At 40.0% G+C, this 72089-nt stretch overlaps 2 protein-coding genes across 2 annotated transcripts in view; both read left to right on the forward strand.

The window, feature by feature from the left end:
• Positions 1-821: 821 nt before the first annotated feature.
• Positions 822-38749, forward strand: LOC135092847 (glutamate receptor ionotropic, delta-1-like). The gene is made up of 5 exons (XM_063991589.1): positions 822-836; positions 2501-2743; positions 3128-3275; positions 37735-37892; positions 38215-38749. The coding sequence occupies exons 1-5, from the start codon at positions 822-824 to the stop codon at positions 38413-38415; spliced, it is 765 nt and encodes a 254-aa protein (XP_063847659.1). The 3' UTR covers positions 38416-38749.
• An 8527-nt stretch (positions 38750-47276) lies between these two features.
• The window catches only part of LOC135092848 (uncharacterized), a 35264-nt gene continuing 10451 nt past the window's right edge, over positions 47277-72089 (forward strand). Inside the window, exons 1-5 of the mRNA XM_063991590.1 lie at positions 47277-47316; positions 48586-48741; positions 51811-52011; positions 53263-53453; positions 53619-53774. Of these exons, the coding sequence (XP_063847660.1) occupies positions 47277-47316; positions 48586-48741; positions 51811-52011; positions 53263-53453; positions 53619-53774 (744 nt within the window). The remainder of the gene's footprint in view (positions 47317-48585; positions 48742-51810; positions 52012-53262; positions 53454-53618; positions 53775-72089) is intronic.

Consider the following 72089-nt stretch of genomic DNA (forward strand, 5'->3'; position numbering starts at 1 on the left):
TATACTTTGATATATATTTGATATATTTATAAGAGTGCATTTGTTGGTAACCATGGGGACGTTTCTTTTCAAAAGAAACCTGCCCATCTCTAGTTTCACCTCAGCCACATCATTATAAAGCAATATAAAACAATATCCATATTTACAATAACTTACATAGGTGTCGAAGAGTGAATCTCTTTCCCTTCTCAGATTGGTGATAGTCGGATTGAGCAGATCCCACATAGACACTCTCATTACCACAATGAAAGGCCGCAAAACTGAACACATTCTGGGAATCGTTCAGGTGTGTCGATTGTGGTGCGTGTGTGAATTTGACTAGTCATTTTTTTCTGAGACTGTGTATCAGTTTCATAGTGTAATTTATTTAAACTAATAATGATATTTGTCTTGAAATTTATGTATGGTGTCTACATACATCACTGATGTATTGCTCTGTTTTTCGTGCAAAAAAAAGGAATTTCTGCACGTTTGTATCTTGTTTCGTTGAATTTGTTACTGACATTCAACTTAATTTACTCGTATATACACTTGAATAATTTTTCACTTACTGCCTCTTTTCTACAGCTTTTAATAACTTTAGCCTCTCTACTCTCTCCTAATAGCTTAAACCTTAGAAATTCACCTCTCTTCATTTGGAAACGATGCATACAAATTTTTCACCTTTCATTAATCTTCCATCTTTGCTTATTGGTTGTTTCGAAATTTTATCATTTAGTCTGTACGTCTGCTTTCTATTATTTTTTTTTCCAAACTGGATATTATATGATTTTTTTTTTTTTTTTTATTCTAAGAACACTGTTAACTCTTGCATTAGGGAGATGGACAGAACAGGTGTGAGTGTGGTAGAGCTAACAGGGAAAGAGAGACACCAGAGAGGGCGGTGTGTTTACTGGTCAGAACATGAAACCTAACATCCAGGACAGATACAGTGATGCCGACGCTTCCGACTCTTGTTTCAACTATCTATTCGAACAGTACCTTAAAACCCGATACCACGAGAGGAAGGAAAGCATGCAATTACCACGATCAGAAGAGCAGGTAGCGTGAATATAAAGATTTAAGATACTAAGGAATGTAACACAACGGCGGAGAGAGACGCTGAAGACAGAGGAAAAGAAAAGAGAATTCCACCCTGTTCAAAAGAGTAGTATGAGTGGAACCCCCATATATGTGATGCGTACTCCATACATGGGGTTACGTTAAGTAAGGTTAAGTGCGATTATATAAAGCCCTTGTGCAAAGGTAACAGGTGGTGGAGGGGAAAGGGGCGAGAAAAGAAATGGGGGGTATAACTCAGAACGCCCAACTTCACAGTTGTTGTTTTAAGAAGAGACGAAATGTGAAGTGTCCAGTTTAGATTATAAGTAAAGGACACACCGAAGATGGTCAGTGTAGAAGAAAGGGACAATTGAGTATAATTGAAAAAGGGAAGATAGTTATCTAGACAATATATCGCGTTAATGGGTATTGGGTGTCTGAGGCACTGAACAACACCAAGTTTACCATGCCTTAATCAGAAAGTTCAAAGATCAGATCCTCGTTGACATTCAATTATCCTCCTCTCCCAAAATGAACATCCACGGTCTGTCCTTTACTAGTAATCTAAACTGGAAGCCAGAACTCATCTCTTGCTAAAAAAAATAAATAAAAATAAAAATAAAATAAAATAAAATACTCGTAAATAAATAAATAAATAAATAAATAAATAAATAAATAAATATATATATATATATATATATATATATATATATATATATATATATATATATATATATATATATATATATATATATATATATATATATATATATATATATATATATATATATATATATATATATATATATATATATATATATATATATATATATATATATATATATATATAAATAAATAAGATAAAATAGATAATGAATTAAAAATAATAAATAAATAATAAAAAAATAAATGACACTAAATTGGGCATTCTGAAGTGTATCTGTCACTTTTTACATGAGTCTTATCCATGTATTGAATATGATTCATATACACAGAGGGATTTCACGTACACTTCTTTCTTGAAGAGGGTGGAGATTTCATCCTGGAAACTCCTTAACGGATGGTCTTCAGACTTTCTCCTTACAACGTTGTATTTCTTGTTTTCTTCTATAGCTACTTTCATGTTACTCTTCTCATCTTGTTAACTGCATGCCTCTTTTCCTCCCTCGGTCTCGCTGCACACTGCTTTTATACTCTATTTCGCTTATATTCTGTTCACCTCCTTAACGAAAAAGTGAACTTTTGTTCTCAGTCTGTCATTCTTTTTTCTAGCAAACTCTGGAACTTCCTGGTTGCTTCTGCATTTCCTCTTATCTCTTTAACTTGAACTATTTCAAGAGGGAGACATCTAGGCTCTTCATTGTAATTTTTTACATTGTTTTGCATTGTCATTTCCTCATTGTTAGAAAATATGAAATAGAATTTGTATAATTACAGACAATTATATTTTTACTGACAGGACAAACCTGAACACTTCGTTGTGCTAAGAAATTTGTTGTACAAAAAAGATCGTCTTTCCCGAGTTCTCACTTGGCCAACGCCGTTTTTTGCCAATGTAAGGGACTCATTTCAGCCAAGCATTAATCCCAGGACTCATCCTCAGACCAAGAGTCTCGTCACGAGAGATCTAATTGCCAAGCATAATTTCACCCAGCCGCTCTTTCCTGACAAAACAAAGAACCTGCACGGCTCCACTCTGAACGTAAGTATAAAGGAGGCAGTGCGTGAAATATACTTCTTAATAGAGAAAAGGTGTTTTTTGTATCACTAGAACATACTCATTAATCAGAGTGTTAGTAACGGGTTAAAAAGGAACTTTAAAAGATCACATCAAGTTATGGATAGGGAAGACCGGTGGGAATAGGTAGGAATGTTTTATACACGGACTGCCACGTGTAGGTCTGATGGCTTCTTACAGCTTCCCTAAATATATCTGGTTATCATTTATAAGTTTTCATAACAATTATCTTTTTGTTTAAGTATTAAAAATATTGCAAGAGGAAATAGGAACTCCAATCTGACTGTCTTAAGCCTCTCTCATTTCACACACATATGATAGTGATTAATTCTACAAAATTCTCATCAGGTGGTAACATTTGAGTTTCCCCCGGAGATAATGTATCGGCAGGACAAAGAAGGTAACTTGGTGTCGAGGTACGGCGGCAACGTGCGGCTGGTGGAAACTATGGCCAAGATATTCAACTTCACAGTATGCTTCATTGAGCCCGCCAAAGGTTTGTGAGTTAACACACTGTTATTATTGAAACAGTTTTTAACTCAAAATTTTGAATTAGATGCGTGTAGCATTATATGAAAGAAGAAGGATATCTTTAGGTAAAGGGCAGGCTGTGACTATCCCCTTGTTTTGTAACATAAAGGGAGGTCACAGCTGGGACAGAGGCAAATTTACAACATCTACTTAGGTCAGTGCTTGTTCGATCTCTCCGGGATTCAGCATGGTTCAGTAACTGTTTCCTGATTAAAAGATATTCAGCAGATACCAAAAATCACATATTAAAGATACATACACAAGATCTTGGCATTTTTTTTTTTTTATCTGACGATTTTTTTTTTTTTCGAGAAAACATTCCTAGCACATATATATATATATATATATATATATATATATATATATATATATATATATATATATATATATATATATATATATATATATATATATATATATATATATATATATATATATATATATATATATATATATATATATATATATATATATATATATATATATATATATATATATATAGGAGGGACACTGGCCAAGGACACCAAAAATCCAATAAATAAAAAAATAGCCAGTGCCATAAAAGGGTCCAAAGCAGTAGTCAAAAACTGAAGCATAAGTGTCTTGAAACCTCCCTCTTGAAGGAATTCAAGTCATAAGAAGGTGGAAATACAGAAGCAGGCAGTGATTTCCAGAGTTTACCAGAGAAAGGGATGAATGACTGAGAATAATAGTTAACTCTTGCATTAGAGAGGTGATCAGAATAGAGGTGAGAGAAAAAAGAGTCTTGTGCAGCAAGGCCGCGGGAGGAGGGGAGGCATGCAGTTACCAAGATCAGAGGAGTAGTTAGCACGAAAATAGCGGCAGAAGACAGCTAGAGATGCAATATTGCGGTGATGAGAGAGAGGCTGACGACAGTCAGTTAGAGAAGAGGAGTTGATGAGACGAAAAGCTTTTGATTCCAATATGTCTAGAAGAGCGGTATGAGTGGAACCCCTTAGACTTGTGAAGCATACTCCATACATGGACGGATAAGGCCTTTGTACAGAGTTAACAGCTGGAGGGATGAAAAAGAAAAAAACTGGCGGAGATGTCTCAGAACACCCAACTTCATAGAAGCTGTTTTAGCTACTAGAGATGAGATGTGAAGTTTCCTGTTCAGATCATAAGTAAAGGACAGACCGAGGATGTTCAGTGTAGATGAGGAGGATAATTGAGTGTCACTGAAGAAGACGGGACAGTTGTCTGGAAGGTTGTGTTGAGTTGATAGATGGAGGAATTGAGTTTTGAGGCACTGAGCAATGCCAAGTTTGCCCTGCCCCATTCAGAAATTTTAGAAAGAGCAGAAGTCAGGAGTTCTGTGGCTTCCCTGCGTGAAATGTTTACTTCCTGAAGTGTTGAACGTCTATGAAGAAATGACGTGGAAAAGTGCAGGGTGGTATCATCAGCGTAGGAGTGGATAGGACAAGAAGTTTAGTTTAGCAGGTCATTGATGAATAAGAAGAAGAGAGTGGGTGATAGGAGAGAACTCTGAGGAACACCACTATTAATAGATTTAAGAGAAGAACAATCACCGTCTACCACAGCAGCAAGAGAACGGTGAGAAAGGAAACTTGAGAAGAAGTTACAGAGAGAAGGATAGAAGCTGTAGGAGGGTAGTTTGGAAATCAAAGCTTTGTGCCAGACTCTATCAAAAACTTTTGATATATCCAAGACAACAGCAAAAGTTTCACCAAAATCTCTAAAAAAGGATGACCAAGACTTAGTAAGGAAAACCAGAAGATCACCAGTAGAGCGGCCTTGACAGAAACCATACCGGCGATCAGATAGAAGGGTAGATGTTTAAGAATCTTCCTGTTGAGGATAGATTCAAAAACTTTAGGTAGGCAAGAAATTAAATCAATAGGATGGTAGTTTTGAAGGATTAAAACGGTCAACCTTTTTAGAAACAGGCTGAATGTAGGCAAACTTTCAGCAAGAAGGAAAGGTAGATTTTGAAAGACAGAGTTGAAAGAGTTTGACATGGTGCAATCACAGAGGCACAGCTTCGGAGAAAAATAAGAGGGACCCCATTAGGTCCATAAGCCTTCCGAGGGTTTAGGCCAGCGAGTGCATAGAAAGCATCATTGCAAAGAAAGAAAGAAAGGAGGGAAAAAAGGAAAAGCATAGTTATTGGAGATATTTTTGCCTAGATGCAAGAAATCATGAGGGGTGTTAGGTCTTGAAAGATGTTGACACTTTCTATTAATAAAGGAGTTTTTGGCTAGGTGGAGAACAGACTTGGCATGGGCCATGAGATTCTGGTGATGGAAGGTTTAAATACCTTTTGTGGGCCACCTCTTTATCATGTACAGCACAAGAACAAGCTGTGTTAAACCAAGATTTGGAAGGTTTAGGTCGAGAAAAAGAGTGATGAATGTACCCATCCATGCTAGACACTATCAGCTCTGTTTTGCGTTCGGCACACAAAAACGGGTGTCTGACACGGAAGCAGTAGTCATTCCAAGGAAAATCAGCAAAATACCTCCTCATCTCCCCCAAACTAGCAGAGGCAAAACGCCAGAGGCACCTTCGCTTAGAGGGATCCTGAGGAGGGATTAGAGTGATAAGACAAGATACATATATGGGATTGTGATCGGGGAAGCCCAGCGGAGAGGAGTGGGTGACAGCATAAGCAGAAGGATTCGAGGTCAGGGAAAGGTCAAGAATGTTGGGCGTATCTCCATGTATGGAGTATGCTTCACATGTCTGGGGGGGTTCCACTCATACTGCTCTTCTAGACAGGGTGGAATCAAAAGCTTTTCGTCTCATCAACTCCTCTCCTCTAACTGACTGTCTTCAGGCCCTCTCTCACCGCCGTAATGTTGCATATCTAGCTGTCTTCTACCGCTATTTTCATGCCAACTGCTCTTCTGATTTTGCTAACTGCATGCCTCCCCTCCTTCCGCGGCCTCGCTGCACAAGACTTTCTTTTTTCTCTCACCCCTATTCTGTCCACCTCTCTAACGCAAGAGTTAACCAGTATTCTCAATCATTCATCCCTTTCTCTGGTAAACTCTGAACTCCCTGCCTGCCTGGTAAACTCTCTGAACTCCCCCGTTGAACTCCCTGCCTTCTTCTGTATTTCCACCTTCCTATGACTTGAATTCCTTCAAGAGGGAGGTTTCAAGACACTTATCCACCAATTTTTGACCACTGCTTTGACCCTTTTATGGGACTGGCATTTCAGTGGGCATTTTTTTTTTATTAGATTTTTGTTGCCCTTGGCCAGTATCCTTCCTACATAAAAAAAAAAAATAAAAAATAAAAAAAAAAGACGGTCAGGAATACGAGTAGGGTGTTGCACCAGTTGCTCTAGGTCGTGGAGGATAGCAAAGTTGAAGGCTATTTCACAGCGATGGTCAGTGAAGTAACACGAAAGCCAAAAATGGTGATGAACATTGAAGTATCCAAGAATGGAGATCTTTACAAAAAGGGAAAAAAGTCAAAATATGGTCCATTTTAGAAGTTAAGTAGTCAAAGAATTTCTAATAGTCAGAGGAGTTAGGTGAGAGGTATTCAGCACAGATCAATTTATTTTGAGAGTGACTCTGTAGTTGTAGCCAGATGGTGGAAAACTCAGAGAGCACGAGAGCAGGTCATGTCGTTGCGCACATAAACGTAACATCTAGCTTGGGACTGAAAATGAAGATAGAGAAAGTGGGAGGGAACAGAAAAGGGGCTAGTGTCAGTTACCTCATACACCTGAGTTTCAGTGAGGAAAAGAAGATGAGGTTTACAAGAGGAGAGGTGGTGTTTTACAAATTGAATAGTAGATATTAGACCGCGAATGTTTCAGGAGTTAATGAAGAAAAAGTTGAGTGGGGTATCAAGACACTTAGGGTCGTTATCAAAAGGGCAGTCCGACCTGGGGACATTTGTGGTCCCCTAACCCAGATGGGGACTCCGAGGTTAGTGTAGGAGTTGTCATGATAATTTTGAATTTTTCATTGAAGGGTGTGAGTGTGTTATTAGGTGCTTGTAGTTTTGTGTCGAGGAAGAGAGTTGTCATTAGAGGGCAGGCTGTGACTGACCCCTTGTGTTGTGAGACACAAAGGGAAACGTTCAGCTGGGTTTAATGATAAGTTCACAACACTTCTTGATCCAGTGCTTTAGACCTCACTGGGAGTAATTATCGTTTCGGTAGGAGCCTTCTGCCTCTTCTTCATATATATATATATATATATATATATATATATATATATATATATATATATATATATATATATATATATATATATATATATATATATATATATATATAAATCAATAAATAGTAGATGAATATATTAAATAAGATAAAATATATAATTAACAAAAAAAAATAATAAGAAATAAAAATAAATAAATGACACTAAATTGGGCATTCTGAAGTGTGTCTGTCAGTTTTTACATGGATCCTATCTACCCATGGATGGAATATGATTCATATACTTATATATATATATATATATATATATATATATATATATATATATATATATATATATATATATATATATATATATATATATATATATTTTTTTTTTTTTTTTTTTATGTAGAAAGGATACTGCCCAAGGGCAACAAAAATCTAATAAAAAAAATGCCCACTGAAATGCCAGTCCCTTAAAAGGGTCAAAGCAGTGGTCAAAAATTGGTGGATAAGTGTCTTGAAACCTCCCTCTTGAAGGAATTCAAGTCATAGGAAGGTGGAAATACAGAAGCAGGCAAGGAGTTCCAGAGTTTACCAGAGAAAGGGATGAATGATTGAGAATACTGGTTAACTCTTGCGTTAGAGAGGTGGACAGAATAGGGGTGAGAGAAAGAAGAAAGTCTTGTGCAGCGAGGCCGCGGAAGGAGGGGAGGCATGCAGTTAACAAGATCAGAAGAGCAGTTGGCATGAAAATAGCGGTAGAAGACAGCTAGATATGCAACATTGCGGCGGTGAGAGAGAGGCTGAAGACAGTCAGTTAGAGGAGAGGAGTTGATGAGACGAAAAGCTTTTGATTCCACCCTGTCTAGAAGAGCAGTATGAGTGGAACCCCCCCAGACATGTGAAGCATACTCCATACATGGACGGATAAGGCCCTTGTACAGAGTTAGCAGCTGGGGGGGTGAGAAAAACTGGCGGAGACGTCTCAGAACACCTAACTTCATAGAAGCTGTTTTAGCTAGAGATGAGATGTGAAGTTTCCAGTTCAGATTATAAGTAAAGGACAGACCGAGGATGTTCAGTGTAGAAGAGGGGGACAGATGAGTGTCATTGAAGAAGAGGGGATAGTTGTCTGGAAGATTGTGTCGAGTTGATAGATGGAGGAATTGAGTTTTTGAGGCATTGAACAATACCAAGTTTGCCCTGCCCCAATCAGAAATTTTAGAAAGATCAGAAGTCAGGCGTTCTGTGGCTTCCCTGCGTGATATGTTTACCTCCTGAAGGGTTGGACGTCTATGAAAAGACGTGGAAAAGTGCAGGGTGGTATCATCAGCATAAGAGTGGATAGGACAAGAAGTTTGATTTAGAAGATCATTAATGAATAATAAGAAGAGAGTGGGTGACAGGACAGAACCATGAGGAACACCACTGTTAATAGATTTAGGAGAAGAACAGTGACCGTCTACCACAGCAGCAATAGAACGGTCAGAAAGGAAACTTGAGATGAAGTTACAGAGAGAAGGATAGAAACCGTAGGAGGGTAGTTTGGAAATCAAAGCTTTGTGCCAGACTCTATCAAAAGCTTTTGATATGTCCAAGGCAATAGCAAAAGTTTCACCAAAGTCTCTAAAAGATGATGACCAAGACTCAGTAAGGAAAGCCAGAAGATCACCAGTAGAGCGGCCTTGACGAAACCCATACTGGCGATCAGATAGAAGGTTGTGAAGTGATAGATGTTTAAGAATCTTCCTGTTGAGGATAGATTCAAAAACTTTAGATAAGCAGGAAATTAAAGCAATAGGACGGTACTTTGAGGGATTAGAGCGGTCACCCTTTTTAGGAACAGGTTGAATGTAGGCAAACTTCCAGCAAGAAGGAAAGGTAGATGTTGACAGACAGAGCTGAAAGAGTTTGACTAGGCAAGGTGCAAGCACGGAGGCACAGTTTCGGAAAACAATAGGAGGGACCCCATCAGGTCCATAAGCCTTCCGAGGGTTTAGGCCAGCGAGGGCATGGAAAACATCATTACGAAGAATTTTAATACGTGGCATGAAGTAGTCAGAGGGTGGAGGAGAGGGAGGAACAAGCCCAGAATCGTCCAAGGTAGAGTTTTTAGCAAAGGTTTGAGCAAAGAGTTCAGCTTTAGAAATAGATGTGATAGCAGTGGTGCCATCTGGTTGAAGTAGAGGAGGGAAAGAAGAAGAAACAAAGTTATTGGAGATATTTTTGGCTAGATGCCAGAAATCACGAGGGGAGTTAGATCTTGAAAGGTTTTGACATTTTCTGTTAATGAAGGAGTTTTTGGCTAGTTGGAGAACAGACTTGGCATGGTTCCGGGCAGAAATATAAAGTGCATGAGATTCTGGTGAAAGAAGGCTTAAGTACCTTTTGTGGGCCACCTCTCTATCATGTATAGCACGAGAACAAGCTGTGTTAAACCAAGGTTTAGAAGGTTTAGGACGAGAAAAAGAGTGAGGAATGTACGCCTCCATGCCAAACACTATCACCTCTGTTATGCGCTCAGCACACAAAGACGGGTCTCTCACACGAAAGCAGTAGTCATTCCAAGGAAAATCAGCAAAATACCTCCTCAGGTCCCCCCAACTAGCAGAGGCAAAACGCCAGAGGCACCTTCGCTTAGGGGGATCCTGAGGAGGGATTGGAGTGATAGGACAAGATAAAGATATGAGATTGTGATCGGAGGAGCCCAACGGAGAAGAAAGGGTGACACAATAAGCAGAAGGATTAGAGGTCAGGAAGAGGTCAAGAATGTTGGGCGTATCTCCAAGACGGTCAGGAATACGTGTAGGGTGTTGCACCAATTGCTCTAGGTCATGGAGGATAGCAAAGTTGTAGGCTAGTTCACCAGGATGGTCAGTGAAGGGAGAGGAGAGCCAAAGCTGGCGGTGAACATTGAAGTCTCCAAGAATGGAGATCTCTGCAAAAGGGAAGAGGGTCAGAATGTGCTCCACTTTGGAAGTTAAGTAGTCAAAGAATTTCTTATAGTCAGAGGAGTTAGGAGAGAGGTATACAGCACAGATAAATTTAGTATGAGAATGACTCTGTAGTCGTAGCCAGATGGTGGAAAACTCGGAAGATTCAAAAGCGTGGGCACGAGAGCAGGTTAAGTCATTGCGCACGTAAACGCAGCATCCAGCTTTGGATCGAAAATGAGGATAGAGAAAGTAGGAGGGAACAGAAAAGGGACTACTGTCAGTTGCCTCAGACACCTGAGTTTCGGTGAGGAAAAGAAGATGAGGTTTAGAAGAGGAGAGGTGGTGTTCTACAGATTGAAAATTATATCTTAGACCGCGAATGTTGCAGAAGTTAATGAAGAAAAAGTTGAGGGGGGTGTCAAGACACTTAGGGTCGTCGACGGAAAGGCAGTCCGACCTGGGGACATTTATGGTCCCCTCCCCAGATGGGGACTCCGAGGCTGGTGTAGGAGTCGCCATGATTTTAAAATTTTTGGAGTGAAGGGTGTGTGTGTTATTAGGTGCTTGTAGTTTTGTGTGGAGGAAGAGAGTTGTCTTTAGAGGGCAGGCTGTGACTACCCCCTTGTGTTGTGAGACACAAAGGGAAACGTTCAGTGAGGTCACAGCTGGGTTTAATGATAAGTTCACAGCACCCCCTGAACAGTGCTTTAGACCTCACTGGGAGTAATTATCGTTTCGGCAGGTGTCTACATATATATATATATATATATATATATATATATATATATATATATATATATATATATATATATATATATATATATATATATATATATATATATATATATATATATATATATATATATATATATAATCCGAGCTCCCTCGAAAGCAACTGAGTGATGATGCCATGTAGTATTTTACAGGAGTACTTTTAATCACCGCAATAATGTTATGATATTATCTCTCCTGCAGGATGAAAAGAAATATCACTGCAGATAAACTACATGTTTTTAATACCATTTGTCTTGCTATAAGATACTGTAATATTATTCCACAGTCTTCAAAAAATAAGATTAAACCATTCGTTATTTGACCAAGTGGCACCTCCGAGGCTGTGACAATGCAACTGTCTGTCCCTCACCTCATAGCTACAGGCATAGCACATCCGCTAGTCCCATAGATTTTCAACTCCTCTGACGGGTAAACAAAGCTTAAAATGCATATGCATATATATATTGTGCTAGGGGGTTGAGCTAGCACATGTGGTAATGTCCAAGTCCAGGGATAACTGCGTAAACTATCTCCCAGTATAACAAACTGCGAAATACAGAGTAAATCTAAACAGCTCAGAGGCCAGCCGCTGACTGAGGGGGCGCGCGTGATGCCACCTATGGAGAGATAAAAAAAAAACAAAAGGGAAACGAGAGGCGTTGTTCATACAAACTAAATATATAAATGATAAATCGTAGTCATAATGATAATAATGGCATAAAGAAAATGAACTTATAATATAAACATGGACATCCTATCATATAGCTCGGCCACACCTATGCTGCGAACCCCACAGCAAAAACAAAAACAAAAAAAAAATACGAGTAGCACAAGCACATCAAATAGTAAAAATATGAAGACACAATAAGAATAAGAATAATAATGAGAAATATCGATATATGAACATGGAGAGTGCTTATCTAAGACACAAAAAGTAATAAATGAAGGCAAAACAAATATGTAAATGCACACACACACACACACAAAAAAATGCATAGAGAATACCATAAGGCACAAGAAAAATAATGAAGAGAATATGAAATATGTGTACTTATATAGGGACAAATGTGTATTTGTATGTATTGGAGGAAGGCACACAAAAGCAAAGACAATAACATAATAGCAAGAAAGTAGAACAAGCAAAATTTCAGGAAATAACACAGAATGGAATAATAATAACAATGAAAAATACGTGGATATGGATGTATAGTGGACTTATCTTTGTAAGTCACACAAGATGATGCAATAAAAAGGACATAATAATAATATAAATAAACAAAAATGTTATGAAATGATCCCTCCTGCAGGATGAAAAGAAATATCACTGCAGGACAGCACAAAAACAGTAATCAATGTAATCCTAACATAAGCCATAAAAATAATAATCGCTCCCAGGGGCACAACAAAACAGACAAACCCATGGGACAGAAAAAGAGAGAGAGAGAGAGAGAGAGAGAGAGAGAGAGAGAGAGAGAGAGAGAGAGAGAGAGAGAGAGAGAGAGAGAGAGAGAGAGAGAGAGAGAAAAAACAAAAGTAAATGATAAATGTAAAATGAGGCCCAGAAAAAAAAAAAAAAGAAACATACCCGGAGATGATAGGAATGTGTAGGGACACGATGAACAGAAGTATGAGAGACAGGTGGAGACTTAAACTTCTGAAACGTCCGGATTTGCGACTGAGCATAGTAATCAGCGGAATGCAACGGCACACGTGGGGCTACTACTATGTCGTAAGGGAGACGTTTCTCTTCGCCTAACACAATATAGTGAGGAGTCTTTCCCGTAGACGAATTCACAGATCCACTAATGAAAGCAGCTACATGGGAAAGCCAATCTTCCCATGACTCATGGAGTTTACCTGCAACATGCCGAAGGATCTCCAAAATTTTTCTATTACTCCGTTCCACAAGTCCATTAGAAGCTGGATGGTGAGCAGTAATAAAACATTGAGAAATTCTGTACTGCAGGCAAATGGCATTAAGTACCTCATTTTTAAACTCTGAGACATTTTCAGAAAGCAAAACTGAAGGTGTAGTGAATGGACAAAGGAGGTTGGACACTAAAGCATGGGCCGCAACTGTAGCAGATTTGTTTGGCAAAGGTACAAGAATAAAAAAAAAAACGACTGAAATGATCACCGCAGACTAGAACATAGGAAAATCCTTGATAACTGTGAGGTAATGGCAAAAAGTCCATAGCAACAGTATCAAAAGGACCAGCAGGGGTCGGATATTCAAGCATAGGAGCTGTGTGAGTGATACCTTTAGTTTGTGCACAAAAGACATTGAGCTGCATGATTTGTGATGTTAAGGCTCATCGTAGACCAGTAATAACGCTTACAAGTCATTATTAAAGATTTGTCACGGCCATGATGACCAAACTGGGGAGCATCATGAATGAGCTGAAGCACAGATGAAACTAAAGAAGTGGGGATGACAAGTTGCGTCACTGCTTTCTCATAAACTGACACAGTATGGCATAATATACCATCAACAAGGGAAAACTGAGACAAAGGTACATGCAACTTGGGTAAAACAGACTCATCACCCGATTGTAAGGCATACTCGTATACCACAGCAGACCATAAAGGGTCTTGATGATGGGCAACAGAAAGTTCCTCTCGTGAGAAATTAGTAATTTCTGACACAGAAGCAACAACAACATTTCGAGAGAGAGCATCTGTAGTTACGTTTGCTTTACCGGGCAAATATCTGATTCCCGGTTTAAATTGATTGACTATGACAAATCATCTGGCGAGACAACCTGATAAATTTTTACCCTTGAAAAGGTGAAGCAGGGTAGCATGATCAGTCAATTGGTAGCCATAGATGATGTCACGAAAATGACATAAAGCCAGAGCCTCTAGATGAGTAACTGAATAGCGAGCCTCATTACCATTTAGGGTACGGCTGGCATGCTCAATAACCTGAGGACAAGAAGTCTCAGTCTGCTGCATTAGAACAGCGCCTACTCCCAAACCACTTGCACCGGTGAAGAGTGTAAAAGGCAAACTGTAATCTGGAGAGGCAATGACTGGAGCATGAATGAGTGCACGTTTGAATCGGACAAAGCTAGCTTGCTGGGCGTCGTGCCATATGAAAGAGACATCATTTTTTAGAAGGCGCGTGAGAGAGGACGCAATGGATGCAAAATCTCTGATGAATGCACGGTAAAAACCCGCAAGACCGATGAAAGAACGCACTTTTAAACTGCTCGAACTTTGGCATCAGTAGTGTGAATGCTATCCTTGTCAACTACATGACCTAAAAACTCAGTGCGTGAGGGAAGGAATTTACACTCAAGAAGGTTAAGTTTAAAACCTGCTTCTTGAAATTTTTGCATAATAAGTTCGAGTTTGTCGGTGAGACTCATGATCACGAGACCAAGATCAAATCATCAAGGTATACAAAACAAACCATCGCCAATAAGACCTTGAGAAAGACTATTAACAAGTCGTTGGCAAGTCAGGGGCGACCCATTGGCGCACGGAGCCACTCATAATGACCTGATGGCGTAGAAAATGTATTAATCTACTAAAATCCAGTGAAATTTGCCAAAAATATGATTTGAGGTCAAGAGTAGTGAATACAGTGCTATCTTTTCCGATGGACTGCAAAAGTTAACTTAAAACAGGAAGACAATAATGATCAGGGACGGTCACAGAGTTAACTATCCGAAAATAAACTACAGCACGAAAAGAACCGTCTTTCTTTGGAACCAAAAACAGTGGTGAGTCCCACGGAGAGTGTGATTCTTGGATGATATCGTCTTCCAGCTTTCCATCAACTAAATTCTGAACAACAGCACGCTAACTGTGAGGCAAACGATAGGAAGGCATAAAAGAAGGACGTGTATCAGGTTTTAACTGAATGTGATGCGGAATACGATCTGTGACACCAAGAGGTTCATAAGGCAAAGCAACAGCTGGTTTATGTTTGACTAGCAAGTCAGGGAGACGAGACTTTGCGTTTGGGAAATCCAACACCTTAACATGAGCTGGAAGCTGAGGAATGAGATCAGCAGTATCATGAGAAATATTTGTATTAGGAGAAACAGAAGCGATAAGATGTGGAGAGTCATCAAAGGACTTACTTTCGCAGACTTCAAAAGGACTAAGAAGTACGCCGTTCTTAAGAGAAATCGGGGCACCAGTTAGATTAGTCAACAAGGCATCAGTTACATGATCTTCTCGGACACAGGAAAGAGTACTTTCAAGAGCCAACCTATGAACGCGAACAGACTCTGGCAAAGATAAGACGCAGGAGTAAACAGGCGCATTTGTCACGCGAACGGGAAGGCGAACAGCACTCATGGGGCCCACTCGCTGATCTCCAGTCACAACAACAGAACAGACATCCACAGCAGAGACTGAACGTTTTGACTCTGTGAAATCAGGCAGTGAAAAACCGTGATCTGTGGTGCGTAAATGCTTTAAAGTGTGAACAGGAGATTTAGAGGTTAAGAGTGGTGCCGGAATGTCCATTGCATAAATAACAATATCCTGATATGAAATAGCATGGTGCTGATGAAAAACATCAATACCATGAGTCACAAGCGAGTCAAGTCCTAATAGACCAATACTTCTGAGAACAAAATCAGAAGTTACAAGAATTTTTCTTCAAATGGTGGTGAATTTATGACAAGAGACAAGGGAGATCAACTGTACCAAGGACATGTAAGGAAGAACCTTGTACACTGAAAAGATTATTGTCAGCAGGCTGTAAGGGAAGATTAAATAGATATTTAAATTTGGAATAAGCTTGGACACTCAAGAGATTACAAGAAACACAAGTGTCAATTCCCAAGGAAAGAGGAGTGCCATAAGAAAAGCACTGGTAACCTTGCATACCTTGAGAAGCAGCAATGACATTGGAAAGAGTGAGAGAGTGCTCCGGACAAGACGACACTAATTTTTCCCGCGTTGAGTTTGACGGCTTTGAAAATTTGACGGAGAGGCCGTCACAACTTGCTCCTTTTGCCATTCTAGAATTTTGAAACATTTTTCTGTCATTTGGTTACTTGGACCATGAAGAAGGCAGAATTTAGATGAACGCTTAGGAGACATCCGACGTCTTGGGACCGGAGACGGTGAGCGAGTATACCGTGTCTAAGCAGAGGAATGAAAGCGGACAGACGCTCAAGAGGCATACGAGGTCTCGGGGCCGGAGATGGTGAGCGCGTATATCATGTAGGAGCAAAGGAATTAAAATGGACATGACGACCAGGTGAGGAAGGTTTAGGACGAGAGTGGCCTGAAAACTGCTTTAAGGGCACATTCCTAGAAGTTGTGTCATGCTCCGGTGGAGGCGATGAGCGAGCAGACTTGAGTTTTTTTCTTAAAAAGGAAGCAATGTGAGTTGGTGTGACCACCTTTGCGACAATAGGTGTATTAAAAAAACTGAACAGGAGGAAGGCAAGACTTAAGAGGAAATACGATCAACGGGAAGACGTCTGAGGTGGTGAAGGTGCAGGAGATGGGTCAATTACAACAGGTGACAAGCTATGACCATGAGGCAATTCCTGCAATTTATTACTGATTTTCATGGCAAAATAAAAAATGGAGTCAGTGGGTTTAATCTCAATGATGGAAGCAACACGTCTTTCCTAAGGAGTAAGATAATTAAAATAGCTTGTGAGCTCCAAGAAGACTTGTAGATTATCTAGACTCATCTGACCATTTTGTATCCAGTTTCCGGACTTCAAAAATGCAATAGCATCATGTGGGTATTCGGTACCATGAATTTGATCGACCATGTGAGCTGCGTAGTATACGACTCGGCATAACGAGAAGCCCAAAGAAAAGAATCGTGAGTCCGTGAAGCTCCAAAGTCACGCAAGAAATTAATACGAAACTCAGTATTGTCATTTTGAAGCATATAAGGCTGAAAGCAGTGAGCGGACATCATGGTAAAGGCAAGTGATCCTGGAATCAACTGCAACCTGACGAACGACATCTTCTCTGTCCCCGAGGTGATGTTTCTGTTTGTCATCAACTCCTCATATTGCTGTAAAACCGACAATACAGAATGGTTGGGGTCTTCACCCAAAAATGTTTTAATGGTATGGTCCTGGTGCAAGAGTTTGATAGTGGGGGCAGAAGGAGGAGCCATAGTGGCAGCAGGAGAAGCAGAACACAAGAACAGAACAGAATCAGCACACAAGTACAAAAACATAAAATGGTAAAATATCAGTACTAGGAGTGAGCACAAATATAAGTGAGTTAGGCTAACTCGGCCTCAATAAATAAACAAAAGCTATAACACAACCCAACTGGATAAGGTGTAGGCTTGGGGCTGCTGCAGCTTCAGCTAGGAGAGGCATAGGTATGGGGCAAGTATAAGGGAGCTGTGGGAGCCCAAGGGTTGACAAAGACACAGGGAACACCAGAACACACACACAGCATACACACTAGACCGGCACGGTTACTGCAAAACGATCCAGGATAAATAAAAATGCACAAAGACAAAAAAATGTATATGCCTAGGGAAAAACATTGTACAAATGCAAGAAAATGCGGTTTATAAAAATGTTAAATACAGGCAGAGACAGTAATTGTGGGTGTATGTGTTAAATGATGCGTGCATAGCTGTGGTTGATGGTAATACTTTAGAAAGACATAGCATAATGAAAACCAATAAACACAAAAGCCTAAGAAAAAATAAAAATAGAGGATGATGCACAAAATGGCGGCACGGCTGGAAACAGCCAATCAGAGACCGGGATAAGGTACCGTGGCCTATCAGAGAGGAGGAAAATGTAAACAAAGGCCAAGGACCAATGAAAGGAAGCAACACAAGCCGGAAAATCAGTAGGGAGCCAATGAAAGAGTAGTCGGCAAAAATGAACGCCAAAACAGAGGAGCAAAGGCGGTAAGTGCAAAAAAAAAAAAAAAAAATCACCAGACAAAAATAAGAGAGCCACAGCAAGGCAAATATATACCAGATATTAGATAAAAACTGAGAGCTGTGACAGGGCGGGAGGCCTGGGGGATGACGATGGACACAGATCACAAGCAGGCAGAACCAGGACAAAGCACAGGGTCTGGGAAACAGGCAGGGAACAAGCCGGTGACAAGGAGGCAGATTCCTCTAAGCGTGTTGGAAAATCCAAATCGTAGAACAACCCCAAAGCCTATAAGGCACTCAGCAAATACAGCGGCAGTGTGGGGACAGGAACACTGAAGTGGATCTAGGCTGTAGCGCAAGGAAGTGATGTATGCATGACGGGACGATAAAGCACGTAGTGGTGTGCCTGGGGGCTAAAAGCAGCGACGGCAGCTCAGAAATCCAAAAATCACTCAGGATAGGCACAGAAAGCAGCTTGATAGCAGGTGGCACACTAAAGGAGGCTCGGCCAAAAACAGGAACAGACGTAATAGAAGCACGAGGCGGGAGCACGTGGTGTAAAGCTTGGGCACGTCAACAAAGGGAGTCCGCTCGCAGCAGGACATATAAAAAAAAAAAAAAAAATCGCAGGAGGCACTGTGGGAGCACCGTTGCCATCAAATATGTGCTTGTAGAGTGATCAAACACAGGCAAAAGGAGAACGAGAGGCGATGTACATACAAATCAAATATATAAATGATAAACAGTAGTAATAATGATAAAAATGGTATAACGAAAATAAACTTATAATATGTACATGGACATCCTATCATAATATATATATATATATATATATATATATATATATATATATATATATATATATATATATATATATATATATATATATATATATATATATATAATTTTTTTTATGTAAGAGGGACACCGGCCAAAGGGCAACAAAAATACAATAAAAGAAAAAAAAAAAAATGCCCACTGAGATGCCGATCCCAAGTAGGATCCAAAGTGATGGTCAAAACTTGAAGATTAATTGTCTTGAAACCTCCATCTTGAAGGAGTTCAAGTCATAGGAAGGTAGAAATACAGAAGCAGAAAGGGAATTCCTGAGTTTACCAGAGAAGGGGATGAATGATTGGGAATACTGGTTAACTCTTGCATTAGAAAGGTGGACATAATAGAGGTGAAAGAAAGAAGAAAGTCTTTTGCAGCGAGGCCGCGGGAGGAGGGGAGGCGTGCAGTTAGCTAGATCAGAAGAGCAGTTACCATAAAAATAGCGGTAGAAGATAGCAAGAGATGGAACTTTCCGGCGATGAGAAAGAGGATGAAGACAGTCAGTTAGAGGAGAGGAGTTGATGAGACGAACAGGTTTTTATTCCACCCTGTCTAAAAGAGCGGTATGAGTGGAACCCCCCAGACATGTGAAGCATACTCCATACATGGATGGATAAAGCCCTTGTACAAAGTTAGCAGATGGAGGTGTGAGAAAGACTGGCGGAAACGTTTCAGAACACCTAACTTCATAGAAGCTGTTTTAGCTACAGATGAGATGTGAAATTTCCAGTTTAGATTATAAGTAAAGGACAGACCGAGGATGTTCAGTGTAGAAGAGGGGGGGGCAGTTGAGTGTTATTGAAGAAGGGATAGTTGGCTGAAAGGTTGTTTCAAGTTGATAATAGAAGGAATTAAGTTTTTCAGGCATTGAAGAATACTAAATTTGCTCTACTTCAATGAGAAATTTTTGAGAGATCAGAAATCATGCGTTCTGTGGCTTCCTTGCGTGAACTGTTTACTTCCTAAAAGGTTAGGCGTCTCTGAAAAGACGTGGAAAACTGCAGCGTGGTATTATCAGCGGAGGAGTAAATAGGGCAAGATATTTGGTTTAAAAGATCATTGCTGAATAATAGGAAGAGAGTGAATGACAGGACACAACCCTGAGGAACAACATTGTTAATACATTTAGGAGAAGAACAGTGACCGTCTACCACAGTAGCAATAGAACGGTCAGAAAGGAAACTTGAAAAAAAGTTACAGAGAGAAGGATAGAAGCCGGAGGACGGTAGTTTGGAAATCAAAGCTTTGTGCCTGACTATCAAAAGCTTTTGATATGTCTAAGGCAACAGCAAAAGTTTCATCAAAATCTCCAAAAGAGGATGACCAACACTCAGTAAGGAAAACTAGAAGATCACCAGTAGAGCGGCCTTGACGGTACCCATACTAGCGATTAGATAGAAGGTTGTGAAGTGATAGATGTTTAAGAATCTTCCTGTTGATGATAGATTAAAAAAACTTTAGGTAGGCAGGAAATTAAAGCAATAGGATGGTAGTTTGAGGGATTAGAACAGTCACCCTTTTTAGGAACAGGCTGAATGTAGGTAAGCTTCCAGCAAGAAGGAAAAGTAGATGTTAACAGACAAAGCTGAATGAGTTTGACTAGCCAAGTTGCAAGCACGAAGGCGCAGTTTCTGAGAACAATAGAAAGAACCCCGTCAGGTCCATAAGTCTTCCGAGGGTTTAGGCCAGCGAGGGCAAGGAAAACATCATTGCAAAGAATTTTGATAGGTAGCATGAAGTGGTCAGAGAGTGGATGAAAGGGAGGAACAAGCCTTGACATGGTCTTGAAACAGACTTGACATGGTTCTGGGCAGAAATAAAAAAAGTGCATGAATTTCTGGTGATGGAAGGCTTAAGTACCTTTTGTGGGCAACCTCTCTATCATGTATAGTATGAGAACAAGCTGTCTTAAACCAAGATTTAGAAGGTTTAGATTGAGAAAAATAATGAGGGATGTATGCCTCCATGCCAAACACTATCACCTCTGTTATACGCTCGGCAGAGACACAGGCTTTGTCATGGAAGCAGTAGTCCTTCCAAGGAAAATAAGCAAAATACCTCCTCAGCTCCCCGAAACTAGCAGAGGCAAAACGCCAGAGGCACCTCCGTTTAAGGGGGATCGTGAGGAGGGATTGAAGCGATAGGACAAGAAAGAAATATTAGATTGTGATCAGAGGAGCCCAACGGAGAAGATAGCATAAGCATAAGAGAGAGCATAAGCATAAGCAGAAGAATTAGAGGTTAGGAAAAGGTCAAGAATTTTGGGCGTATCTCCAAGGAATATGAAGTAGGGTGTTGCACCAATTACTCTATGTCATGGAGTATAGCAAAATTGAAGGCTAGTTCACCAGGATGGTCAGGTAAGGGAGAGAAATGCCAAAGCTTGTGGTGAACAATGAAGTCTCCAAGAATGGAGATCTCCGCAAAAGGGAAAGGAGTCAGAACGTTCTCCACTTTGGAAGTTAAGCAGTTAAAGAATTTCTTAGTCAGAGGATTAGGTGAGAGGTATACAGCACAAATAAATTTGGTTTGAGAGTGACTCTATAGTCGTAGCTAGATGGTGTAAAACTCAGAAGGTTCAAGAGCGTGGGCACAAGAGCGGGTGAAGTCACTGCGCACATAAACGCAACATCCAACTTTGGATTGAAAATGAGGATAGAGAAAGTAAGAAGGAATATAAAAGGAGTACTGTCAGTTGCCTCAGACACCTGTGCTCTCAGTGAGGAAAAGAAGATGAGGTTCATTAGAGGAGAGATGGTGTTCTACAGATTGAAAATGAGATCTAAGACCGCGAATGTTGCAGAAATTAACAAAGAAAAGTTGAGGGCGTGCCAAGACACTTAGGGTCGATACCAGAAGAGCAGTCCGACCTGGGGACATTTGTGGTTCCCTCCCCAGCTGAGAACTATAAGGGTGGTGTGTGTGTATATATATATATATATATATATATATATATATATATATATATATATATATATATATATATATATATATATATATATATATATATATATATATATGGTTTATGCCTGGGAATGCCCACACCTCGGTGTGTCTCTATTTCTCGTTGTGGCTGGTTCTTTCCTGCGGTCCCTCTGTCCCTCGATGTGGCGTGTTTGGTGTCCTGCCGGGCCTGGTGTATTAGATGCGCCGCCGGGCCTGGCATATTTCATGCCCCGCCGAGTCTATGGGAGTGTCACAGTCGGTCCTGGGCTGAAGCAAGTTCCGGGAGGTGTCCCCCGTTGGCATGCAAAGATTATCTGAGTGGCTCGTCTAACTAAGAGTGTGAAAAAAGGTCGGTCGCGGGCCAGGTACTGTCCCCCAGCCATCTGCCGCGGTACAGCGGATACAGACGCCGCACCTGCTGGCAGGGGCTGGGTTCCTTATTCTCCTCCACATGTGTCGATCCGTTATCCTCCCCCTATAGTGTTATTCCTCTCACACGCAGACACTCTCTTTAACGAATAGCAACGGCGTCCAGAAGGGACCCTAACGACTGTGGCCACGTGTTAGCCCAAGAGGTCGCTCCAGTCAGTCGGAAGCGCTCGCCACTAAGTTACAGTCCACCAGCCACTCCATCCATTCCTGCTCTGAGGTGGTGGTCTGTTACCTGTCACTGCCAAGTAACCCGCACTTACTACCGGGCGACTCCCTGCCTGTCTCGGTGGTCTAATAGCTAAGCTAGTTCATGCCAGAGGCAAGATCAGATCCTATTCGCTGCGCCAATATGTTACGCCCCACCGGGGGTAACTGGGGACTGGCGACTCCTTAGGGGCTGCCGTCCCCCACCACTTATCTACGTTCTATCCGATCGGCCAATGGCATGGCATGTCTTTACTCCCGGCACCTCTACCTCCAAGGTAGAGGTACCTTCTCGGCCGGTAATTCCCCCGGCTATGCGGGGGGAGGGGGGGACCCTCCCTGTCCCTCCCCTGAGGCAGAGGTGCCGGCAGGGGAGTACAGGAAGGGCGCTGGAGCTCAGGTTTACTGGCCAGATTAGTTAGGGTAGTCACCGCTGGTCTCTGTTGAGGTTCGTTGGTGAAGGATGGCACTCAAAATCCGTAGAGATGTTCGGTGTTCCAGCTGTCACTCGGGCCGGAGCGCTGCTGCGCGCACGGCCCACTGGATGCTTCTAATTGAGAATGTCAAACCAGCTCGCTGCACTCTGTCCAATCCTGTAATACACTCCCACCACCTTCCGCTGTGACGGACGGGTCGGTGACGGAGGCGCCGACAGGGAACGTCCCACGGCGTGCCGTGAGCACAAGCGTCCGCATTCCCTGAGTCTGAAGACGGAACACCACACGTTAGTCTTAGACAGTCACGAGGTATGGAATCGGTCCTCCGCGAGACACGGACGAAAACGCTGACGGGAGGCTTCGTGAAAGCAGAGGTCGCCTCCGCTCACCAGAGATATCTTCTTTCTGTCCTGCTTTGTCCTTGCTTCCCAAGAGAGTTGTTGTTATTCCCAGCACCAGATCCACAGTGGCCCTCATAAAAAGGGGTCACGCGGATGGAGCTGGGTCAGCAGTAGCAGTTTTTCATGTAGACACAGATCTCTCGCCTGCATCTGCTACCATCTCACAGCTCATGTGCGCGCCCACAGGGGCGTGGGGTACTTGTGTGTCGGTGCGTGAGGGTATATGTGTGAAGTGTCTTGAAACCTCCCTCTTGAAGGAATTCAAGTCATAGGAAGGTGGCAGAAGCAGGCAGCAAGTTCCAGAGTTTACCAGAGAAAAGGATGAATGATTGAGAATACTGGTTAACTCTTGCGTTAGAGAGGTGGACAGAATAGGGGTGAGAGAAAGAAGAAAGTCTTGTGCAACGACGCCGCGGGAGGAGGGGAGGCATGCAGTTAGCAAGATCAGAAGAGCAGTTAGCATGAAAATAGCGGTAGAAGACAGCTAGAGATGCAACATTGCGGCGGTGAGAGAGGCTGAAGACAGTCAGTTAGAGGAGAGGAGTTGATGAGACGAAAAGCTTTTGATTCCACCCTGTCTAGTAGAGCAGTATGAGTGGAACCCCCACAGACATGTGAAGCATACTCCATACATGGACGGATAAGGCCCTTGTACAGAGTTAGCAGCTGGTGGGGTGAGGAAAACTGGCGGAGACGTCTCAGAACACCCAACTTCATAGAGGCTGTTTTAGCTAGAGATGAGATGTGAAGTTTTCAGTTCAGATCAGTAAAGGACAGACCAAGGATGTTCAGTGTAGAAGAGGGGGACACTTGAGTGTCACTGAAGAAGAGGGGATAGTTGTCTGGAAGGATGTGTCGAGTTGATAGATGGAGGAATTGAGTTTTTGAGGCATTGACCAATACCAAGTTTGCTCTGCCCCATTCAGAAATTTAAAAAAAAATCAGAAGTCAAGCGTTCTGTGGCTTCCCTGCGTGAAATATTTACCTCCTGAAGGGTTGGACGTCTATGAAAAGACGTGGAAAAGTGCAGGGTTGTATCATCAGCGTAGGAGTGGATAGGACAAAAAGTTTGGTTTAGAAGATCATTAATGAATAATAAGAAGAGAGTGGGTGACAGGACAGAACCCTGAGGAACACCACTGTTAATAAATTTAGGAGAAGAACAGTGACCGTATACCACAGCATCAATAGAAAGGTCAGAAAGGAAACTTGAGATGAATTTACAGAGAGAAGGATAGAAGCCGAAGGAGGGCAGTTTGGAAATCAAAGCTTTGTGCCAGACTCTATCAAAAGCTTTTGATATGTCCAAGGCAACACCAAAAGTTTCACCAAAATCTCTAAAGGAGCATGACCAAGACTCAGTAAGGAAAGCCAGAAGATCACCAGCAGAGCGGCCTTGACGGAACCCGTACTGGCGATCAGATAGAAGGTTGTGAAGTGATAGGTGTTTAAGAATCTTCCCGTTGAGGATAGATTCAAAAACTTTAGATAGGCAGGAAATTAAAGCAATAGGACGGTAGTTTGAGAGATTAGAACGGTCACCCTTATTAGGAACAGGTTGAATGTAGGCAAACTTCCAGTAAGAAGGAAAGGTAGATGTAGACAGACAGAGTTGAAAGAGTTTGACTAGGCAGGGTGCAAACACGGAGGCACAGTTTCGGAGAACAATAGGAGGGACCCCATCAGGTTTTTAAGCCTTCCGAGGGTTTAGGCCAGCGAGGGCATGGAAAACATCATTGAGAGGAATTTTAATAGGTAGCATGAAATAGTCAAAGGGTGGAGGAGGGGAGGGAGGAACAAGCCCAGAATCGTCCAAGGTAGAGTTTTTAGCAAAGGTTTGAGCGAAGAGTTCAGCTTTAGAAATAGATGTGATAGCAGTGGTGCCACCTGGTTGAAATAAAGGAGGGAAAGAAGAAGAAGCAAAGTTATTGGAGATATTTTTGGCTAGATGTCAGAAATCACGAGGGGAGTTAGATCTTGAAAGGTTTTGACACTTTCTGTTAATGAAGGAGTTTTTGGCTAGCTGGAGAACAGACTTGGCATGGTTCCGGGCAGAAATATAAAGTGCATGAGATTCTGGTGATGGAAGGCTTAAGCACCTTTACTGGGCCACCTCTCTATCATGTATAGCACGAGAACAAGCTGTGTTAAACCAAGGTTTAGAAGGTTTAGGACGAGAAAAAGAGTGAAGAATGTAAGCCTCCGTGCCAGACACTATCACCTCTGTTATGCGCTCAGCACAAAAAGACGGGTCTCTGACACGGAAGCAGTAGTCATTCCAAGGAAAATCAGCAAAATATCTCCTCAGGTCCCCCAAACTAGCAGAGGCCAAATGCCAGAGGCAGCTTCGCTTAGGGGGATCCTGAGGAGGGATTGGAGCGATAGGACAAGATACAGATACGAGATTGTGATCGGAGGAGCCCAACGGAGAAGAAAGGGTAACAGCATAAGCAGAAGGATTAGAGGTCAGGAAAAGGTCTAGAATGTTGGGCGTATCTCCAAGACGGTCAGGAATATGAGTAAGGTGCTGCACCAATTGCTCTAAGTTGTGGAGGATAGCTAGTTCACCAGGATGGTCAGTGAAGGGAGAAGAAAGCCAAAGCTGGTGGTGAACATTGAAGTCTCCAAGAATGGAGATCTCTGCAAAAGGGAAGAGGGTCAGAATGTGCTCCACTTTGGAAGTTAAGTAGTCAAAGAATTTCTTATAGTCAGAGGAGTTAGATGAGAGGTATACAGCACAGATAAATTTAGTTTGAGAGTGACTCTGTAGTCGCAGCCAGATGGTGGAAAACTCTGAAGATTCAAGAGCGTGGGCACGAGAGCAGGTTAAGCCATTGCGCACATAAGCGCAGCATCCAGCTTTGGATCGAAAATGAGAATAGAGAAAGTAGCAGGGAACAGAAAAGGGGCTACTGTCAGTTGCCTCAGACACCAGAGTTTCAGTGAGGAAAAGAAGATGAGGTTTAAAAGAGGAGAGGTGGTGTTCTACAGATTGAAAATTAGATCTTAGACTGCGAATGTTGCAGAAGTTAATGAAGAAAAAGTGGAGGGTGGTGTCAAGACACTGATGGGGACTCCGAGGCTGGTGTAGGAGTCGCCATGATGATTTAAAAAATTTTTTGAGTGAGGTGCTTGTAGTTTTGTGTGGAGGAAGAGAGTTGTCTTTAGAGGGTAGGCTGTGACTGCCCCCTTGTGTTGTAAGACACAAAGGGAAACGTTCAGTGAGGTCACAGCTGGGTTTAATGATAAGTTCACAGCACCCCCTGAACAGTGCATTAGACCTCACTGGGAGTAAACATCGTTTCGGCAGGTGTCTACTGCCTCCTTCGTTTTGTATATATATATATATATATATATATATATATATATATATATATATATATATATATATATATATATATATATATATATATATATATATATATATATTTGGCGTTGGCGTTAGCAGCTGGGGGCGGTGAGAAAAACTGGCGGAGATGTCTCAGAACACCTAACTTTATAGAAGCTGTTTTAGCTAGAGATGAGATGTGACGTTTCCAGTTTAGACTATAAGAAAAAGACAGACCGAGGATGTTCAGTGTAAAACATCATTGAAGAAGAGGGGATAGTTGTTTGGAAGGTTGTGTCGAGATGATAGATGGAGGAATTGAGTCTTTGAGGCATTGAACAATACCAAGTTTGCTCTGCCCAATCAAATTTTAGAGAGATCATAAGTCAGGTATTCTGTGGCTTCATTTTGTGAACTGTTTACTTCTTGAAGGGTTGGACGTCTATGAAAAGACGTGTAAAAGTGCAGGGTGGATTGGCCAAGAAGTTTGGTTTAGAAGATCATTGATGAACAATATGAAGAGAGTGGGTAACAGGACAGACCCCTGAAGAACACCACTGTTAATAGATTTAGGAGAAGAGTGACCGTCTACCACAGCAACAATAGAAAAGTTAGAAAGGAAACTCGAGATGAAGTTTGAGAGAAGGATAAAAGCCGTAGGAGGGTAGCTTGGAAATCAAAGCTTTGTGCCAGACTCTATCAAAAGCTTTTGTTATGTCTAAGGCAACAACGAAAGTTTCACCAAAATCTCTAAAAAAGAATGACCAAGACCTATTAAGGAAAGCCTGAAGATCGCCATTAGAGCGGCCTTGGTGGAACCCATACTGACGAACAGATAGAAGGTGTTTAATAATCTTCCTGTTCAGGATAGATGCAAAAACTTTAGATAGGCTGGAAATTAAAGCAATAGGACGGTAGTTTGAGGGATTAGAACGGTCACCCTTTTTAGGAATAGGTTGAATGTAGGCAAACTTCCAGCAAGAAGGAAAGGTAAATGTTGACAGACAAAATTGAAAGAGTTTCACTGGGCAAGGTGCAAGCACAAAGGCACAGTTTCGGAGAACAATAGGAGACACCCCATTAGCTCATAAGCCTTCCAAGGGTTTAGGCCAGCGAGGAAAACATCATTGCGAAGAATTTTAATAGTTAGTATGAAGTATTCAGAGGGCGGAGGAGAGGGAGAAACAAGCCTTGAATCGTCCAAGGTAGAGTTTTTAGCAAAGGTTTGAGCTAAGAGTTCAGCTTTAAGAATAGATGTGATAGCAGTGGTGCCATCTGGTTAAAATAAAGGAGGGAAAAAAGAAGCAATGTTATTGGAGATGTTTTTTACTAGATGCCAGAAGTCACGAGGTGAGTTAGATCTTGAAAGGTTTTGAATTTTGTTAAGGAAGGAGTTTTTGGCTAGCTGGAAAACAGACTTGGCATGGTTCTGAGCAGAAATATAAAGTGCATGAGATTCTGGTGATGGAAGGCTCAAGTACCTTTTGTGGGCAACCTCCCTATCATGTATAGCAGGAGAATAGGCTGTGTTAAACCGATGTTTGGAAGGTTTAAGACGAGGAAAAGAGTGAGGAATGTACGCCTCTATGCCAGACACTATCACCTCTATTATGCGTTCGGCATAACAGAGGTCTTTGTCACGGAAGCAGTAGTCATTCCAGGGAATATCAACAAAATTAGGTCCCCTCAACTACCAGCGGCAAAACGCCAGAGGCACCTCTACTTAGGGGGATCCTGAGGAGAGACTGGAGTGATAGGACAAGATACAGATATGAGATTGTGATCAGAAGATCCCAATGGAGAAGAGAGGGTGACAGCATAAGCAGAAGGATTAGAGGTTAAGAAAAGATAAGAAAAAAAAAAGTTGGGCTTATCTCCAAGACGGTCAGGAATACGATTAGCGTGTTGCACCAGATGCTCTAGATTGTGGAGGATAGCAAAGTTGAAGAATAGTTCCCTAGGATGGTCAGTGAAGGGAGAGGAAAGCCAAAGCTGGCGGTGAACATTGAAGTCTCCAAGAATAGAGATCTCCGCAAAAGGGAAGAGAGAATGTGCTCCACTTTGGAAGTTAAGTAGTTAGAGAATTTCTTATAATCAGAGGAATTAGGTGAAAGGTATACATCACAATTAAATTTAGTTTTGAGAGTGACTGTGTAGTCATAGCCAGATGGTGGAAAACTCGGAAGATTCATGAGCGTGGGCACGGGAGCAGGTTAAGGCATTGCGCACATAAACGCAACATCCAACTTTGAAAGACAAGGCTGCTAAAGTTTATGGTAGGATGTCAATGGCGGATTTATAGCGTTATGAGGAGTTTAAAGCTCACATCACTGAGTATCTCGATAAAACTTACGTACATACGCGGACGTCCTGCATGTAGTAGAAGACGAGGACATCTACCACGGTACCCTGTTGAAATGTGGAACGTGTGTCTAAGAATAATTACAGATAAAAGTATAATTTATAACGTACAACAAGTAATAATGGTGCAACAAGTAAAAAAATTGATAAACAGGAGGAGAGTGGTTTTTTTTTTATTGTTGGATGAACTCCGAAACAGCACGAGACCAAGGCTTCCATATTTAAGGTATAAATTGTTCCATAATAAAGTTAGTGCCCCAGCTACATAAATCCGATTTGTCGCATTGTTATTTATACATACTATATTTGGCATATAAAGTATATTTTTAGTTTAACACTGGGCAGCAAAGGATTCGGTAGAACTCAAGCTTGGAGGAAAGATTAAAGAATATGGTTGCACGTTATCAATAATTCCAGGACAATGGTCAAATTTTATTCTACCTGAAGAGTAGGTCATACAGTGTTGTCCCTGAGTTTAGAAAATGCATAATAATGCATTTAATTTTTTTTTGTTTTATGATAAGAATAAATAAATAAATAAATAAACCAATAAATGGATTATGTTATCAGTAGCATATTTTACTTTTTTCATAGTGATGATTTTTTGCCGCCTATTTTTCCTATCCCCCACCAGACTGTCACCTAGTTGTCCTGTCGCTCACTTGACTGTCGCCTAACTTTCCTGTCGCCCAGCTCATTGTCGTGTAGTTGTCTTGTCCAGCTGACTGTCGCCAAGGTGTCCTGTCGCCCAACTGACTGTCACCTAGTTGTTCTAGCCCCCAGCTGACTGTCGCTCAGTTGCTCCTGAACCGCTACGTTATCATCCCCAGAGTCTGGAGGCGCCCCTCAGTCTTCCACATAATTTATTGTCACGAAGTTGTTCTCCGGCTTTTCTGTTGTGTCAGTAGTAGTAGTAGTAGTAGTAGTAGTAGTAGACCTCACTGGGAGTTTATGCACCTGCCGAAACGATAATTACTCCCAGTGAGGTCTAAAGCACTGTTCAGGGGGTGCTGTGAACTTATCATTAAACCCAGCTGTGACCTCACTGAACGTTTTCCTTTGTGTCTCACAACACAAGGTGGCAGTCCCAGCCTGCCCTCTAAAGACAACTCTCTTCCTCCACACAAAATTACAAGCACCTTATAACACACACACCCTTCTCTCAAAAATTTCAAAATTATCAAGGCGACTCCTACACCAGCCTCGGAGTCTCCATCTGGGGAGGGGACCATAAATGTCCCTAGGTCGGACTCCCTTTCTGTCGACGACAGCCCCCTCAACTTTTTCTTCATTAATTTCTGCAACATTCGCGGTCTAAGATCTAATTTTCAATCTGTAGAACACCACCTCTCCTCTTCTAAATCTCATCTTCTTTTCCTCACTGAAACTCAGGTGTCTGAGGCAACTGACAGTAGCCTCTTTTCTGTTCCCTCCTACTTTCTCTATCCTCATTTTCGATCCAAAACTGGATATTGCGTTTATGTGTGCAATGACTTAACCTGCTCTCGTGCCCATGCTCTTGAATCTTCTGAGTTTTCCACCATCTGGCTACGACTACAGAGTCACTCTCAAACTAAATTTATCTGTGCTGTATACCTCTCACCTAATTCCTCTGACTATAAGATATTCTTTGACTACTTAACTTCCAAAGTGGAGCACATTCCACTTTTGCAGAGATCTACATTCTTGGAGACTTCAATGTTCACCACCAGCTTTGGCTTCCCTCTCCCTTCACTGACTATTCTGGTGAACTATTTTTCAACTTTGCTATCCTCCACGACCTAGAGCAATCGGTGCTACATCCTACTCGTATTCCTGACCGTCTTGGAGATACGCCCAACATTCTTGATCTTTTCCTGACCTCTAATCCTTCTGCTTATGCTGTCACCCTTTCCTTTCCGTTGGGCTCCTCCGATCACAATCTCATATCTGTATCTTATCCTATCGCTCGAATCCCTCCTCAGGATCCCCCTAAGCGAAGGTGCCTCTGGCGTTTTGCCTCTGCTAGTTGGGGGGACCTGAGGAGGTATTTTGCTGATTTTCCTTGGAAAAAACTATTGCTTCCGTGTCAGAGACCCGTCTTTGTGCGCTGAGCGCATAACAGAGGTGATAGGGTCTGGTATGCAGGCGTACATTCATCACTCTTTTTCTCGACCTAAACCTTTCAAACCTTGGTTTAACACAGCTTGTTCTCGTGGTATACATGACAGAGAGGTGGCCCACAAAAGGTATTTAAGCCTTCCATCACCAGAATCTCATTCACTTTATATTTCTGCCCGGAACCATGCCAAGTCCGTTCTCCAACTAGCCAAAAACTCCTTCATTAACATAAAGTGTCAAAACCTTTCAAGATCTAACTCCCTTCGTGACTTCTGGCATCTAGCCAAAAATATCTCCAATAACTTTTCTTCTTCTTTCCCTCCTTAATTTCAACCAGATGGCACCCCTGCTATCATCTCTATTTCTAAAGCTGAACTCTTCGCTCAAACTTTTGCTAAAAACTCTACCTTGGAAGATTCTGGGCTTGTTCCTCCCTCTCCTCCATCCTCTGACTAGTTCATGCTACCTATCAAAATTCTTCGCAATGATGTTTTCCATTCCCTCGCTGGCATAAACCCCCGGAAGGCTTATGGACCAGATGGGGTCCCTCCTATTCTTCTCCGAAACTGTGCCTCCGTGCTTGTACCTTGCCTAGTCAAACTCCTTTAGCTCTGTGTGTCAACATCTACCTTTCCTTCTTGTTGGAAGTTTGCCTATATTCAGCCTGTTCCTTTTTTTTTTTTTTTTTTTTATGTAAGAAGGACACTGGCCAAGGGCAACAAAAATCTAATAAAAAAAATGCCCACTGAAACGGTCACCCTAAAAAGGGTGACCGTTCTAATCCTTCAAACTACCTTCCTATTGCTTTAATTTCCTGCCTATCTAAAGTTTTCGAATCTATCCTCAATAGGAAGATTCTTAAACATCTATCATTTCACAACCTTCTATCTGATCGCCAGTATGAGTTCCGTGAAAGCCGCTCTACTGGTGATCTTCTGGCTTTCCTTACTGAGTCTTGGTCAACCTCTTTTAGAGATTTTGGTGAAACTTTTGCTGTTGCCTTGGACATATCAAAAGCTTTTGATACAGTCTGGCACAAAGCTTTGATTTCCAAACTACCCTCCTACAGCTTCTATCCTTCTCTCTTTAACTTCATCTCAAGTTTCCTTTCTGACCGTTCTATTGCTGATGTGGTAGACGGTCACTCTTCTCCTAAATTTATTAACAGTGGTGTTTCTTACGGTTCTGTTCTGTCACCCACTCTCTTCTTATTATTCATTAATGATCTTCTAAACCAAACTTCTTGTCCTATCCACTCCTACGCTGATGATACCACCTTGCACTTTTCCACGTCTTTGTGGTAGACTCTATCAAAAGCTCTTGATATGTCCAAGGCAACAGCAAAGGTTTCACCAAAATCTCTAAAAGAGGATGACCAAGACTCAGTAAGGAAAGCCAGAAGATCACCAGTAGAGCGGCCTTGACGGAACCCATACTGGCGATCAGATAGAAGGTCGTGAAGTGATAGATGTTTAAGAATCTTCCTGTTGAGGATAGATTCAAAAACTTTAGATAGGCAGGAAATTAAAGCAATAGGACGGTAGTTTGAGGGATTAGATCCAAATCACCCTTTTTAGGAACAGGTTGAATGTAGGCAAACTTCCAGCAAGAAGGAAAGGTAGATGTTGACAGACAGAGCTGAAAGAGTTTGACTAGGCAAGGTGCAAGCACGGAGGCACAGTTTCGGAGAACAACAGGAGGGATCCCATCAGGTCCATAAGCCTTCCGAGGGTTTAGGCCAGCGAGGGCATGGAAAACATCATTGCGAAGAATTTTAATAGGTGGCATGAAGTAGTCAGAGGGTGGAGGAGAGGGAAGAACAAGCCCAGAATCATCCAAGGTAGAGTAGCAGTAGCTGCGTCTGAAATAATAATAACAGTATAATTTGTAGTAGTTTTGGTAGTAGTAGTAATAGTATTAGAATTAGTAGTAGTAGTAGTAGTAGTAGTAGCAGTAGTAGTAGTAGTAGTAGTAGTAGTAGCAGTGGTAGTAGTAGTAGTAGTAGTGCGAAAATCTAGCTCTAGCTGTTTTGCCTCCATTCAGTTACTCACGATTGATAAGCGTGCAAAGTGGGCGGCATTTCTGCTACGAGTAGATTCGTCATCCAGACCTAACCTCTTTTTTTCGATCTTTATTGGCTGAGAGTAACTTTAATCCATCTTATAACCCTGTCACTGTTGCTGGACATGGACATAATCGTCGACTCTGCCCTCGGTTATTTTGCTATGATACATGTTGTATCCTATAGCTCGGCTGTTGGCATCACACGTAGGTCAACGTGGCTGATTTCTGCATTAGTTGGTGGAACTATGGGAAGGTCGACTCTCATGTATAGTCCATGAAGCATCAGTAATGGTGATTGACCCGTGATGCAAAGTAGTGTGGCGCCGTAGTATGCTAGTTGGTTGTGGAACTTTTACAGTAGAGGCCACGAATCCAGCTTTTGAAGATCATGTTGAATCTCTTGATGGCACTATTTCCATGTATAGAAAAAAATGGCAGAGACAACTGAGAGCACCTAACTTCATAGAAACTGTTTTAGCTGAGATGTGGTTTTCATCTCTATCGCAATGATGTTTTCCATGCCCTCGCTGGCATAAACCCTCGGAAGGCTCATGGACCTGATGGGGTCCTTCCTACTGTTCTCCGAAACTGTGCCTCCGTGCTTACACCTTGCCTAGTCAAACTCTTTCAACTCTGTCTGTCAACATCTGCCTTTCTTTCTTGCTGAAAGTTTGCCTACATTCAGCCTATTCCTAAAACGGTGACCGTTCTAATCCCTCAAACTACTGTCTATTGTTTCAATTTCCTACTTATCTAAAGTTTTTGAATCTATCCTCAACTGGAAAATTCTTAAACATATATCACTTCACAACCTTCTATCTGATCGCCTCTCTACTGGTGATCTTCTGGCTTTCCTTACTGAGTCTTGGTCATTCTCTTTTAGAGATTTTGGTGAAACGTTTGGTGTTGCCTTGGATATATCAAAAGCTTTTGATAGAGTTTGGCACAAAGTTTTGATTTCCAAACTACCCTGCTACGGGTTATATCCTTCTCTCTGTAACTTCATCTCAAGTTTTCTTTCTGACCGTTCTATTGCTGCTGTGGTAGACGGTCACTGTTCTCCTAAATCTTTTAACAGTGGTGTTCCTAAGGATTCTGTCCTGTCACCCACTCTTTTCTTACTATTCATCAATGACCTTCTAAACCAAATTTCTTGTCCTATTCACTCCTACGCTGATAATACCACCCTGTACTTTTCCAAGTGTTTTCATAGACGTCCAACACTTCATGAAGTAAACATTTCACCCAGGGAGGCCACAGAACACCTGACTTCTGATCTTTCTAAAATTTATGATTGTGGCACAGGAAAATTAGTATTGTTTAATGCCTCAAATAACTCATTTTCTCCATCCATCAACTCGACACAACCTTCCAAACAACTATCCCCTCTTCTTCTATGACACTGAATTGTTCCCCCTCTTCTACAATGAACATCTTCGGTCTGTCCTTTTCTTATAATCTGAAGTGGAAGCATCACATATCATCTCTACCTAAAACAGCTTCTAGACGTTAGACGTTCTGAGACGTCTCCGCCAGTTTTTCTCACTCTCCCAGCTGCTAATTATGTACAAGGGCCTCATCTGTCCATGTATGGAGTATGATTCACATGTCTGGGGTGGGTTCCACTCATACCGCTCTTCTAGACGGGGTGGAATCAAAAGTTTTTCGTTTCATCAACTCCTCTCGTCTAACCGACTGTCTTCAGCCTCTCATCGTCGCAGTGTTGCAGCAGCTGTCTTCTACCGCTATTTTCATGCTAACTGTTCTTCTGATCTTGCAAACTGTATGCCTCCCCTCCTCCCGGGGCCTTGCTGCACAAGACTTTCTTCTTTCTTTCATCCCTGTTCTGTCCATCTCTCTAATGCAAGAGTTAACCAGTATCCTCAATCATTCATCCCTTTCTCTGGTAAATCGTGGAACTCCTTGCCTGCTTCTATATTTTCATCTCTTATTCAAGATGGAGGTTTAAAGAAACTTATCTTTCAGTTTTTGACCACCGCTTTGGACCCTTTTATGGGACAGGCATCTCAGTAGGCTTTTTATTTATTTTTTTTTAGATTTTTGTTGCCCTTGGCCAGTGTGCCTCCTACAAGCACACACACACACACACACTATATATATATATATATATATATATATATATATATATATATATATATATATATATATATATATATATATATATATATATATATATATATATATATATATATATATATATATAAAACATGATCTCGCACGACCCTACGCTACCATTGGTTTACATCGAATAAATTATTTTCGAAGAGGTTTTGAGACACTACTGTAAGTCTGGCAATTTGAACATCCTTGTGCTAGCACACTGCCGACACACCGCAAAGTACCAAACCTCAAGATTATATACGCGGTTACAATGAGGCGCACATAAAAATGTATATATATATATATATATATATATATATATATATATATATATATATATATATATATATATATATATATATATATATATATATATATGTGTGTGTGTGTGTGTGTGTGTGTGTGTGTGTGTGTGTGTGTGTGTGTGTAAATAATAATAATAATAAACGGTTTATTCTTTAGGCAGTCAACAAACTGAAAATGTACATTGGGGGTGGGGAAATACTTGACATTAATCCTAAAGGTAAGTCAAATCTAGAAGAGACTATTGATTGATGGCTCGCACCATGGTGGGAATCGCACTGAGTCTGTACCGGTCCGTACGTGGCGCCTTTAGGGGCGTTATCTTATTGTGGTGTCGTGGCACCGGTAGGGCGAGGCGCGTCAGGCGGCAGCATGTTTCTGAGACGTGTATGATTTAGAAGTCCCCTTCCAAACTTCTCTAGAACCTCACTGTACCTGGTGGATAGTCTGGACAGCTTCAGGGTGTTCAGGGCTTCTTCATAGGTGGTGTATGCAGGGCCAAGGATGACCCTGCACGCCCTTTTCTGCACACTCTCCAACTGTAGCTGTTGAGTTTGTGTGAGGGAGGAGGACCACGCTGGGAAGGCGTACATGAGTTTAGGGAGGATGAAAGTAAGATACACCCCCCTTAACTCATCTGTCGGCGTCCCCAGCGACCTGAGTCTGCGCAGCATGTACAGCCTGTAGATAGCTGATCTTATGGTGCTGGCGACATGCTGCTTCCAGGTCAGCTGGTCGTCCACCGTGACTCCGAGGACCTTGGCACATCGGACTACCTGGAGGGGGTGAGGGCCCACTGAGAGCTGGGGAGGGGGCACTGGTACAGAGGAGGTACAGAAATGCATCACCACAGTTTTGTTGTGGTTGATGGTCATCCTGCTCTCCTCCGTCCACGTCTGCAGTCGCTCCAGGATCGCTTGCAGTGGCGAGTAGTCCGGGTTCTTGGTGGAAACTGGGATGCCCACGGTGCAGTCGTCCACATACTTCCAGTGATGGGGGGTGTCAGTGAGGGCGTCGTTAATGAGGAGGAGGAAGCATAGAGGACCCATCTTGGTCCCCTGGGGGACCCCACAAGTCAGCTGTTGGAAAGTAGAGACAGAGCCCTGATAGCGAACGGCCTGACGCCTCCCTGTGAGGAAGTCGGCTAGCCACGCTATCAGGTTAGGAGGGAGACCCAGACTCACTGCTTTGCTGATGACAACAGTGTGATCAACAAGATCAAAAGCCTTTTTGAAGTCCACAAAAGCAACAGCTAGAGAGGTGTTTCGCTTGTCCAGGTGGCTGTGGATGAATTCAAGGAAGCTGGTCAGGTAATGGGAGGTGGAGGTGGCTTTTATATTTCCAAACTGTCTGATATCAACGGTATTACAAATTTTGGTGTAGGCCCAGTCATATACAAAATCTTCACAAATAAGGCTAGGGATGGGGGGTGATAGAGACTGGTCTGAGGTCATTGAGTGACTGTGGACTGGAGGTTTTGGGGATGGGGGTGACGTAAGATGTCTTCCAGTCCTCGGGGCAAGAGTGTTGGGAGAGTGAAGTGTTTATTATTGAGCATAGCGGTGTTGCTAGCTCTACAGCAAATTCCTGTGTGTGTGTGTGTGTGTGTGTGTGTGTGTGTGTGTGTGCTTGTAGGAGGCACACTGGCCAAGGGCAACAAAAATCTAAAAAAAAAAAAAAAAAAGCCTACTGAGATGCCTGTCCCATAAAACGGTCCAAAGCGGTGGTCAAAAACTGAAAGATAAGTTTCTTTAAACCTCCATCTTGAATAAGGGATGAAAATATAGAAGCAGGCAAGGAGTTCCACGATTTACCAGAGAAAGGGATGAATATATATATATATATATATATATATATATATATATATATATATATATATATATATATATATATATATATATATATATATATATATATATATATATATATATATATATATATATATATATATATATATATATATATATATATATATATATATATATATATATATATATATATATATATATATATATATATATATATATATATATATATATATATATCAAAGAATGTTTGATTTTTTTGTAAAAAATAAACATAAAGCAAATGGACTTCAGATTTAAAATGATATACTGTATTAGTTGTACATTAGACTGTGCCATGTGCTATACTGAATATATTGCTGAACGAGTGTGAATGTGCAGATGAGCTGTGGGGACACCAACTATCTAATGGCACCTGGAACGGCATGGTGGGTCTCTTTGCCCGCGGCGAAGGCGACATAGGCATTGCCAACCTGTTCATCTCAGCCATGGGCGGGCGGAAAGAGCACCAGTGGTATACGGCACCCTATGGCCAGGAGGTACTGCTCTCCAATACAAATTAAAAAAAAAAATAATAATGATAAACAGATATTCCATGAAATGCATATTTGCCTAAACTGATTTCAGGGTATTAATGCAATTGCCTATAACACACCATACGTCACCATAGCACAGGATATTTATGAGATGTAGTTTATCATAAGTATGTGTACGAGTATGCATGACTGCATACTTACTCGTACGAATATCATTGTCTAAGACTCGAAGTAAACACGTCGGCATGTAAGACTCGAAGTAAAGTCGTCGTCATGAATATATGCTATTACCAATGTGAACAAATTAAATTTTCACATCCGACAGAGTACGTGCATCCTGATTAAGAAAGGAGCAAGTATGCCTCAATGGCAGTCCCTTGCCCTGCCCTTCAGGAGAAACACGTGGATCGCCGTGCTAGTGATGGGTCTCGTCCTGGGACCGATCTTTTTTGCCCTGTCTCGGCCTCGCGTCACCAGGTGTGTACACCAAACATATTTTTTGCTGTTAATGCACATTGTACTATAGTATGATGAGTTACGGAAGGGGCAAAAGTGCACACCAAAATTAGATTTTCACTGGCCTTTCCTACGACATTTGAACACACGCACAGAATGGCTGGTTTCTGAGTCACTTTCAATAAATGCAGTATTATTGTGTTTTCTTACTCTCATCATCCTAAGCATTCTTTTCAGCTCTGCCCGGCTCATACCTAACAAATTCCTCCTGGTGGACCAGGTGGATAGAAATTGGGTTTGTCTCATTTTACATTGTAATCCTTATTCACTTGACAGTGAATAGGTACAGAATGTTGGGTGAAGTGACCTTGTCACCAGGTTCATGCAGGTTTGCTAATCCGCGTATTTCACACACACACACACACACACACACACACACACACACACACACACAGACACACACAGACACACACACACACACACACACACACACACACACACACACACACACACACATTTTATATATATATATATATATATATATATATATATATATATATATATATATATATATATATATATATATATATATATATATATATATATATATATATATATATATATATATATATATATATATATATATATATATATATATATATATATATATATATGATGTAACGCGAGTTTCTGCAAATACTGAAAGAGGTGAAAGAACGTGTAATTCTAAGTAGAAAATGTTCTACACACACGTGCATTTTAAGGCTTTGTTTACCTGTCAGAGGAGTTGAAAATGTATAAGTGTACTATGCGTGTAGCTATGATGATGAGACGGAAAGACGGTTGCATTGTTGGAGCCTCGGAGGGGCCACTTGCTCAAATTACGAATGGTTTTATCTTTTTTTATTTTTCAGGCTGTTGAATATTACAGTATTTTATAACAAAAACAAACAATATTAAAAGACATGTAATTTACCGATAAGTATTACACTACAACATTATTGCGGTGATTAAAAGTACTTTAAAATGCTACGTGGCATCATCAAACCGAGGGAGGAGGGAGGGGGAGAGAGTCCGAGTGACCTTGAAAACAGCTGAGTGATGATGCCAGGTAGCATTTTACAGAAGTACTTTTAATCACTGCAATAATGTCGTAAAATTTATCGGTAAATGACATGCTTTTTTAACACCATTTGTCTTGTTATAATATATTATATGTTATAAGATGTTATATGTTATAAGATTAAACTATTCGTAATTTGAGCAAGTGGCACCTCCGAGGCTGCAGCAATGCAACCGTCTGTCCGTCATGTCATAGTTACACGCACAGTACATCCGTAAGTCCCATACAATTTTCAACTCCTCTGAGGGTTAAACAAAGCCTTAAAATTCATCTGTGCATAGAACATTTTCTACTTATGATTACACGTTCTTTCACCTCTTTCAGTACTTGTAGAAACTAGCGTTACACCCTGTGTGTGTATATATATATATATGTATATATATATATATATATATATATATATATATATATATATATATATATATATATATATATATGTGTGTGTGTGTGTGTGTGTAAGAGGGACACCGGCCAAGGGCAACAAATATCCTATATATATAAAAAAAAAAGCACACTGAGATGCCGGTCCCAGAATAGGCTCCAAAGCAATAGTCAAAATTTGAAGGATAAGTGTTTTGAAACCTCCCTCTTGAAAAAGTTCAAGTCTTAGGAAGGTGGAAATACAGAAGCAGGCAGGGAGTTCCAGAGTTTATCAGAGAAAGGGATGGACAATGGAATACTGATCAACGCTTGCATTAAAGAGGTGGACAGAATAGGGGTAAGAGAAAGAAGAAAGTCTTATGCAGCGAGGCCGCGGGAGAAGGGAACGCATGCAGTTAGCAAGATCAGAAGAGCAGTTAGGATGAAAATAGCGGTAGAAGATAGCAAGAGATGCAACACTACGGCGATGAGAAAGAGGCTAAAGACAGTCAGTTTGAGGAGAGGAGTTGATAAAACGAAAATCTTTCGACTTCACCCTGTCTAAAAGAGCGGTATAAGTGGAAACCCCCCCCTCTCCCCCAGACATGTGAAGCATACTCCTTACATGGAAGGATAAGGCCCTTCCTTGTACAGAGTTAACAGCTGGCGTGATTCTAGAGAGATCAGAAGTCAGGTGTTCTGTGGCTTCCCTGCGTGAACTATTTACTTTCTAAAGGGTTGGACGTCCATGAAAAGACGTAGAAAAGTGCAGTGTGGTACCATAAACGTAAGAGTAGATAGGACAAGAAGTTTGGATTAGAAGATCATTGATGATTAATAAGAAGATCGAGGGTGACAGGACAGAACACTGAAGAACACCACTGTTAAAAGATTTAGGAGAACAGTGTCCGTCTACCACAGCAGCAATAGAACAGTTAGAAAAGAAACTTGAAATGAAGTTACAGAGAGGATATAAACTGTATGAGGGTAGTTTAGTAATCAAAGCTTTGTGCCAGACTATATCAAAAGCTTTTGATATGTCCAAGGCAACAGCAAAATATTTATGAAAATCTCTAAAAGATCACCAGTAGAGGGGCCATGACGGAACCCATATTGGTGATAAGATAGAAGGCTGTGAAGTGATGGATGTTTAAGAATCTTCCAGTTGAGGATAAATAAAATAAAAAAACTTTAGATGTGCAGGAAATTAAAGCAATGTGATGGTTGTTTGAGGGATTAGAACTGTGAATAGACAGGCAGAAAATTAAAGCAATAGGGCAGTAGTTTGAGGGATTAGAACTGTCACATTTTTTTAGGAATAGGCTAAATGTAGGCAAACATCTAGCAAAAAGGAAAAGTATATGTTGACAGACAGAGTTGAAAGACTTTGCCTATGCAAGGTGCAAGTATGGAGGCGCAGTTTCGGAGAACAATAGGAAGGAGCACATCAGGTTCATAAGCCTTCTGAGGGTATAGGCCAGCGAGGCCATGGAAAATATCATTACGAAGAATTTTAATAGGTAGCATGAAGTAGTCAGACGGTGGAGGAGAGGGAGAAACAGGCCCTGAATCGTTCAAAGTAGAGTTTTTAGTAAATGTTTGAGCGAAGAGTTTAGCTTTATAAATAGATGTGATAGCAATGGTGTCATCTGGTATAAAGGAAGGAAAGAAGAAAAAGAAAGTTATTAGAGATATTTTTGGCTAGATGCCAGACGGCAAGAGGGGAGTTAGATCTTCAAAGATTTTAATGTTTTATATATATATATATATATATATATATATATATATATATATATATATATATATATATATATATATATATATATATATATATATATATATATATATATATATATATATATATATATATATATATATATATATATATATGGCGCCTGCCGTGCTTTCCGACAACCTGTCATTGCCTCTGTTACACATTCCATTTGTCCAGCGAGACAGAACGGTGAGCTAAGACATGATCATCTAGCCACGTAGCCGCTTCCTTTAAAGTTGTAAATCTCTTCCCCTAGAGGAGAGAATATCTTTCTCAGCCACATTAACAAACTGCTCCATAATTATCAACTCTCAGTTCACGACATTAAGTATAGTACTCTCTCGCAAAACCTTTTCAAGGTAGCAAGCGCACTCAAGAGAGGAATATCCGGGCTGTTGTTTCTTAACACCTCTAAACTACTGTCGATAAGCCTCCGGCCTTAACTCGTGGGCTCTCAGAATATCAGCTTTAAATTCATCAAAATCTTTTATGTCGTCCATTGACATTTTATCGTAAACTTCTAAGGCCTTGCATTTTAACATATTGACAACAAGACCACCTATCTCTCAGGAAGTCAGTCAGTTTATGCACCTTTTTTTTCAAAAATCCTAAACCATTTTATCACCTTCCTTTCATCACACTCTGGTATTAGCTTCGAGCTTCTCACCACCTGGTTCTCCACCATATCTTTCCTTGTGAAGTCGCGTTCACACATTGGCGGATTTTGTATGGTGAAAGTGTTGAGATTCGTTCGCAGCGGAGTTGCAACGCATTTGCAGCAGATTAACGAGTGCAGGCTGAGTCGCAACGCGTTCGCCAATCAACGGCGAATATTTTGGAGTGTTCAAAACATTCTCAGTGGAGTCTCCATGGTTGGGAGTTGCAGCGGCGTCACAACATTGTCGCAACGCTGTCGCCGGTGTCGCAGCGGATTCGCCATGGTAGCTAACTCTACTATATGACCTTTACATCCTCATGTTAGGGTCAGGTGACAGGGGATTAATATTTCCTTGCTACGATAATTTTCTTAAGCAAACTTTTTCTTAGGCGGACTAGCTCTCTCTCTCTCTCTCTCTCTCTCTCTCTCTCTCTCTCTCTCTCTCTCTCTCTCTCTCTCTCTCTCGTTAAATCTAGTTTGTTAAAATTAGATCTAGAAAGAATCTAGAAAGGTAACAAGCTCAGAGAAGGTGGGAAATAGCTTAAGTGTTTACTACACAAATTGTATAAGTATTTCTAATAAAATCGACTTGCTTAGAGGAATGGCGTGTGTAGAGAACCTTGATATTATTGCTTTAACAGAAACTTGGTTAGATATGTCTGGAAAAGTATTTAATCCAGATGTTAAGATAGATGGTTATACACTATTCTATAAAGACAGGGAAAACAGGAGACGAGGAAGCGTCGCGTTATACGTTAGGGACACATTACAGTGTTGTATTAACAGTAGAATAAAAAGAGATAGCAACAGATAGTCGACATGTCTAGACATGAAGGAAGGATCAATCAGTAGTAATGGGAGTAGTGTAAAAGCCACCACAGAGTACAAAGGAAATTAACACCTCACTATGGAAGGAGATAAATAGAGGAGGAAGGTACAGTCAGGTATGTGTGGTAGGATATTTTAATTTTAGGAATGTCGACTGGAGCCTGATGGTGGGTAACACGGAAGCAGAGGAATTTCTGAAGGTAATTCAAGATTTTTTTTTTAAACAGGTAGTCGTAGAACCCACAAGTGAGAACAATATTCTAGATTAAATTCTTACTAACAGTGAGGAAGCAGTCACGCAGGTAGAGGTTGGAGGAGAACTAGGTAACAGTGACAATTGGGAAATTAAGTACAAATTATAATGGGAGGAAACTCTTAGAAGACAAAACACAAAATACCTGACGTAAGGAGAGCAGATTTTGAGGAATTAAAAAAAAAGTACCTCCAAGGGGGTTGACTGGCAACGGAGCAGGGTGAGGTCAGGTCCGGAACGGAGTTGAGAGAGATAAGGCAGGATGAAAGAGGTGAGGTGAGGTGTGATGGAGCTGGGCAAGAGGAGGGAGGAAGTGTCCGGAAGGGGCGTAGCAATAAGAGAGGGGAATGAAAGAGATATGTGTATGTTGGAGGGTCAGGTCATGCTGAGATGGGAGAGGTGAGGTCGAGGCGAGTGGATGAGAGAGTGGAGGGGATGGAAGAGACCGAGATGAGGGGATTAGGTGAAGTAAATGTAGATGAGTTATATAAATATTTCGTAGATAAACTGCATACAGGACAGTTAGCAAACATCTCGTATAGAGCAATAAGATTGCAGAAATTATACCCTAAATGGATGACGTTTAGGTTAAAACACTATGCAGGACAGATTATACATAAGAGATTAAAGGCAGGGGAAGGGGTTTTAAGGCCACAATATAATGAATTAGTTAGAACAGTCAGGAGGCTAACGAAGAAAGCTAAAAGCAATTATGAATTAAAGATAGCCAGCCAGGCGAAGACAGACCCCAAGGGATTTTATCAGGTATATAGAACGAAGAATAAGGAAAATATAAGTCCATTAAAGGCAACAGATGGGGAGCTGGTTAGTTCTGGGGAGGAGATTAGTAAAATTTTGGATGCGTATTTTTTAACTGTCTTCACCCAGGAAAACATGGAAGATATGCCAAATAGTGAACAAATGTTTAGAGCAGATGAGAATCAGAAGCTGACAGATATTTCTATGACTAAGGAGATAGTGGAACAGGAGATAGGCTAAAAAAGTTCAAGACACCAGGACCAAATGAAATATATCCCAGAGTACTTAAGGAATGCAAAGAGGTTATTAGTGAGCCAGTGTTTCTGTCTTTAGGAAATCACTTGAGTCAGGTGACGTACCAATAATGTGGAGCCAGGCTAATGTAGTACCCATCTTTAAGAAAGAAGATAAAACTTTAGCGTTTAATTATAGACCTGTCCGCTTAACTTTTGTTGCAGGTAAAATAATGGAGTCAATAATAGCGAGGAAAATTAGGGAGCATTTAGACAAACATAACTTGATAAATCAGTCACAGCATGGCTTCAAGAAGGTCTTGCCTGACGAAGTTGTTAACTTCTTACAATAAAGTGTACGAGGCAGTAGATAATGGTGATAGTTATGACATTTAATATCTGGACTTTAGTAAAGCCTTTGACAAGGTACCCAATCAGAGGCTCCTGAGAAAGGTTAGGGCACACGGGATAGATGGGAAGGTGTTAGGGTGGATAAGGTCATGGCTAAGCGTCAGGCGACAGAGGGTTGTAATAAACGGCTCTAAATCCGAGTGGGGTCATGTAATTAGTGGGTGCCAGAGGGATCAGTATTAGAGCCATTGTTGTTTTTGATATATGTCAATGACTTGGATATTGAAATTAGTAGTGATGTTACTAAATTTGCGGATGACACAAAGATAAATAGATTAATTAGATCAGAATCGGATGCCATCGCCTTGCAAACATATTTAGAGAGGATGAACAAATGGACGGACAGATGGCAAATGCAATTTAATATCAAGAACTGAAAAGTACTTAGCCTAGGGAGAGAAAACCCACACAGTAGGTACAAAATAAACAACGAAACTCTGGTAGGTTCAGGGTATGAAAAAGATTTAGGAGTTATAGTTAGCTCTGAACTCCGTCTAAGAAAGCAATGCATAGAGGTCAGAAACAGAGCAAATAGGGTATTAGGGTTGATTTTTAGGACTGTTAAAAGTAGAAGGCTCGAAGTAATATTAAAGTTATATTTGGCGCTGGTCAGACCTCATATAGACTGCGCTGTGCAGTTCTGGTCCCCACATTACAGGAAGGTTAGCTTATTAGAATCAGTACAAAGGAGAATGACTAGAATGATACAGGGATGTGGAGTATTCCTTACGAGGCGAAATTGAAGCTGTTAAATTTATATTCTTTAGAGAGACGTAGGTTAAGATGGGACCTGATAGAAGTTTTTAAGTGGTATAATGGTTATAATAAGCGGGACATATGCAAATTTCATAGGATCAGCAAATAGGACAGAACAAGAAATAACCGGTTCATGCTTGAAAAATTTAGGTTTAAGAAAGAGATAGGAAGAAATTGGTTCTGAAATAGAGTGTTAGTGGTAGTATACTCGTATTAGGGACCTTTAAGAGAAGATTACACGGGTTTGTGAATGGGGATGTTAGGTGGAAATAGGTAGGTATATTCCATACAGGGACTGCCAAGTGTAAGACTGGTGGCTTCTTGCAGCTTCCCGTATGTTCTTATGCTCTCTCTCTCTCTCTCTCTCTCTCTCTCTCTCTCTCTCTCTCTCTCTCTCTCTCTCTCTCTCTCTCTCTGTGTGTGTGTGTGTGTGTCTCACACACACACACACACACACACACACACACACACACACACACACACACACACACACACACGCGTTTATATAATAATAATAATAATAATAATAATAATAATAATAATAATAATAATAATAATAATAACAATATTGTTATTATTATCATTATTATTATTACTATTATTATTATTATTATTATTATTATTATTATTATTATTGTTATTATCATTATTATTATTATTATCAATATTAATAATAATAATATAAATAATAATAATAATAATAATAATAATAATAATAATAATAATAATATTCGGACATTCAGACAAGTTGAAGGAGGAGGTAATAAGAAACAGAAATGTTATGAGGTGAATTTATTCCAGATTAGTTTCGCTTTTACAGCTTATTCAGGGGAACTGAGACACCTCCGGTGACGACCCTCGTTTTATTGGGCCGGTGAGGGCGTGCGGCTTGCTGGCCGCTATACCACCCGCTGATTGGTTGGTGCGAGTGCCGTGACATCTTCCCCTGACCTTGGAGGGAAGGCAAATGACCGCTGCCAGAGCCGCCCACACGATGTTGGCCGTCCTCTTGTTGATGTTCTTGTTGGTGGCGATGTACATGGCCTCTAGCAGTTTCCTTTTCTCTTTTTTCCAGGCCACACCTCAGAATCCTTGCCTTTTTTAACTTTGGCAAGTGTCTTGCCTTGTCTATGCGGTCCACCATAGCGCTAGATGTCCGGTGGTATCCCACGTCACCGCGGTGCTGTTTAATCCTAGTGACGTGTCCTCTACAGGTTTCCCTAAAATAGCTGGCGTTGCAGCCCCTGCAGGGTATCTGGTACACCACGATGTAGGGACTGTGTCTCTTTTGTTTTGATCTGAGCATCTCTCCTATTCGTTGTTCTCCTGTGCTTTCCACGATATATATATATATATATATATATATATATATATATATATATATATATATATATATATATATATATATATATATATATATATATATATATATATATATATATATATACGAGTATATATATATATATATATATATATATATATATATATATATATATATATATATATATATATATATATATATATATATATATATATATATATATTGTTATGACCAGGTTCAGCCCCCCTCACAGATGCTACTACACTCAGGTCAGCTTTCCATAGGATAGCTTCTAGCCTAGTGTAGATATAAATACGATGATTCCAGGCCCTTGGTGGTCGTCAACAACTATACAGCTTCAGTTCGGTTACCACTCCGTTTAATCTGCCCACAGAGAAGGAAATATAACAAAGGCCAACTTAAAACCCCCAAGCTGGAAATAACTAATGACACACATGCTATGGAGCATAGAGAGTAGCAACAACACAGATCAAGGTATAATACCTAGTTGGACAACCACCCAGAGTAACAGATCATCCACATCCAACAAAGTATTATATACTCTGGCCAGCTAACAATGTTGTCTTCCAAAAGACAAAATTCCCACCTTTTATAAAATTTGTGGGGATCCGGGAAGAATTAGACAGCAGTAGCCTAGCACAAAGATTATCCAGTCCTCTGGTCTACCTCACTAGTCGTTGTGGGTCACAGAGACCATTAGCATTCAATTAACGCACACAAGACACACAATGAACTCGCCGTTGTGGGCCAGAGAGACTAGTAGCATTCAATTAATGCACACAAGACACACAATGACCCACAACAATATACTACACTTAGGCAGAAGGAGGGAGAGAATCAGCATCTGCTCCCATCAGAGTACTCTGGACAACGACATAAGGACACACGAGAAACTATATGTGAGACCACAGCTCAACACGCATAAGAGTAGAAGGATCCGGATTTTTACGTCCTTCAAACAATATCTGGATTCTACCCAGATCCTAGCCTCTCGTAATGCCCAAATATTACTCAATATATATAATGTATCACAATGGAATCCCACATGTAAGTTTAGTGGAGGAGGCAGTTGACACCTGCCGAAACGATAATTACTCCCAGTGAGGTCTAAAGCACTGTTCATTATCATTGAACTTATCATTAAACCCAGCTGTGATCTCACTGAACGTTTCCCTTTGTGTCTTAGAACACAAAGTGGCAGTCACAGCCTACCCTCTAAAGACAACTCTCTTCCTCTACACAAAACTATAAGCACCTAATAACACACACACCCTTCACTCAAAATTTTTTAAACCATCGTGGCGACTCCTACAATAGCCTCAGAGTCCCCATCTGGGGAGGGGACCATAAATATCCCCAGGTCGGACTGCCTTTCTGTCGACGACCCTAAGTGTCTTGACACCCTCCCCCCAACATATTCTTCATTAACTTCTGCAACATTCGCGGTCTAAGATCTAATTTTCAATCTGTAGAACACCACCTCTCCTCTTCTAAACTTCATCTTTTCCTCACTGAAACTCAGGTGTCTGAGGCAACTGACAGTAGCCCCTTTTCTGTTTTCTCCTACTTTCTCTATCCTCATTTTCGATCCAAAGCTGGATGTTGTGTTTATGTGCGCAATAACTTAACCTGCTCCCGTGCCCACGCTCTTGAATCTCTCACCTAACTCCTCTGACTATAAGAAATTCTTTGACCTTTTAACTTCCAAAGTGGAGCACATTCTGACCCTCTTCCCTTTTGCAGAGACCTCCATTCTTGGAGACTTCAATGTTCATTACAAGCTCTGTGTTTCCTCTCCCCTCACTGACCATCCTGGCGAACTAGCCTTCAACTTTGTTATCCTCCACGACCTAGAGCAATTGGTGCAACAGCCTACTCGTATTCCTGACCGTCTTGGAGGTACGCCCAACATTCTTGCCCTTTTCCTGAACTCTAATCATTCTGCTTATGCTGTCACCCTTTCTTTTCCGTTGGCTCTTCCGATCACAATCTCATATCTGTATCTTGTCCTATCGCTCCAATACCTCCTCAGGGTCCACGAAGGTGCCTCTGGCGTTTTGCCTCTGCTAGTTGGGGGGACCTGAGGAGGTATTCTGCTGATTTTCCTTGGAATGATTACTGCTTCCGTGTCAGAGACCCGTCTTTGTGTGCTGAGCGCATAATAGAGGTGATAGTGTCTGGCATGGAGGTGTACATTCCTCACTCTTTTTCTCGTCCTAAAGCTTCTAAACCTTGGTTTAACACAGCTTGTTCTCGTGCTATACATGATAGAGAGGTGGCCCACAAAAGGTACTTAAGCCCTCCATCGCCAGAATCTCATGCACTTTATATTTTTGCCAACCATGAACCATGCCAAGTCTGTTCTCCAACTAGCCAAAAACTCCTTCATTAACAGAAAGTTTCAAAACCTTTCAAGATCTAACTCCCATCGTGCCTTCTGGCATCTAGCCAAAAATATCTCCAATAACTTTGCTTCTTCTTCTTTCCCTCAACCAGATGGCACCACTGCTATCACATCTATTTTTAAAGCTGAACTCTTCGCTCAAACCTTTGCTAAAAACCCTACCTTGGACGATTCTAGGCTTGTTCCTCCCTCTCCTCCACCCTCTGACTATTTCATGCTACCTATTACAATTCTTCGCAATGAAGTTTTCCATGCCCTTGCTGGCCTAAACCCTCAGAAGGCCTATGGACCTGATTGGGTCCCTCCTATTATCCTCCGAAACTGTGCCTCCATGCTTGCACCTTGCCTTGTCAAACTCTTTCAGCTCTGTCTGCCAACATCTACCTCTCCTTCTTTGCTGGAAGTTTGCCTACATTCAACCTGTTCCTAAAAAAGGTGACCGTTCTAATCCCTCAGACTTCCTTCCTATTGTTTGAATTTTCTGCCTATCTAAAGTTTTTGAATCTATCCTCAACAGGAAGATTCTTAAACATATATCACTTCACAACCTTCTATCTGATCGCCAGTATGGGTTCCTTCAAGGCCGCTCTACTGGTGATCCACTTTCCTTACTGGTGATGGGCTTTCCTTACTGAGTCTCGGTCATTCTCTTTTACAGATTTTTGTGAAACGTTTGCTGTTGTCTTGGACATATCAAAAGCTTTTGATAGAGTCTGGCACAAGGCTTTGATTTCCAAACTACCCTCCTACGTCTTCTATCCTTCTCTCTCTGTAACTTCATCTCAAGTTTCCTTTCTGACCGTTCTATTGCTGCTATGGTAGACGGTCACTGTTCTTCTCTTAAATCTATTAACAGTGGTGTTCCTCAGGGTTCTGTCCTGTCACCTACTCTCTTCTTATTATTCATTAATGATCTTCTAAACCAAACTTCTTGTCCTATCCACTCCTACGCTGATGATACCACCCTACACTTTTCCACGTCTTTTCATAGACGCCCAACCCTTCAGGAGGTAAACATTTTACGTAGAGAAGCCACAGAACGCTTGACTTCTGATCTTTCTTAAATTTCTGATTGGGGCAGAGCAAACTTGGTATTGTTCAATGGCTCAAAAACTCAATTCCTCCATCTATCAACTCGACACAACCTTCCAGGCAACTATCCCCTCTTCTTCAATGACACTTTACTGTCCCCCTCTTCTACACTAAACATCCTCGGTCTGTCCTTTACTTATAATCTGAACTGGAAACTTTACATCTCATCTCTAGCTAAAACAGCTTCTATGAAGTTAGGTGTTCTGAGACGTCTTCGCCAGTTTTTCTCAGCCCCCCAGCTGCTAACACTGTACAAGGGCCTTATCCGTCCATGTATGGAGTATGCTTCACATGTCTGGGGGGGGTTCCACTCATACTGCTCTTCTAGACAGGGTGGAATCAAAAGCTTTTCGTCTCATCAACTCCTCTCCTCTAACTGACTGTCTTCAGCCTCTCTCCTACCGCCGCAATGTTGCATCCCTAGCTGTCTTCTACCGCTATTTTCATGCTAACTGCTCTTCTGATCTTGCTAACTGCATGCTTCCCCTCCTCTTGCGGCCTCGCTGCACAAGACTTTCTTTTTCTCACCCATATTCTGTCCACCTCTCTATTGCAAGAGTTAAGCAGTATTCTCAATCTTTCATCCCCTTCTCTGCTAAACTATGGAACTCCCTGCCTGCTTCTGTATTTCCACCTTCCTATGACTTGAATTCCTTCAAGAGGGAGGTTTCAAGGCACTTATTCATCAATTTTTGAATACTGCTTTGACCCTTTTATGGGACTGGCATTTCAGTGGGCATTTTTTATTGGACTTTTTTTCTGCCATTGGCCAGTGTCCTTCCAACATAAAAAAAATAGATAAATAAATAAACAAATAAATAATGATAATATACCCTTCCTCTCTTGGTAGTAATACTCCTCGCTCTACTCCACGTGAACGCTCTATGATATCGGCCAACTACTCTGGGAGTCTCGGTTACTCGCTCTGGTAACGCCAGACACATTATTAAGGGCTGGGAGGGAGGAAGGGAAGAGGGAAATGAAGCCGTGGGGTGAAAGCCCGCCTCGATCCTCGTGCCACGTTCCCACCACTCATCGCATGAACACTTAAGTTTCGAATAATATATATATATATATATATATAGAGAGAGAGAGAGAGAGAGAGAGAGAGAGAGAGAGAGAGAGAGAGAGAGAGAGAGAGAGAGAGAGAGAGAGAGAGAGAGAGAGAGAGAGAGAGAGAGAGAGAGAGAGAGAGAGAGATAAACAGATAGATAGATAGATATATAGATAGATAGATAGAAAGATAGATATATAGATAGCAAAGCCAATTTCAATCTCCTCCAGCTGAAAGTCCTACTTAAGCTGTATAAACTCTAATTCAACTTGCAACGGAAGCATCCTGATGGCACGCACGAAAGGAAAGCTCACACAAATATGAAAAGGTTATCAGCGTAACCTATATAATATACTCCATCCTTGAGTCGCACTATATTTCCAGTAGAGTGGCAGCAGGTTTGCATCGCATTCTCTAGAGTCGCAGATAATTCGTGTTGGTGTTGTAACACATTCGTCTAGTGTTCGCAACGCGTTCGCAACGCATTCGCAGTGCATTCACAGTGGGATCGCAGCACGTTTGTCAAGCATGAGAGTTACAACACATTCGCAGCGGAATCGTCATCAAAATTCGCCAATGTGTGAACGGGGCTTCAGCTCTCCTTTCCATCTACCATGGGGTAAATCAGCCTCTATTCAAGTCGTCTCCAACTGAAATATCCTGATCTCTGCCTCTTCCCCCTCATACATTCTTGCCTCCTTCTCTGCCTCAACCTTGCCTTCTCCTCGGTCTCAAACATCCTCCCTTCCTTTTTGGCCTCAAGCCTCCTGGTTTCCTTACTCTCCTCAGCCTTCAACATTCTAGTCCCAGCTTCAGCTTCCATTCAAACTTTCTCATCTCCACCTCAACCTCCTCTAGCCTCCTTTTCTGCTTCAAGCTCAAGGCTCTTCATTTCCAACTTAAACCTCAACTGCTGATATATTCCTTCTGTCTGGGAAATTGCGCCAATACTATTAATGGGACTAGTACGGCTATGGCATATATATACTCGTATATATATATATATATATATATATATATATATATATATATATATATATATATATATATATATATATATATATATATATATATATATATATATATATATATATATAACCAGGGACGAGAAACTCAGCGGACACTCCCTGGCGTTAATCAACCTTTACACCTTTGGCGTTCACCTCAAGGTCGGTCAACCACAGCTACCAGTGCGCACAAGTCTTCAGGTATATAAATAAACTATTTACACTTTCAATATCTTTAATGAATTATATTCTGTCGAAATATGTTTCAGATGCATTTGTTGGTGAATTTGTAATTTATATATATATATATATATATATATATATATATATATATATATATATATATATATATATATATATATATATATATATATATATATATATATATATATATATATATATATATATATATATATATATATATATATATATATATATATATATATATATATATATATATATATATATATATATATATATATATATATATATCGTCTGGAACAACCCTGAAGAGACTATTTTTTCTCTAGTAGTTTAATATTAAAGTAATAATAATAATAATAATAATAATAATAATAATAATAATAATAATAATAATAATAATGATAATAATAATAATAATAATAATAATAATGATAATAATAATAATAATAATAATAATAATAATAATAATAATAATAATAATAATAATAATAATAATAATAATAACAATAATAAAAATAATGATAATGATATTAATAATAATAATAATAATAATAATAATAATAATAATTATTATTATTATTATTATTTTTTTTTTTTTATTATTATTATTATTATTATTATTATTATTATTATTTTACTTTTTTTTCAGATATTTGTAGGCTTTCTTTGGGTGTACGTGATAATCGTGTTGGAGGCGTACAGTGCAAAACTGGTTGCCTTTCTTACTGTGAAAAGATTCCCCGAGGGGATCAACACACTTGAGGAACTCTACCACTCCTCTCTCCCCGTGTATGGCCAAACCCCGTGGTGGGTCGACAGTCTGACAGCTGCAAAAAATGTTTATGCAAGGGTAATTTTACTTATTTTTTTTTCATTTCCATAAGAACTCATGAATCATTTACCGTTCATTTCATATATTTTTATTTGTCTCATTCTCTCCAGCATATTCTACACTTTCTTGAATATAATGATTAATAGCTTATGACGCCATCACAGTTCAATCTTTTCCTGGTAGAAGCTGGTTTCTCAGTACAGCACACTGACGGACTTTGGAGACATTTATAAACACCTTGTTAGTGGCCAAGGTGTGTATATTGCTTCGTCCAACAACTTGATTTACACCATATCTCTATTCGCCAACAACGGCAATCCCACCATGAGGATGATGAAGGTTGGTAACATTACATATGTGTTTACCCATATAATTTTTAGTTACGTTTTCTAATGCTCTTAAGTTCTTAAGGAAAGATCCTCGTCATTTAGGAATGAAAACATAAATCTAAAATATTTTCATAAATACTAATTTACATGGCTTTTAAATGCTCATTCATCTGTTATTTCATTAGTTGTACACAGGTGTGTGTGTGTGTGTGTGTGTGTGTGTGTGTGTGTGTGTGTGTGTGTGTGTGTGTATATATATATATATATATATATATATATATATATATATATATATATATATATATATATATATATAACGTAGGGCAGCCTGGTGGTCAGCAAATCTGAGAGAAAAGAGAGAAAATTGGGTGAGAAAGAATGAAGAGAAAGAAGCGAGCTTTAGACAGCCGCCAATCACGTAAGCTAGTATGTTCATTTAATTATTTACGCGATCTTACTTCATTGTATTTTATCATTTTGAAACCATTACCATCAGAAAGACAAGAAATCAAAGTTGATAATGAGGTAATTAAATTATAACTAGCCCCGTTAGTGAAATGTAGCAAGTAAGTAAATTGAAATATTGCTAATCCCCAAACTAAGTAAATGAGCTTGTGTGAGCCGCAAACACTGTTGACAGGCTCTCCATTCATCCCTGTTTCCCTTCCCTTTCCCCTGTCACTGACCAAATCACCTGGGTATCACTTGGCTTGCAGTAGGACTTTCTTTTTCAGTGGTGGTCTGTCGCTAATAAGAGAAGGACGTACTTGGAGAGCTGTTAGTGTGAGACTGTATTTGGGGGAGTAAGAGAGACAGTATTTTGAGGGAATACTAGCTATACACCTACACGTTTGACTATTACGTCGGCCCTACGGGAGGCATGGTTTTACGCTGCTCTCAGACTGTAATTATGTAAGAATAAGAATATCTTATTGAGCAGTGCCAGGTTGCTCTTGAGGACAGTTGTTCATAAGGTATTTTGGTCTAATTCAGTCGTGCTGTACTTGTGTCAGTCCTTCCCGTGGACGTGGCTTATCGTTTCCTTTCTCAGCAAGTGTGAGAAGTTGGCATTGTAATTTTTTCCCTGTATTTGCCCCGCACTAGTCTACAAGGGTGGTAGCCTAAGGAAAACTGACCGGAATTAGTGGCAGATGTAAGAGGGGCTAGGATCTGGTTGTAACAGTATACAGGGTGTCCCGCGAATTAGGGTACATACTTCGGGATTTGATAATTCAAGAAATTCTAAGTGAAAAATACTCTATGCACATATCCTGTGTTTTGCTTTATTTTGCGATAAATTAACGTGTAGGCTGTGTTGTGGGAACTGCATGTGTAAGTGAAGAAAACGTACAGTTAACACATAACACATTAACACATAATTATACAAGGAGGGAAAAAAATGAGGTGGAAGCCCACCCAGACGAGCGACTCCCGCAACACACAGCTTACACGTTAATTTCTCGCAAAATAAAGAAAAACACAACATATATGTATAAACACTTAGAACTAACACTTAGAACTGCTTATAACTATTTGAACTATCAAATTCCGAGGTATAAACCTTAACTCGCAGAACACCCTGTGTGAGTGTGTGTGTGTGTGTGTGTGTGTGTATATATATATATATATATATATATATATATATATATATATATATATATATATATATATATATATATATATATATATATATATATATGAGGAGACAGCAGGCACTTGCCGAAACGAGAATTATTCCCAGTGAGGTCGAAAGCACTGTTCAGGGGTTGCTGTGAACTTATTTTTAAACACAGCAGTGACCTCACTGAATGTTTCCCTTTGTGTCTTACAACATAAGGGGACAGTCACACCCTGCCCTCTAAAGACAACTCTCTTCTTCCACACAAAACTACAAGCACCTAATTACACACACACCCTTCACTCAAAAATTCAAAATTATCATGGCGACTCCTACACCAACTTCGGAGTCCCCATCTGGGGAGGGGACCACAAATGGTCGCAGGTCGGACTGCTCTTCTGGTATCGACCCTAAGTGTCTTGACACCTCCCTCAACTTTTTGTTCATTAACTTTTTGCAACATTCGCGGTCTTCCAATTTTCAATCTGTAGAACACCACCTCTCCTCTTCTAAACCTCATCTTCTTTTCCTTTCTGAAACTCAGGTGTCTGAAGCAACTGACAGTAGCCCATTTTCTGTTCCCTCCTACTTTCTCTATCCTCATTTTCAATCCAAAGGTGGATTTTGCGTTTATGTGCGCAACGACTTAATCTGCTCTCGTGCCCACGCTCTTGAATCTTCCGAGTTTTCCACCATCTAGCTACGACTACAGATTCACTCTCAAACTAAATTTATTTGTGTTGAATACCTCTCCCCTAACTGCTCTGACTATAAGAAATTCTTTGACTACTTACCTTCCAAAGTGGAGCACATTCTGAATCTCTCTCCTTTTGCAGAGATCTCCATTCTTGGAGACATCATTGTTCACCACCAGCTTTGGCTTTCCTCTCCCTTCATTAACCATCGTGGTGAAATAGCCTTCAATTTTGCTATCCTCCACGACCTAGAGCAATTGGTGCAACACCCTCCTCGTATTCCTGACCGTCTTGAAGATATGCCCAACATTCTTGACCTTTAATCCTGCTTACGCTTTGACCCTCTCTTCTCCATTGGGCTCCTCCGATCACAATCTCATGTCTGTATCTTGTCCTATCGCTCCAATCCCTCCTCAGGAACCCCCTAAACGGAGGAGCCTCTGGCGTTTTGCCTCTGGTAGTTGGGGGACCAGAGGAGGTGTTTTGCTGATTTTCCTTGAAATGACTACTGCTTCCGTGACAGAGACTCGTCTTTGTGTGCCGAGCGCATAACAGAGGTGATAGTGTCTGGCATGGAGGCGTACGTTCCTCACTCTTTTTTTTCCACCTGAACCTTTTAAACCTTGGTTTAACATAGCTTGTTCTCGTACAATACATGATAGAGAGGTGGGCCCAAAAAGGTACTTAAGCTTTCCATCACCAGAATCTTATGCACTTTATGTATCTGCCCGTAACCATGCCAAATCTTTTCTTCAACTAGCCAAAAATTCCTTCATTAACAGAAAGTATCAAAATCTTTCAAGATCTAACTCCCCTCGCGAAGCCTGGTATGTATCCAAAAATATCTCCAATAACTTTACTTCTTTTTCATTCCCTCCTTTATTTCAACCAGATGACACCACTGCTATCACATCTATCTCTAAAGCTGAAATCTTCATTCAGACCTTTGCTAAAAACCCTACCTTGGACGATTCAGGGCTTATTCCTTCCTCTCCTCCATCCTCTGACTACTTCATATTACCTATTAAAATTTTTCGCAATGATGTTTTCCATGTCCTCGCTGGCCTAAACCCTTGGAAGGCTTATGGACCTGATGGGGTCCCTCCCATTGTTCTCCAAAATTCTGCTTCCGTGCTTGCACCTTGCCTAGTCAAAGTCTTTCAGCTCTGTCTGTCAACATCTACCTTTCCTTATTGCTGTAAGTTTACCTACATTCAGCCTCTTTCTAAAAAAAAAGATGACCGTTCTAATCCCTAAAACTACCGTCCTATTGCTTTAATTTCCTGCCTATCTAAAGTTTTTGAATCTATTCTCAACAGGAAGATTCTTAAACATTTATCACTTCACAACCTTCTATTTGATCGCCAGTATTGGTTCCGTTAAGGCCGCTCTTCTGGTGATCTTCTGGTTTTCCTTACTGAGTTTTGATCATCCTCTTTTAGAGATTTTGATGAAACTTTCGCTGTTGCCTGGGACATATCAAAAAACTTTCGATAGAGTCTGGTACAAAGCTTTGATTTCCAAACTACCCTCCTACGGCTTCTATCCTTCTCTCTGTAACTTCATCTCATGTTTCTTTTCTGACCGTTCTATTGCTTCTGTGTTAGATGGTAACTGTTTTAATCATAAATCTATTAATATTGGTTTCCTCAGGGTTCTGTCATGTCACTTACTCTCTTCTTATTATTCATTAATGACCCTCTAAACCAAACTTCTTGTCCTATCCACTCTTACGCTGATGATACTACCTTGCACTTTTCCACGTCTTTTCATAGACGTCCAACGGTTCAGGAAGTAAATATTTAACGCAGGGAAGCCAAAGAACGCCTCACTTCTGATGTTTTTAAAATTTCTGATTGGGGCAGAGCTTAATTGGTATTGTTCAATGACTCAAAAACTCAATTCCTATATCTGTCAACTCGACACAAACTTCCAGACAACTATCCAATCCTCTTCTATGACACTGAATTGTCCCCCCTCTTCTACACTGAACATCTTCGGCCTGTCCTTTACTTAGAATCTGAAGTGGAAGCTTCACATATCATCTCTAGCTAAAACAGCTTTTTCTCACTCTCTCAGCTACTAATTATGTACAAGAGCCTTATCCGTCCATGTATGAAGTATGGTTCACATGTCTGGGGTGGGTTCCACTCATACCGCTCTTCTAGACGGGGTGGAATCAAACGTTTTTCGTTTCATCAACTCCTTTCGTCTAACCGACTGTCTTCAGTCTCTCATCGCCACAGTGTTGCATCTCTAGCTGTCTTCTACCGCTATTTTCATGCTAACTGTTCTTCTGATCTTGCAAACTGCATGCCTCCCCTCCTCCCGCGGCCTTGCTGCACAAGACTTTCTTCTTTCTCTCATCCCTGTTCTGTCCACTTCTCTAATGCAAGAGTTAACCTCAATCATTCATCCCTTTCTCTGGTAAATCGTGGAACTCCCTGCCTGCTTCTATATTTCTACCTCTTATGACTCGAATTCCTTCAAGAGGGAGGTTTCAAAAAACTTATCCCTCCATTTTTGACCATTGCTTTGGAAACTTTTATGGGACTGGCATCTCAGTAGGTTTTTTTTTTTTTTTTTGAGCCCCCTTCCCCAGCTGCTAACTCCGTACAAGAGCTTTATCCGTCCATGTATGGAGTATGACTCACATATCTAGAGGGGTTCCACTCTTACCGCTCTTCTAGCCAGGGTGGAATCAGAAGCTTTTCGTCTCATCAACTCCTCTCCTCTAACTGACGGTGTTTAGCGTCTCTCTCATCCCCCGCAATGTTGCATCTTTAGCTATCTTCTACCGCTATTTTCATGCTAAATGCTCTTGTGATCTTGCTAACTGCATGCCTCCCCTGCTCCTGTGGCCTTGCCGCACAAGAATCTTCTTTCTCTCACCCCTTTTCTGTCCACCTCTCTATTGCAAGAGTTAACCATTATAGTCAATGATTCATCTCCTTCTCTGGTAAACACTGGAACTCCCTGCCTGCTTCTGTATTTCCACCTTCCTATGACTTGAATTCCTTCAAGAGGGAGGTTTCAAGATACTTACCCTTTATTTTTTTAGTACCAATTTGGACCCCTTTTTGGGTCTGGCATCTCAGTTTGTTTGTTTTTTTTTCTTGCCCTTGGCCAGTGTCACTCGTACATAATATATATATATATATATATATATATATATATATATATATATATATATATATATATATATATATATATATATATATATATATATATATATATATATATATATATATATATATATATATAGACACACACTCACTCACACTTTATGTGCAGTGAAATAGAGAGCTGAAATAGCGAGAAGAAACAGAGAACAGAAGACAGAAGGAGAAAGATGAAAAGGGGCGGAGAGGGAGTGAGAAGCAGGGAGCGCGTAGTGCACCAGTGGTGACACACCAGGTTTACTGTAAATCTTGGTATAAATTAGAAGTTTATCTTTTTCATCTAATTTGCCCCATTTCCCTTCCTTTCCGAGAGTTGTATTTCCCACATAATGTAGTTGAAAAGTTGCTCTCTCACGTAGTGTAGTTAGTTTTAATCCAGACTTTCAAATAAAACTTCTATAATTTTTGTAAGATAATGTTTAGTTTGAGGGAGACATAGATCTGAGTAAGAGCGGGTTGCTCAGGACCAAGAGTCTAGAGAACCAGAAGGGCTTTGTGCTTGCAAAACTTTGGAGGAAATTACCACACTGCTCTCTAACGCCAGGACAGGTAACTATTAGAAAATGGACGTTTTTATGCTTGACTATCTCATACATTTTTCCTCACTCTTGGTTGAGTTTTCCATAAATGTATTTATTTCTTATTATCTTTATATAAAAGGTTAAATAACTTTCATGATGAGAATACCTAAACACATGAATTATTATCCATTGTTGATATTCGGGAAAAAAAATAAAAAATAAATAAATAAAACATGCAGGGAAACCCAAGACATACACCATTCATGCAGTCATTCACGTTCATAATTTCCATAAACATACTGCATCTCATTAAAACAGTAACTTTTACATCCACAATATGCTGCAGGTCACATTATTCTTAATTATAAAATTTCATTAATATCATATACTAAACTGAAACACAGGAGACATTGATATAGGGGAAGGAAATGCTGTAAGTAGTCTCATTAAATCATATGTTGCAGGAACAAGCGGAACTGACAGTAAAAGCTCAGTTACATCACATCACATGAAACAGCAAGCAGATCAGACAGTAATAGCTTATACTGTCTTTATTCTCGGGAAAACATTTAGGCATTGGCCGAGATCCGTTAGCTAATATGCCACATCAAACTAATTCTCTTGAATATATCAGTTCTTTTAAATTTCTTTTTTTTTTTTTATATTGAAAGTCAAGTATTAGGTATGGATTACTTAGGTTATCAAATCATTCAGTGCTACTAATGGTTCGGGTTTTAAGATAATGTCTGAGTTTTACAGAAATATCACAATATTTGGCACTACAGCTCTGCGGCGTTATCATGTAGGTCTCTCAGTGTCAGGGGTCACTCCCTCGCAGGCCATCACCCACGATGGGAGAAACGTCCAAGTACTCGTGTGTTCTTCACAGCCGGGAGAAAGAACTTATTTACAACGCAGAGCAGGACAGAGCCGTAAAACATTTCATGGACTCCTTCACAATCAACATTAGCGAATGCTCAGATAATAAACTTTCAGAATAAAGATAAGATAAAGGATTAGGCCTACAGGGGAAGCCTCTAAAAAAAATATATATATAAAAGAAGGCGCGCCTTGATTTTTATTTCTAAGGTGGTGTGGAAAAGAAGTAGAAACATGAATAAATAAATAAAAAAAAAAAAATTGATTCACGCAAAATCACACAATACTGAGAGAGAGAGAGAGAGAGAGAGAGAGAGAGAGAGAGAGAGAGAGAGAGAGAGAGAGAGAGAGAGAGGTGAGGGTCGCCTATCCTTTCCACCAATGTGTTAAACCGATAATTGATCCTCTGGAGTCAATACAACGCAGCACACGGGGAATTTCTCTACTTGGCCAACGCCCAAACGTTCTTCCAGCGGTAAAAAAGAGTACAGTTACATGACATGAACCAGCAATCAGGACATACATTAAAGGCTTAGTTACATCACATCACACGAGGCAACAAACAGAGCAGAGAGTAAAGTCTTAGTTACATCATATAAGGCAGCAAGCAGAACAGACAGTAAAGACTTAGTTATATCACATGAAGCAGCAAGCAGGGCAGACAGTAAAGGCTCCGTTACATATTATGAAATCCTTTACAACAAAAAAGTATAAAGCAACACAAGCATAAAAAGATATACAAACCTAATTTGGTGAAGAATAATTTTCTGTGAAAATGAAGATAATATTGTATTAATTTTGCAAGCTTTTTCGTTTTCACTCTTTTATTTATACTCATTTTGTTTTTCCATTTGATTAAATAATAAATTTTAAGCCTAATATATATATATATATATATATATATATATATATATATATATATATATATATATATATATATATATATATATATATATATATATATATATATATATATATATATATATATATATATATATATATATATATATATATATATATATATATATATATATATATATATATATATATATATATATATATATATAATTAATTTTGTTTATCAAATGACTTTGACATAATGCCAGAGGTGTTCTGAATTTTTTTTATTTTATTTTTTTTACTTAATTTTTTTTTATAATGATTTATCAATATGCAAATTTATTAAAGATTCTACTTCTTTAAAATTATTAATCATTGTTTCCCTGGCTAAAGTCAGACCACCAAATTGTGAAGATGCCGTGGTTTCTGCCTCATGGTAACTAAATATTTTGTCATCACTATTGAACATAGAGTTTTCATGTACCAAAATCTGACGGCAAGTGGCACAGTTATGAAGTTTTCAAAATTTCCTGCAGTCTCAGCCTGCAATATATAAGAGGCCATTCCTCTCGTTAATGGTCATACATTCTTGTCCCTGAGTCTTTACTGTCTGACTCATTATCTAAAAAAAGGTGAAAGAGAAAATATGGATGACATTTTGAGTCAATTTATAATTTTATTTATTTTTTTTATTTTTTTTATGTGGGAGGGACACTGGCCAAGGGCAACAAAAATTCAATAAAAAAATGCCCACTGAAATGCTAATGCCATGAAAAGCTCCAAAGCGGTAGTAAAAAAATGAAGGATAAGTGTCTTGAGACCTCCCTCTTGAAGGAATTCAAGTCATAGGAAGGTGGAAGTACAGAAGCAGGCAGGGAGTTCCAGAGTTTACCAGAGAAAGGGATGAAAGATTCAGAATACTGGTTAACTCTTGCGTTAGAGAGGTGGACAGAATATGAGTGAGAGAAAGAAGAAAGTCTTGTGCAGCGAGGCCGCGGGAGGAGGGGAGGCATGCAGTTAGCAAAATCAGAAGAGCAGTTAGCATGAAAATAGCGGTAGAAGACAGCTAGAGGTGCAACATTGCGGCAATGAGAGAGAGGCTGAAGACAGTCAGTTAGAGGAGAGGAGTTGATGAGACGAAAAGCTTTTGATTCCACCCTGTCTAGAAGAGCAGAATGAGTGGAACCCCCCCAGACATGTACAGATAAGGCTCTTGTACAGAGTTAGCATCTGGGGGTTGAGAAAAACTGGCGGAGATGTATCAGAACACCTAACTTCATGGAAGCTGTTTTAGCTAGAGATGAGATGTGAAGTTTCCAGTTCAGATTATAAGTAAAGGACACACCAAGGATGTCCAGTGTAGAAGAGGGGAACAGTTGAGCGTCATTGAAGAAGAGGGGATAGTTGTCTGGAAGGTTGTGTCGGGTTGATAGATGGAGGAACCGAGTTTTTTAGGCATTGAACAATACCAAGTTTGCTCTGCCCCAATCAGAAATTTTAGAAAGATCAGAAGTCAAGGGTTCTGTGGTTTCCCTGCGTGAAATGTTTAATTCCTGAAGGATTGGACGTCAGTGAAAAGACGTGGAATAGTGCAGGGTGGTATCATCAGCATAGGAGTAGACAGGACAGAAGTTTGGTTTAGAAGATCATTAAAGAATAATAAGAAGAGAGTGGGTGACAGGACAGAACCCTGAGGAATACCACTGTTAATAGATTTATGAGAAGAACAGTGACCGTCTACCACAGCAGCAATAGAACGGTCAGAAAGGAAACTTGAGATGAAATTACAGAGAGAAGAATAGAAGCCGTAGGAGGGTAGTGTGGAAATCAAAGCTTTGTGCCAGATTCTATCAAAAGCTTTTGATATGTTCAAGGCAACAGCAAAAATTTCACCAAAATTTCTAAAAGACGATGACCAAGACTCAGTAAAGAAAGTCAGAAGATCACCAGTAGAGCGGCCTTGACGGAACCCATACTGGCGATCAGATAGAAGGTTGTGAAGTTTTAAGTGTTTAAGAATCTTCCTGTTGAGGATAGATTAAAAAAAAAACTTTAGATAGGCAGGAAATTAAAGCAATAGAACGGTAGTTTGAGGAATTAGAACGGTCACCCTTTTTAGGGACAGGCTGAATGCAGACAAACCTCCAGCAAGGAGGAAAGGTAGATGTTGACAGACAAAGCTGAAAGTGTTTGACTAGGCAAGGTGCAAGAAAGTAGGCACAGTTTCGGAGAACAATAGGAGGGACCCCATCTGGTCCATAAGCCTCCCGAGGGTTTAGGACAGCAAGAGCATGAAAAAATTATTGCGAAAAATTTTAATAGGTAGGATGAAGTTGTCAGAGGGTGGAGGAGAGGGAGGAACAAGCCCAGAATCGTCCAAGGTAGAGTTTTTAGCAAAGGTCTGAGCGAAGAGTTCAGCATTAGAAATAAATGTGATAGCAGTGGTGCATCTGGTTGAATTAAAGAAGGGAAGGAAGAAGAAGCAAAGTTATTGGAAATATTTTTTGGCAGATGCCAGAAGTCACGAGGGGAGTTATATCTTGAAAGGTTTTGAAACTTTCTCTTAATGAAGGAGTTTTTGGCTAGTTGGAGAATGAGATTCTGGTGATGGAAGACTTAAATACCTTTTGTGGGCCACCTCTCTATAATGTATAACATGAAAACAAGCTGTGCTAAACCAGGGTTTGGAAGATTTAGGTCGAGAAAAAGAGTGAGGAATGTACGCCTCCATGCCAGATACTAACACTTCTGTTATGCGCTCAGCACAAAAAAGACGGGTCTCTGACACGGAAGCAGTACTCATTCCAAGGAAAATCAGCAAAATTCTGATAAGATTCTAGTGATGGAAGGCCTCAGGTCCCCCCAACTAGCAGAGGCAAAACGCCAGAGGCACCTTCGCTTAGGGGGATCCTGAGGAGGGACTGGAGTGATAGAACAAGATACAGATATGAGATTGTGATCGGAGGAGCCCAACGGAGAAGAAAGGGTGACAGCATAAGTAGAAGGATTAGAGGTCAGGAAAAGGTCAAGGATGTTGGGCGTATCTCCAAGACGGTCAGGAATACGAGGAGGGTGTTGCACCAATTGCTCTAGGTCGTGGAGGATAGCAAAGTTGAAGGCTAGTTCGCCAGGATGGTCAGTGAAGGGAGAGGAAAGCCAAAGCTGGTGGTGAACATTGAAGTCTCCAGGAATGGAGATCTCTGCAAAAGGAAAGAGGGTCAGAATGTGCTCCACTTTGGAAGTTAAGTGGTCAAAGAATTTCTTATAGTCAGAGGAGTTAGGTGAGAGGTATACAGCACAGATAAATTTAGTTTGAGAGTGACTCTGTAGTCGTAGCCAAATGGTGGAAAACTCGGAAGATTCAAGAGCGTGGGCACGAGAGCAGGTTAAGACATTGCGCACATAAAAGCTACATCCAGCTTTGGAATGAAAATGAGGATAGAGAAAATAGGATGGAACAAAAGAGGGGCTACTGTCGGTTGCCTCAGACACCTGAGTTTCAGCGAGGAAAAGAAGATGAGGTTTAGAAAAGGAGAGGCGGTGTTCTACAGATTGAAAATTAGATCTTAGACCGCGAATGTTGCAGAAATTAAAGATAAAGTTTAGGGGGGGTGTCAAGACACTTAGGGTCGTCGACAGAAAGGCAGTCCGACCTGGGGTCATTTATGGCCTCCTCCTCAGATGGGGACTCCGAGGCTGGTGTAGGAGTCCATGATAATTTTTGATTTTTTTTTTGAGTGGAGGGTGTGTGTGTTATTAGGTGCTTGTAGTTTTGTGTGGTGGAAGAGAGTTGTCTTTAGAGGGCAGGCTGTGACTGCCCCCTTATGTTGTGAGACACAAAGGGAAACGTTCAGTGAGGTCACAGCTGGTTTTAATGATAAGTTCACAGCACCCCCTGAACAGTGCTTTAGACCTCACTGGATGTAATTATCGTTTCGGCAGGTGTCTACTGCCTCCTCCTGACGAATCATCTGCCTCATTTTCTGGAAAGGTGACCATGCAGGAGGTCATTGCTCATGATTACTTTGAGCTCCTTCATGAAATTCTGAACAGTAGGATGATCACAACTTCTAGATCTATTCCTCAATTTGGCAAACAGATTTTCTAAACAGTCTTGATTCAGTCATCATGTTAGAAGATACTTTACTCTAAAGATCTAAACATCTTGAAACATATGTGAATGCTGCTAAGTTGTATGGCTAGCCATCAATACAGTGAATGTGTACGTGTTGTGGTGCACAGACTCCCCATGACTTTATATAATTTGTGATATCAGAAATAAACTGATGATGACACAATTCATATGACATCCCCACTAGAACTTCTTTTAAATGAAATTTTGTTGCACTTTTGAAACAATCAAACAATTTGTCCAATTCTTATAACAAATTTTACTGTATAGATGGCTGCCTTTGAGAGCAAACCCGTGCTGGCATGGGAATAAATACCTGCTGCCACAGTGCAACTCATAACCTGTGTGACAAGATTGACCTCACTATTGAAAAGCCATCATGACACATACGAGTATGTCTGTGGGTAAGTTTAGGAGCTAGTCCATTTTTTTATTTATTTATTTATTTTTTTATGATCAGACTTTAAAAGTTTTGAAATATGACTCCATTGAATAACTTTGTCCCCTATTTTAACAGCATACTTTAAAAGTGTATTCCTGAGGCTTTTCAAAAGATGAGGGGGGGGGATAAAAAAAAAGAAATAGATCCTCTCACCATTCCTTACAAAGGTTAAGTTATTCACAGACACGTCAAGAGCCTGAAACAAGGAACGATGTACACCATCGTGATCACAAACTGTGAAAAAATACTCGAAACCCTGACTCTTGAATTTTTGTAATAGTTGTCTTATACAAATTCTTTATTTTACTTGTATGAATCCTTCCTGAAAAAAAAAAAAAATGAAATGACCTGATACCATTTCCTAATTCCTGACCAACCTTTTAACCATGAACACAAGTGCATAGTTTGCCTGCTTCAGACTCTCGCCATGGTCTCCAAAATCCCCCACCAATGATGGAATCAGAGGCCTGGTCAAAATAAAGAGATCTTTCGATAATCCTTGCATCAAATGCAATGCCTTTTCCTTTGACATAGTCTTTGCTCACTTCCTCAAGTCTGTCAGAATTTGTTTCCTCCAGCCTATTTGGATGGAAATTTTCCTTAATCAAAGGTGAACACTAGAACTGCTAAGGAATGAAAAAAAAATAGAGCTTAAAAACCTGAATGCTTTACGGCTATGGTAATATAAGGCCAGAGCAAACTTCCGCTCTTGCACCTCAGATCTTCTGCCCTTCTTACTTCTAAAGCTATTTAATATCCGTCTTTTGATAAACTCTTACACATATCTACATATTTAGAAATAATCAGCTGCTGTGGACTCCTCGAGGTCTGCTGCCTCAATCCCTTCACTTGCTTTCTGAGCAAGAGCAATCAATTTCTAATGATGTTCTGCAGCAACTTGATTTTTTTTTCTAAGCCCTGAAACCAAATCAGAAATATTTTAGCTGTTTTGCTAATAATTATCATAAAATCAAAAATTAGAATGTGTCTTTCACATACCAGATTCATATTAGTAGATGCCTCTGGAAGGTGTTGTTTCCACACAAAATAAAACAAAGATTCAGATAATTATAACAACAGTTCAAATATAATCATAAAAAGATGTGGAAAACTTAGTAAAATATACAATTACAGCACTTATAACATTCTAAAGCAAATAACAGCTCTCACAAGGTTTGGGGTGAGGTTGTGATGGTGTCATGACTGTTGCCCCAAGTTGCTGCTTAGTGATGGGACACTGTACGGGCACCTGACAAGGGACATCATTTGTTGGAAGAGTAATGTGTCGGTCATGGTGGTTTTCAAATATGTACATACACTACAAGTAGCACTGGCACCTGATCTTCAGTCTGGGGACAGTATCACTTGAATGTTGAGGGCTTTATGAGAGACCACAATTTTCATCTAGCCATGGCCAGTTCCAGCTACAACTAATGGCTCAATATTACTTGAAACCTCCAAGTGTTTTGTCTCTGGAGACAAAAACCTACATTTCAATCACAAACAAATGGCACATAAGTTGGTGATGTGTGCCATCTGAAAACAGTGTCTCATATAAGTAACAGCAGTATAAGCATTTATATGATAAGGACAAATAGGGCAAACCATGATTTAGTTAATGAAAATAAAACTAATTACTGAAATGTAATGACTTCAGAGATACAAAAGAAATTTTATTTTACTAATATAGTAATAAACCAAAGTTATTGAAAGAGCCATACTGACATTAAACAAAAAATGAAAATATATACTATGGTACAATATGAATGAAGCTTTTTCACTTAAACAGCTACACACACACACACACACACACACACACACACACACACACACACACACACACACACACACACACATATAATGATATAGTATCAGGCTTCATCACACAAGACAGGTTAAAAATTAATGTAAGAGTAATGTAATGTAATGTATCCTTGTGCAGGATACCAGCAAACATGTGGTGGAAGGTCTGGGATGATCATGTCATTATTCATTTTCCGGCGTCCAAAATGTTCCGTAAACATATGCACAAATAATCAAGTAGTAAATATCACATGTTGGTATTACAAACATTTTATTTTAGCATCATGCAAACAGAATTTAATATAACACATTTCATTTTTCACAATAATGTGGAAACTCTACTTGTGAAGTGCCTGTGACCACCTGTGCATCAATCTGGGATGCTTCATGTTCTATTGGGGGAGAAAATTGAAATATGAATCTCGGAAAAGGAGAAGAAAAAAAAAGTGAAATAAAATAAATACTGCAAATTTAACATGTAAATATGGAATAAGGAAAATGTGGGATTAGATGTTCCAAGTTATTTGATCTTTTATAGTAAATGTTCACAGTTATATTTGCACTGTTCATTTAAAGGAAAACAATCATCAAACAACTATTTATGGGAAAGTATATGGCACACACTACATGCATATACATATATTATATATATATATATATATATATATATATATATATATATATATATATATATATATATATATATATATATATATATATATATATATATATATATATATATATATATATATATATATATATATATATATATATATATATATATATATATGTATGTGTGTGTGTGTGTGTGTGTGTGTGTGTGTGTGTACACACATTCATGTACCTTCAACTGTCCCACTGCTGTGACCACTATGGCTGTCATCTACGATTCTACAAGAATGCCATCCGAGGAAATTCTAATGCAGTGATAATGACATCATGAAGAAATGTAAAAAAAAAAAAAAGTAAATAAATAACAATAATGATAATCTGTTCCTCTACTCGGTAGTTTGTCACGCCAGTGGAAAGAACATTTGATTTAAGGTAGCGTGATATGAGTAGGGTTGAAAGAAAGTTTGAATCAAGATAATGCATACAATTCATTTACACCAATAACAGAAGAGTTCGCTAGTTAAGGGATATTATAGTAACGTAGTGGTGTTAGGTCTCGGATTACTAGAGAGATTAGTAATACATCACTATGTTTTGTTATGAGTTAAACAATGACATCATTTCACTTAGTTTTAGAGTTTGTGCACACACTGACGCTGCGGCCCTCCGTCGGTCGGCAAGGTTCTCATAATGCGGCCACATGCAACGAGCGTCACTCCCTCTCCTCTCTCTGCCTCGGGAAGTGCCGCCAGCTAACATACAGCGGACGAACAGTATACATAACATTAGCATTTGCATAAGAAGTACGTTATCAGGATGGCGCCTGCTATTGTGTTAGTTGGCGATATTTATTCAGACGAACAACAGGGAAGTGTCCTGCATAAAATAAACAAACGACAGCTTCCGTGATGCTTAACAAGGAGTCTGTTCATACCTATCCTTACTTACCTATGGGTACAAAACGGAACACAACCTGTGTTGTACAGTTCCATACCTAAACCATGAAGAAATATCAAATTGAAGCCAACATTACAGTGATATTATTTAGAAATCACATCCTCCGACCATAGTCCTATGTTTTACGGTAATTCAGCAAAGCGCTGTCACCGGCACCTATCTAGACAATAATGACGGTTATGTACATTAGTAATCATAGCAGTAAATTAACAACTTTTAAGGTAATTCCAACATAAAATTTATACAGTTATAAGTGCTACCAAAATTTGTCATCATACTATTTGAACATTTCATTTTAAAACATGTATATTATCAGAGAGAGAGAGAGAGAGAGAGAGAGAGAGAGAGAGAGAGAGAGAGAGAGAGAGAGAGAGAGAGAGAGAGAGAGAGAGAGAGAGAGAGAGAGAGAGAGAGAGAAAACACAACTACTACAAACATAATTTCATCAGTTATATACCCTTTTGTATACAGAACAGCATTACTGAGATGATGACCCTTGCTGGCAAAGCAATAGGGAGGAAAATGGTCATCACAGACCACCTGGGTGTTTCTGGTATGCTCTACTTAGGTTTTTCATCCTCTGGAACCATCTGAAAATGTCTTGGAAATGTAATAATCAGAATGTGATACTAAATGGGTACTTATATTCAGTATTTGTTTATAATGGAACACGACCAAAAATCCTCAAACAAGTTGAAGTGGAAAAACTGAAAAAAAAAAGTTTATATCCCAAATTTGTACTTGTTGTTTTATTTTTAGCCATATATATATATATATATATATATATATATATATATATATATATATATATATATATATATATATATATATATATATATATATATATATATATATATATATATATATATATATATATATATATATATATATATATATATATATATATATAAAACTACACTTGCTTATAAAAATGTGCACCTGGTTTTAATGTGATTCCTGTACAATATTTCTTTTATTCATTGTTACGACCACAGCTCCTAACCCCTTCACAAAGCTGCTTTATCCTTTGTTACGACCACAGTTCCCAGCCCCTTCCCAAACCTGCTGTAACTGGGCTAACTTCCTTGAACTACTTCTTACACAGACTCAGTGCAGGGCTTAAATACGGGTGTACAGGGTCCCTTGTGACTCCTGCATCCTTTTTACAACAGTCGTAACGTCAGATCACACAAACTGAGGTCGTCAGTCTGTTTTACCCACCTACAGACAAGGGAAATTCTCTAACAACAATTAACTCCCACAGCTGTGAAAGGATCGGCAACCACGTCTAGGGAAAAACAATTATAACAAATACTAACACATATTTGGTTGAAATATAAAACTCCGCTGGACAACCGCCCTCCGTAACAAGTCCACCCACTGTCCAACAGCGTGTTATAGTCTCAAGCCAAGTAGTATCGTTTACTGCCTCCTGGACAGCAGGCCTTGTCAGGACCTGAGGAGGGAGTAAAGTTCACTACATAGCTAATTACTTAAGCCCTCCAAGACCCTGATGCAGTAGAATTTAGGACTAAACAAGCTCGCTAACAAGACACGATTACAAATGAGTACCCACAAACACACAGGAGGGTCATTCACCACTCACTGTGCACCTGCACACATAGGCAGCCGAGGAGTCACTTCCTTGAGTGTGGAGTTCGTTATACACAACTACAATCTCTGTCAGACTACTATGGATACTCCTATTCTATATAAGTAGGCTGAGGCGTACGGCCGGTAATGACTTACTTATCCCCCTTATCAACTGACCCGACTAACTCTTGTCCCGCCTCAGTCTCCATCAGATATTAGTGCTCGTCTCATTACGTCTGCTCCGTCTAAGTGCTAGGCAGTGACTGACTATGGCAAAGCGCGCCCAACACTCTCCCTCTGCTGCTATGGAGAGGAAGTATTAGGAAAGGGAGTGGGGTGGCGGCACACATACATATACGAGTATACACCCTCCCACACTCTGTTCCCTACGAACGAACAAAACACTTTACTTGTGAAAACTCTAATGATCAAACTAGGGGGGCTAGACGAATACCGATTACTTTATTGTCAAGAGCAACTCTTCTACTAAATAATGAATGAGACTCAAATTGAATGGATAAGGGGAAGTAGGGAAATTTACGTAGGGGATATTAGTGACTGCGCGAATGTCATCTAGGAGTTTCAGGCTGAGTACGCACATGAATGCGTCTAAGTCTCGTCTAAGTCTCTCTTCTCATCTTTCTCTCTCACTCTCTCCCCCTCTTTCATTATTCTTTTCTCATTCGTTCTTAATACTTTCTTAGTTTTGTATGGCGTTATCTCACTGCACACAACACCATATACACTCTGTATATCAACATTATCTTTTGTCACATCCTACCAAGAATTTCAACTGCTGCACAATCACTCATGAACTGATTATAAGAAGAAACATTCCCAGGTAAATTTCCTGTTTCCTTACAAACTCCATATGGTGAACAAAACTTTTTTTTTTCTGATAAGTTTTGATGTGTATTCTGCCACCACTTTATGTTGCAAATCACTCGGTTTTAATTTTTACCACTCCACCGTAAGGAACAGAGTAATTAATGTCAAAAATTAATTGCAAATTAGTCAAAATGCATCAAAACTTACCAGAAAGAAATAGTTT

This window comes from Scylla paramamosain, chromosome 41 (assembly GCF_035594125.1).
Source record: "Scylla paramamosain isolate STU-SP2022 chromosome 41, ASM3559412v1, whole genome shotgun sequence".
NCBI classification, from domain to species: domain Eukaryota; kingdom Metazoa; phylum Arthropoda; class Malacostraca; order Decapoda; family Portunidae; genus Scylla; species Scylla paramamosain.

Bases quoted from the DNA above. Each gene is read 5' to 3' on its own strand.
- LOC135092847 (XM_063991589.1), top strand. The intron at 3,276-37,734 runs GTTTGTGAGTTA...GTGAATGTGCAG, and splicing joins CTTCATTGAGCCCGCCAAAG to ATGAGCTGTGGGGACACCAA. The intron at 37,893-38,214 runs GTACTGCTCTCC...CACATCCGACAG, and splicing joins CGGCACCCTATGGCCAGGAG to AGTACGTGCATCCTGATTAA.